The sequence below is a fragment of the Bos javanicus genome, chromosome 21, assembly GCF_032452875.1.
Source record: "Bos javanicus breed banteng chromosome 21, ARS-OSU_banteng_1.0, whole genome shotgun sequence".
NCBI lineage: Eukaryota > Metazoa > Chordata > Mammalia > Artiodactyla > Bovidae > Bos > Bos javanicus.
The window spans coordinates 10059852-10121573 of NC_083888.1; the positions used below are offsets into that span (position 1 = coordinate 10059852).

The 61722-nt window shown below is 47.2% G+C and overlaps 1 long non-coding RNA gene across 2 annotated transcripts; it reads right to left on the minus strand.

Moving 5' to 3' along the window:
- Positions 1–14497: 14497 nt before the first annotated feature.
- LOC133234107 (uncharacterized) lies at positions 14498–52343 on the minus strand. 2 transcript variants are annotated; one of them, XR_009732014.1, is made up of 3 exons: positions 52179–52343; positions 15445–15590; positions 14498–15027 (listed from the first exon to the last, which is right to left on the minus strand). It is a non-coding gene; the product is annotated as an uncharacterized LOC133234107 (long non-coding RNA). The 2 variants fall into 2 exon arrangements; XR_009732013.1 differs by having other exon boundaries at positions 15445–15594; positions 52179–52342.
- Positions 52344–61722: the final 9379 nt, after the last annotated feature.

Consider the following 61722-nt stretch of genomic DNA (forward strand, 5'->3'; position numbering starts at 1 on the left):
TATTATGATTATTCCCCCCCATTTTGTCTCTCTCTGTGTGTTTTTTTTACAGCCCCTAAATGTGTCATGCTTTGTCACATCCTCTGTGTGTGTTTTTAGAGAACATTTGAATAAAAGGCTCGATGCCAGGTATTGGTGACACAGGGGGTGGAATTTTCAGCCGCTCCACAAAGCGTTGGCCGCCTCTATTTGCATAAGGTCAGAGTAGTGCTTCTGATAGAACTTTAGCAGCATCCCTGTCTCTTAGCAACACCCTTGCACTCTTGGTCCCTGCATTAAATTGACTGGTCCCTTCCTTTTCTTCCTTTCATTGGGAGGCTTACAATAAAATGTCACCCTTCCAACCTGTGCCTGTCACCCAGTAGGTCATCTGTATCTTCCCCTCCCCCTCCCCTTCCCCTCCCCCCTGCTCCCCTCCTCCTCCCCTTTTCTCTCCAGCTCCAATTAGAGGATGAGGTGATTCGTTTGGTGGATTCTCAAAACTGTTTCATTTTATTGTGTTAATTAATATTAATACCATCTCTCCCTTTGTTATTAATAAAAAGCCCTCATAAACAGAGGCGAGATAAGGAGCAAATTGCCAGCATCTGCCGAACAATGGGCCTGGAGAGGGGTAATAAGGCGAGTTGGAGATAGAGAGAGCAAGGTTTGGGTCAGTCTCCCCATCCATTTAGTTGTTGCGGGGTTGAGCACACCCTGCAAGCGCTTGAAGCGCTAGGAATATGCCAGGCAGCCCTCTTGGCTCTGGGATGGGACACAGTGACAGGATCCAGATGCTGATAGGTGGTGTTAATGGAGGGTCACGTTTGGACAATAGTATCCATCACTTGCCTCCTGGCTCTTCTGTCACGTAGAGTCATTTCTGACTACTCCATCACTCAGATTTGGGATAGATTCAATTATTGCCTTCACCCTGGCAACAGGATACACAAATCTATGCCCAAAGCACTAAGCAATCATTATTATTATTATTTTGACTCCAACTCTTCTCTTGTTCATTTTAAAAGAAGAAGACACCCCTAAGTGTTCAAAAATTCCTTCCTGTTTTAGCCTAACAACAGCTGGCGAGTTACTCAAGCCCCCCAGAATAATGGTTGCCTAATTAGTACGGAGAAACTTTTGTTTGAATGCCTGAATGATTATTCCTGATTTTTATAATATCAGTTGCCTAAATTAAATAGTCTCTGGATGTTTTCTAAAGTTTTGAAAGAGTTCAATTTAGGGTCTTTGAGCTACTTTAAAAGCATATAGAACAATGTTGCTTCCCTTTTGAGAAGTGTTTGCAACAGAGCAAAAACAGGAGTTGTATCCAAAAAAGGAGGGGGCGGAGGAAGAGGATTCAGAGAAGAGCTGGTTATATGATTACTGTTCATAAAGTGAAGACTTCATTTAAATCAGGTTAAAGGTAACAAAAATTAAAGTCCTGGGAAGCTCGCCAGAAGGAACTGAGAATCAGAGGGCTATCAGGAGGGGCGATCCTGGATTCTTTAAATGTTGTCTCTTTCAGGTTAAGAGAAATTGTCTTTTTTCTTGGACTAGGAGTGGTTTGTTTCCTGTAACATAGTACTCATCCCTTAAAGTGACATAAATAGGAAGGTAAAGCATTCTGCTTTTCCCTGATATTTGCACAAGATCCCAGCTTTGTTTTCTCCTCTCTTCCCCCCGCCTGGCACGCCCTGTAATTCTGGCAGTATATTGCTAGATAAACTTTCAGGTAATGGGGTCTGAGAAAGGTAATCAGGGTTAAAAGTCAACTGGCTCCTCTTTAATAATTCACATGTCATATTTCTTCCACTATGTCAGGTTTACTAAAGAAGATGGACAGGAGCTGAGGGGCAGCCACTTGAGTTTATTATTCCAGCCTCAGAAGTGAGGTAAACTGTAAAAAGAGATGCCTCTGCACATCTCACAAAGGGGCTGAAGCCGCGCCAGCCTCCCTCTGAGTTCCTCATCTCACCTTGCTCCCCTCGCTTTCCAGATCTTCTCCAAGCTGCTAGGGTGATTTGTGAAGACAGGTACAAAAAAATATCCCTAGGTAACCTCTTCTTACAAATTTGTCCTCTGTCCCCCATCACCAGTAACTTCATTCTTATTCACTCCCAAGGGGCGATTCCTTTCTTTTTTTCTCCCAGCCCCTGGCCACAACAGAACACCTCTGCAGGGCAGTTTCACTTACAGGTAACGGCTCTGGCTTTAACTTACTTACCAATGACCTTTCTTATTTTTATAATTTTTTTTCTGGGGTGTTGCTGGAGACATCTTAATGTTCCTTCTACTTGAATCTCTCTATCCTCTTTCTTTTCAGCAGGGTGTACGGGAAAGTTTGAGATGTGCAGTTTTTCTTTATATTCTCAACAATTTGCTGTTTTCAGAAAGGGGGTAGGGGACAGAGCATACAGAAAAGATGAGAATGTGTAAAAATCCATGAAGTTTTAAGCATATTTGAGTTTAATTCTGAAAGATGAATTGGTATATAACCCCATTCCAGAAAGCAAGACAGAAGAAAAAAAGAAACAAGGAGTGATCCTTATCTGTTAAAACTTTGCCAAATGCAAGAATGGGTATTGAGCTCAGTTTGCATTTTTCCTCTCCCTCCAGCATTTTTGTAAGGATTCCCAAATTACATGGACCAAGCCAAGGGGGTGATTTCGTTTACAATTTCTCTTTCCCAATCTTTTTAAAACCAAAACACTAGAGGAAGGTTTTCCACTGTGAGGGCTAAAATTTTTTGATATGTTAATATTTTACCAAAAGAGTCCTACAATTCCGTAAAATGTGTAGCTGATGAGTTGCCAATGGACAGTTATTTGAAGAACAAGAATTCTATTTGTTTTTTTAGTTCTGAAGAAGTTTAAAACAAAAATAACACAAATAAATAGATCTCCGGGAAAATATGGTTTTATCTTCAAGGTACTACTATGGCTCATGATGACAGAAAAGTGACTAGCATCTCTCATTCTATTCATCTTGTGACTTCATGTCACACAAATTTTCTCTTTTCCAGGGGCCTTTCCCACTCATTTTCAACTTTGTAAAGAGCCTTCTGCAGCAGTTCCTCTGCACATGATGAGCACCCAGGACTTTTTCTGCAGGCTCAGCTGTTTTCATATGAACTTTCTCCAACTTCTGTCACAAATTTGAGGTAGAGGTCTGTCTGTGCATCCGAAACAAGTTGTTGGGGAGTGGGGAGGCTTTACTGAGAGTTCCAGGGGAGAGTCAAGAAGCAAAGTCTCTAAAAATCAGGCACACTGACATGAGGAAGAAAAATAGTTCTGCAAGAAACTTCCAGTAAAAGATTGGATCGAGGTGAGAAAAACGAAGTTGGGTTTGCACAGGTCTGTGGCACGGGGTGGGTGCTGTGGGGGGAGGAGGCATGTATGTTTAAGACCATCACCCCAAGAAACTGCCTCTCTACAATTTTAAGAGGTTGTTACATTTATCCGATTGGACCATCAGGCAAGCACTTGAGCTACTTTTCATTCACTTGAGGGGACCCAGCCTTCCATCAGGGGATGGGAAATGGTGAGGGATACCAGCTACATATTTGGTATGTATTTGTGGTTTATCTGCTCCCTCACCTCCTCAATAACAGAGGTTCAGAGGGTCCTCCATTTCTTATTTCCTTAGATTTTTTTTTTTTTTAAGCAGGAGGGGGAAAGGGGAAGAAAAAGATCTGTAAGTTTGTTCATTTTAAATATCTGCCATAGTGTGCTACGTATTTCTGCCAGAAAGTTTGTTTCTGGCTTTGAGTTCAAATCCTGAAAATTACCGCACTTTGTAGGGAGGCTTGCTTCTGAAACTACTAACCACGTCTTCTTTAGATTTGAGTGCTAGAGATGGAATTTAGATAAACTTCTCTCCCTTCTGGGAATACGTTGCCCCCTCCTCCCCACTCTTCCCCTCCTGCAATTCTCTAGATAACTGCCCCTCCTGGAGATCAGCCGCCACCCTCAGACCAACCCACATCTGGCAAGCGCCGCTTCCATTCGGGGCGCTAGTTTTCTGTTCTGATGGAGGTCCTCCATTCCACCACGAGTTCAGAGCTGGACAAGGCTCTGCAGGTCTGAGCACTCACGAAGACAGAATTATTTTCCAAGGGCGATGACTGATGAAAAGCATCTGAAAGGCGGCCGGGGAGAAGGGGGTTGTGTTCCCCATTCTGCAGAATCAGCTCGGGTCAGCGGGACCCTGAGCAGCTGTTAGGACTGCGGGGCTGACTTAACCAGAAACCCCAAAAGGCGCATCTCCCACCTGGCAGAAAAAATTAGAACACTCCGTTTGAGGTCCTTTATTTCTGTTTTAACTAGATGGGAAGAGGTAAACTCCGAGAAAAACCGAAAGTGGAAGTGTATGGAGCACCACACAGGTTCTCAGAGGAACATCCCTGTTCTCCCAGAGGTTCAGAGAGAAACAGAACCCGAGGAGGAGGGGGAAAGTGTAGATATCCCTGCATGGATTCGGAAAACGCAAAGTAGCCAAGTTGGGCGGAGGGGCTGGCGGGAACCTTCTGGGAAGGTCGGTCGCAGCAGTGGCAGGACTCCGCGAGGAGGCGGAGGGGAGGTCGCAGGGGTCTCGGGCGGCGCGGGAGGCGGGGACCCCGACCTCCCCTTCCCCGCGCCGCTCCTCCCGCCCGGCCGGCCCCTCAGATTCCATCTCCAGCCCTGCTAACACCTATCATTTGAAGCTATCTCCGCTCTGTCTCCCAAACATCTCGAGCATCTTTGATTCCGCTCGCCGCTCCTTCTTATTGAGTTCTGCGTGTCTCTCGGCAACTTGTCATAACCTGTAATAAAATGCCCTTTCTGGCGGGAGTTAAAGTCCAGAGGGCAGCCGTTCTATTTCCAACTGAGAGCCGAGAGAAGGAACCGCGGCCGCCTCCCTTTTGTCTGCCTCCGGGTTTAACTCCTGCGAGACCGGCCCCGGGACATGGGGCCCCGCGTGGATGCGCTCGGAGGACCCGGGTCCGGGGGTACCCGCCTTCCCAGCTCCCGGGCTCGGCCCCCCGCGCCTCTGCCAGAAAGTTCTGGGTCTGGGGGCTGCGCGCTCATGCTGCGAAGGCGTGTTCCTCAAAATGAGAAGAGCCCTGTTGCACTTTGGGGTTCATTTTTTCATGGGAAGGGGGATTTGCCGGGAGGAACAGAACAGGATGGGAACAGATAGAATGGTACCCAGGTCACTTCCGTCAGCCTCCCATGAGCTTTTCGCGAGCCTGGTTATGTAACTGGTTGAAATCATGTCTTTAATTAGTCAGTCTCATAACTGTTTTCAGAAGCCTGAAATCAAAATGGAAAGATTTATTCGAGATTCCCTCTCCAGCCGGTGAACGTGAGGAGTTCACACGCATTGCCATTTCATCTCAGCAGAAATTAGGAGCTCCCCTAGGACCCAGTTTTGCACCACCCACCCCCAGCCGCCGCCACCTGCAAAGGGCAAGGAGTTGGCGTGTCCTGTGTCCCGCAGGCCACCAGGTCCGTGGAGTTCCAAGCGAGGATGAGCGCCCCTGAAGGAGACCTCTGGCTTCCCATCCTTTTCAAATCTCTGGAACACCCCTCTTTGCCACCATTGTGTGTTTAGAAAGAGCTGCCGGTTTCTTACCTGCCTACCCCCGGAAAAGTCACCTTGGAATACCCTCATGTGCTGAGCCAGGGTGTCTTCAGCCATTTTTCAGTTCGTCCTAGGAGAATCAATGGCTGTGATGGCACCCAGGAGGAAAGCCAGTGTGGGGAGGGGGCAGGTACCTGGGAAAGGGGACCAAACCAGAAACCGACCAGCTGTCTTCCTGGTGCTTTATTTTGTCCTGAAAGAGTTAGTCACTCTGTCGCGTCCAACTCTTTGTGACTCCATGGACCGTAGGCTCCTCTGTCTATGGGATTCTCCAGGCAAGAATACTGGAGAGGATTGTTCCAGGAGATCTTCCCAACCCAGGGATTGAACCTGGGTCTCCTGCATTGCAGGCAGATTCTTCACCAGCTGAGCCACCAGGGAAGCCATTTTGTCCCGAGTTTGTTTAACAAGGAAGTAAGGAGTTTCCTCATAAAGATGGTGTCTTCATGGACATGGTCTCCCCTGTGACCTCTGGGCCCCATGTCCAACCCCAAAACTCTTCTTCAAAGACCCACAACTGGAGAGGTGCTGTGAGATTATTCTCATCCAGTTGTAAAGCAAAAACAGCCTATACTTGACTTACTCCAGGTGTGGTACCCTACCTCCTCAGAGCATCCCCAAGAGACTGATACCCTGATTCTGTTGTATGACCGAGGTTCCAGACTTCCTGTGTCCATCTCTCTCCAATTCACACCCTCTCTGCTAATTTTTTTCTGTACTGAGAAGCTAGTAAAACCTTAGAAACAATATCTTAAAACCCAAACCACATTCTGTTCCCTAAAAGAAACCTGCGGAAATTGACCAGCTGAACTCTGCAAGTGATCTCCCCTTTTTTTTCCCTAGGGGTGGAGGTAATGGTGGAGAGTGTGTGTCATAAACTGTGATAAGAGAGGGAAAGTAGAAAGATTTGATTTGAGAGTCTATGTTATTTGATATTCCTCCACACAGAACATTCTGTTCAGTTAAGAAAAAAAAAATGCATTCCTGTCTTCTGCATCAGAACTTCTGGTGGGACACAGTGGGGAGAAGTTTAACACATGTAGGAAAATTTATGCAGTGGCAGCCCTTTATTCCCCAAAGAATAAAAATTAAGAAAAAATTAGCAAAAATATAGACAAATGCAATTGTTTAGCAGTCATTTTAGGAATACTCCAGTGCACTGCTTACTGCAGTCTCCCATTTCTCTTTGTTTATTTCTCGAGGTTGATCTCTGGGTCTCTCGTATAACCTTTGACACAAACATGTTCAAGTGGTAGTTTGCCCTCAGCCAGGCAGGAGCTGCTGCCTTTATGAAGGTGATGATTAGTGTCCCTTTTAATCTCTGGACAGGGCCAGACTCCTTTTCCTTGTGTGTCCTACTTTTAGAGAGACTATGAGGCCGTAGATCCTGGAAACAGTATGGGTTTAAAACCCTGTTCTGAAATCCTCGACATATTTGAAGATCCTGACAATTATAGTCCCATTCTCCCCAGTTAGCTCGTGGACTCTATTCAGAAGGAAGCTATTTGAGGGCATGTAAAAGCCAGTAAATTTCCCGATGCACAAAAGAAAATGGTGCTTTCTGCCTACTGCCTCTTTCCACTCGAAAGTGAATAATGCCCCAGTTACTACCAGGCCTGACTTGATTTATCTTGGTTAATAGGATTAACGTGTCAGCCCCTCTCAAGAATTTCCAAATGCAGATCTGGAGTGTCACTGACTCGCTGGTGTCTTTTTTCCTCTCTGATGGGCATAATGACGCACCTACAAGCAGAGGGCCTTTGTCCAGTGGGAGCAGACAGATTATCTGTCTCCAGTGAAATAAGGCGTGTTGTGGCCACCTTTGCCAAGACTCAAAGCCAGAACCCAGTCACTATAAAATAATTGTGTCACTACCTCACCAGTGTGCTGTTCGTGTTTCATTTATCTTTTGACTGTAATTGAATGGTTGAAAAGCAAAAATGTAGACAAATTCCAGCTGTATTGAGATCTATTTCTTCCTCCAGTACCTCAGCCCATCATTAGATACTTTCCCTCTCTGCACAGGAGGTCAGAGTGTATAAATATAAATTGCATTTTGCATTACTTCTAGATGAGTGAAGCTGTCAAAGCAATAATATGAGCTTTCAGTCCCACATTCTACCACTTCTTTCCCATTTTTTGGCCGGGAGGTCATGTGCAAATTGAACGTGACAACCCAGAAGACATGTCCAACAGACTCGTATTGTTACCGGGCTCAGCCGCCTGGCTCATAACAACATTAAACCCACATTAGTCTCCAGCCTCCGCCAGGGAGGAGCTCGTAAACTCGGGACCCAGGGTTCTCCAAAAGTTCACTTCAGTAGTGACATTTCATCAGAAAGTCGTAGGCAGCACTAACCTAAAATATTCTGCATCCAGGAGTCATGAAGGTGTCGTCCTTAGAGACACCAAGCCAGTGTCTTAACAGGACAAAGGACAAAGAACAAGATAAAGAGCTGAGAGCCCTCCAACACACACATACACACACACACACAGAGGAAAATGCCCACGCTTGTATTTGAAATTATGCAAAATTTCCAGAGTCCAATAGCCATGCAGTTAAAAATCACTTTTGTTGTTGTTTGAACAATGAAGATGCCGTCATTCAGGCAGTTACCTTAAAATACGGATTGGCCTTGTACCCTTATTTGCAGGTTCTGCTTAGCAGTGTTTTAAAAAGCCTGTTGCTCAAGAGAAATTAAGGTTTTAGCAGCTTAGTATCACAGTGATTATAAGAGAACCCTCTTGAAACTATATTGCAGTGAAGGAATCAGGAACTTTCATCAATCTGAAGGAAGCTGAATGGCTCAGAGGATTGGTAATTGGCTATCGACGTGACCCGTTTATGTCTTGCCCAGATTGCAGTTAGCAGAGAGCTGTTGTTCCCTGACAGGGTGTTTGATGGTTTCTAGGAAATGAGTGGCTGTTTTCATTCCTGTTCCAAATGGACAGGTGTCTACATCAGAATTGGCAACCTGGTTGGCACGCTCAAAGAGTGGCCAAAGAGCGAATTGTTTATGGAGAATAAACTTCCCTCCCGCCTGTGATGCCTGCACATGCATGGGTGGGGAGGGGGCAAAATGGAGATGCTGGAGGCGGAAAGGCTGATTCAAGTCTGTGAACGTAAGCTGGCTGAAGCCCTTTGGTTCCTAGTGGCGCCATATGCAACTGCATCTCTTCAGCTTTATCTTGTGCTTTACCACGTTGTGCTGTAAATGCACAAACAAAAATCCATGAAAGATGCTTAGGACGCTCTTATCAGTCTCAACAAGTAAAATGAGCCAAGAATTGTGTTTTTTCACACTTTGTTAAGTAAGCATTACTTTCATATATCTTTCTTTTCTCGACAAAATGGATCTTTTTTTTGTTCACCCCCTCCTCTGTAGGTCAGATAACTTGCATGTGTTTGGTACTGAATGTGAGGTAATAGAACCTGGTTCAAAGAAGGAAGTATTGCTCTTGTCCTAAGTGGATAATATTATATTTTATTGTATTATACCTAAGTGAAGACTCTCAAACCTATAAAAGTATTTATCTCTCCTTTCACTTTCACACATAATGCCTATTGTTCATGAAAATAATTTCTACTTCCTGAGTGTTATTATAAAATAGTATATGAGTCATATTCTTGAAGAAAAAAATCATTATAATACTTCAAACTCTGATGTTTTTTATTGTTTAACCTTTAATTTCACAAATATGAAAGTTAAAGTTTGGTATAAGATTTTTAAAAAAGAAAACAAAAGCTAAAAGACCTCAGACTATGAGACTAAAGCCACTGTTGTTGATACTGGAGATTTACATTTAATTTGGGGTAATTTTTATCAGTAAGAATGTTTAATTGTTCCAAACTTTAAAATTTAGGTTTCCAGTTGCAAGATTCTTTAATCCTTTTCCTTGTTCTAACTTTTCCCTTCTCTTCTTAATGAACTATTTCTGCAAATCTGACATTAATTTTTAGTTCATTTTGACCCATTGCTTTGGGCTCAGAAATTGTACCAACTGGACTTGAGCTCAAGTCTACGTCTTCTGATGAAGAAAGTGGATGAAATAAAACTCAGGGAAGTTGCCTCACTGATCCAAAATGAGTCTCAAAATCTGAAGGAGATTGTAGAATTGGAACGTATTGTTTCCTTATGGTTGTATTAATCCACTTCTAGAAATAGAATCAAACCTTTCTTGAGCTTGCATGTAAGGATGGACCCAGGTGCCATTTAAAGATTCATCTTGAAAGAACCCAAAGGAACTCTGAAGCCAGCAGCCTCTAGCAGCTGCAGAAAGAGTCAGGCAGTTCTCAGAAAACTGCCTGGGAAGGAGTCATCAATGCTGGTTTTCTGGGAATATCACGTTGAATCAATGTGCGTGTGTGTGCTCAACTGCTCAGTCGCTCAGTCGTGTCTGACTCAGTGACGCATGGACTGCAGCCCGCCAGGCTCCTCTGGCCATGGGATTTTCCAGGCAAGAATACTGGAGTGGGTTGTCATTTCCTCCTCCAGGGGATCTTCCCAACACAGGGATCAAACCCGCGTCTGCTGCGTCTCCTGCATTGGCAGGCAGATTCTTTACCACTGAGCCACCTGGGAAGCCCATTGAGTCAATAATTCGATTCTATTAGGGTTTTGGGGGACCCATATATTGAAATAAAATTTCATGTTGAAAATAATATTCCATAGCTTGCAAGATTCCCTTACACCTCAGAGTTCATTGGTATAATCTCCTAGAAAGATGGGGAGTGGTAAGAACTGGAAATTTCCAATCGTAAATCATTTACATGTAATACAACTAAATAAAATCCTTGTCCTAGCTGATTCTATATATAAAACCAAACATTCCTTAAATGATTATATAGAAAACCAGTTTGTTCAGATAGCCCCTATACTTGAATCCTTATATGAGATTTGGTGTGTGTGTGTGTTTTTCTACTGTATCAACTGCCCAGTGATATTTAAAACTCTTATGTCTTTAGTTCAGCAAGGAGCCAAATGGAGTTGGGTTGATTCCATTCCCTCCAACATAACTGCCTCCTTCTGGAAAGCAAATGAGAAAATTTAACGAATAATGAAAATTAAAATGTAGGCAGAGGGAAGTGAGTTCTCTACCCAGAGTCACCACTGAACACCCACACAAGCAAGTGTTTGGCATTTGCCTGTCATCTGCCTTTCTGACCATAGGGAGCAGCTCAAGTGACAGGCACACAGATGGACGCCTTGTATGATTAATGGCATCAACCAGGCCTGGTGGTGAGGATGCTGGAGATGGCGACAGACATGAGCTTGTCCCCTTTTTGGTTTAATGGTCCTTCCAAGGTTTGAAGTTGAGAGGGATTAGGAAAAATTCCAGCCCCATTCTTTTTTACTAGAAAAATCTGAAGGCACCCCTCCTTTCTCCAGCATCACTTGCCAAGACCAGACCTTTAGTAGGAAGCTATACCAGCCTTCAGAATGGCCCACCAAAATTACATTCTCCTTCCACTTCCTTCCTTCCTTTGCTCCTTCCTCTCTCTCTTTCTTTGTTCTTTTCTCCTCCCATCCCACTTTGTTGTTTTTGTTTTGTTTGTTTTGTTTTGTTTTGCCTCTTTCTCCCAAGCATTGTCTTATTTCAGCAAGCTCAGGATACAAACTAGCCCACCAGAATGGGCTCTCCAAAATCTCTGATGAACATTCAGATTTGAGCAGGGCCCGAGTGGGCAGCGTGAAGCCCTATCATCACTCCCAACCTAATGTCTTCTGACTCTACCCTAGCCACCAAGCAGGTGGTTCCTGAGCATGGCTCCTCTGTTGCATCAAGAATACAGGAGACCAAGACTCCACCATTCAAAATAGGCCATAGCCTCAGGATCATACCTAAAGTTGAGAATTCTTTCCTTAGTCACTCAAATGTGTCCAGTTCTTTGTGACCCCATGGACTGTAGCCTGCTAGGCTCCTCTGTCCATGGGATTCTAGAGGCCCAGTAGTGGAGTGGATAATGTCCCTTCTCCACGGATCTTCCCAACCCAGGAATCAAACCCAAGTCTCCAGCATTACAAGTAGGTTCTTTACTGTCTGAGCCACCAGGGAAGCCCCTATTCTTTCCTTTACTGGCTTTTAACTTTTAATTTACCTTGAATAGACATGTAAAAGGTAGGAAAGGGCAACAACACTTCCTCCTATCTCCCAGTCCCTCCCATCCAAGTTCACCAAAATCCTTTCTTTAAATTAATACATTTTTGGAGGAATTTTAGATTTATAGAAAATTTGAGTGAACTATATAAAGAGTTTCTGTATATCCCTTCATATCGCTTCCCAACCTTGCCCTGCTATTACCATCTTGCTTTGGTATGGTACATATGTTACAATTGATGCTCCAATACTGATACATTATTATTAGCTGAAGATCATAGTTTACATTAGGCTTCACTCAGTGTTGTATGTTCTGTGAGTTTTGGCCAATGTATAAAGACAAGTATCCACCATTAGGCATCATAGGAAATAGTTTCACTGCCCTAAATATCCCCTGTGTTTGGACCTTGATGTTCAGTGCAGCACTGTTTACCATAGCTAGGACATGGAAGCAGCCTAAATGTTCCTCCACAGATGAATGGATAAAGATGCCATGATACATATACACAATGGAACATTACTCAGCCATAAAAAGGAACACATTTGAGTCAGTTCTAGTGAGGTGGGTGAACCTAGAGCCTATTATACAGAGTGAAGTAAGAAAGATAAATATAGCATATTAATACATATATATGGAATCTATGGAGAAGGCAATGGCACCCCACTCCAGTACTCTAGCCTGGAAAATCCCATGGACGGAGGAGCCTGGTAGGCTGCAGTCCATGGGATCGCTGAGGGTCGGACACGACTGAACGGCTTCACTTTCACTTTTCCCTTTCATGCAGTGGAGAAGGAAATGGCAACCCGCTCCAGTGTTCTTGCCTGGAGAATCCCAGGGATGGGGGAGCCCGGTGGGCTGCCGTCTATGGGGTCGCACAGAGTCGGATACGACTGAAGTGACTCAGCAGCAACAGCAGCAGCAGCATGGAATCCAGAAAGATGGTGCTGATGAACCTATTTGCAGGGCTGCATTGGAGACGCAGACACCGAGAACAGACTTATGGACATGGGAGGAGGGAAGGAAGGAGAGGGTGGAAGGAATGGAGAGATTACCATGGAAACATACACATTACCACGTGTAAAATAGATGTCTAGTGAGAATTTGCTATATGACTCAGGGAACTCAAACCTAGGCTCTGCAACAACCTAGAGGGATGGGAAGGGTGGGAAGTGAGAGGGAGGTCAAGAGGGAGGGGACATATGTCTACCTAAGACTGACTTATGTTGATGTATGGCAGAAATATTGTAATGCAATATTGAAAAGCAATGATCCTTCAGTTAAAAATGAGTAAATTTAAAAGTGAGAAAAAAAAACAAAAACTGTGTTCTACCTATTCATCCTTCTCTCTCCATGAAGCCTCTAGCAACATCTGGGGGTTTTACTGCTCTATAGTTTTGCCTTTTCCAGAATGTCATATAGTTGGAATTATGTACAGTACATGTAAGTTTCCTCCATGTCTGTCTACGAGCTCATTTCTTTTTATTGTCGCCTGACATTCCACTGTCTGGTCGTGCCATGGTGTGTTTATCCAGTCACTTACTGAAGAACAACTTGAAAAGGACTAAGTCTTGCCAATTATGAATAAAGCTGCTATATACGCTCATATGCAAAGTTTGGTATGGACATAAATCTTCAACTCATGTGAATAAATATCATTGCTAGATAATATGGGAAGAGTGTGTTTAGTTTTATAAGAAATGGCCAAACTGTCTTTCAACCCAATGCATCTCTTGTAGTTTTAAATGACATATTAGTTAGGTCCTATTACATAATAGGTCCTTAAGCAAACATGGGGACCTAGGCACTGCCAACAGCTCCTGGTGGACCCCAAGGCAAGAGTTGGGACCATTTGGAGGAACAAAGAGTCTCTCTTAAGACCATGAACTTGATCGAGCTACAGGGCTTCATGTCTTGCCTTTGTGACTTACTTGCTCTGTGACTTCAGGTAAGTTACTTAACCTTTCCATGCTTCTGTTACCTCAACTGAAATTAACTTGGTAATAGTGTTCTTGCCTGGAGAATCCCAGGGATGGGGGAGCCTGGTGGGCTGCCGTCTACGGGGTCAGACAGAGTCGGACACGACTGAAGCGACTTAGCAGCAGCAGCAGCAGCAGTACCCAAATGCTAGGGTTCAGAGGATTACCTGAGCTATCTCATGCATGTCTTAGTATCACTTAGTAAAAGTGCTCAAGAAATGTTCGTTATTCCTATATCTTATTAGGAAAACCAGTGTCTCTTCCATCACTACCACCATCACCCAACGTATAGCCAGTATATTCTTTAGTGACGATTTGTGTAACACTTCAGCCAGGCCCACCAAAGACAGAACAGTTGATATATTGTGAAATGTGAGCGAAAAAAAAAATGTGCAGCAGCTAAAATACAAGGAAATCAAAACTAGAAAGGAAATGTCTTTAAGTGCAGAGCTTTTGGTCCACAGAATAAATCCGCTCGTTCTTCCTTAGCCCTTGACTCCCAACACGGTCTTGTTGGCTCAGAACCCTCTCGGGTAAGTTCTTGATTATGAAATGCCCTCTCTCTGGTGGCCTGCCAAAGCCTGCTCCGCAGACTCCCGGGCTAACCTGGTACTGCTGCTGGTGAGAAGCCTTGTAACCCCGAGGGCCTGACTAATGCGTGTGTATTTTCCTTTCTCAGACAATTCTGCAGGCAGGCAGGAGGAGAGCCGTTCAGCAATCCACGTGGTAATTTCTTTTTTCTATTTCTTTGGGCAGTTCTTCCAGGATGACATAATGATATGTGCTAACAATGAAAAATAAAGGCACCGTAGCTGTATCTCTTTATACTTGGGTTTACTTTGGAAATCAACAAACAAAAAAGAAATTCTCTCCTGTGCTTTCTTGATGAATAATCCATGGCTCCCACAATGCCCTCCCACCAGTGGGAATGGAAACATCTGAGGGCTTCTACAAGCTGATTTGCCTTCATGATATCAGATAACTAGTTTTCCTGTTTTAACTGCATGAGCAGGGTTTAGGTGTCACGAGGTCAGAGCGCATGGAATTTTTTTTTAAACTTAGGGTAAACAATGAAACCCAATAACTTATTCAGGGCATATGGCTCAAGAACAAGCAGTCACTAATATGAGTCATATCGCATTAATAAAGCATGACACTAAGGGCATATTTGGATCAAAATATTTCAGAGTAACTGTAAAACTGAAATATGACAACAGAGCTCAGACTCCTACTTAGGAATTACAAAGAGGTAGGTTTGAAAAGTTGAACCGTAGGACATGTGGGTCTGCTGGAGTCTTCCACAGGGATGCTGACAGCCAAGCATTAAGTCTGTTTAGCCCATCAGTCCTGTGGGAAGAACAGGAAGAGGGCAGAAGATCAGAACGAGCAGTCTTTCTCAATCGGCCCTCCCACACCCACTCAAGTGTCTTGCAGCGCCTGGTAGAGCTTAATAGAGTCATGAGGAAAAGGAAGAACAAAGGAAAGAAGGAAAGAATTGGCCACAAGGAAAGGTCTCCCACTCTGAATTTGCTTTGGCTGTTCTGAGGTGCAGGGAAATCTTTCTAGATTTTCTAGAACCTTCTGTGCTTTAAGGTCTGGCCTGGTGAGTTTGGGAAATGATTAACAGCATGGTATCAAGAATCAGACCATAGAAAGCAACTTGAAGTTCTGACTCCACCCCGCACTAGTCCCATGACACTGAGCAGTTCCTCTCTAAGCCTGGGCTTTCTTGGTTGTGAAACAGAAATAATAATAGCAACGTACCTCCTCCAGCTGCTGTAAGGATCACAGAAAATCACAGTGGGTGGCCAGGTCTCTGATGCATAGTGAGTGCTCAATCTAGGTCGTTACCACACTATTGTTGTCATCATTGCTATTTTGAGTCAACTACCCCAGTTATGGACACCTTTCTATCTGGAACAGGAAACAGGCAGGAAAGAAGTTAGTAGTAGCAGGGTTCAGGCGTGGACTCACAAGCTGAGCATTTCAGCATCCTTAGATGCCACCAGCTCTGCTGCTCCATTATTTAATTCAGTTCAGCAAGTGTGTTTTGAGTTCCTTCTCTATAGAAGATACAGGAAAAAGTTCTAGGAGTGTTCTGGGATCCAGGGGACATAGTAATGTTCCTGCCTCACAAAGGGGTATTTAACAAATGTGCCTGTCCAGTTAGTGATGAAATTGGACATAGTCTTTCAAAATATCAGATTAGCCTCTTTGAATCTGAATTAACACACACATAATCCTGACCCCTATTCTCCTTCTCCCCCAAATATAGGTAGATAGATAGATATAGATATAGTATTAGTATGAAAAGTGAAAGTGTTAGTCGCTCAGTCTTGTCTGACTCTTTGCGACCCCATGGACTGAACACCCTCCCCTGCCCCCGCCCAGGCTCCTCTGTCCATGGAATTCTCCAGGCAAGAATACTGCGGTGGGTTGCTGTTCCCTTCTCCAGGGGATCTTCCCAATCCAGAGATCAAACCTGGATCTCCTGCATTGCAGGCAGATTCTTTACCATTTGAGTCACCAGGGAAGCCCATTAGTATAGTATTAGAATCATAAGTACAGTAGAGTATTATAGCTAGTATTAGTATAGTATAAAACAATTTCAGTTTTATTTATTTAAAATTTCAGTTTAAAATCCCTTGTAAGTTAAAATTTAAATATCAACTAACTGCATTAAATATGTCTAAGCGAAAGAGGTTTTTTTCCTAAATATCCTTTGAGGAAAACATGGTTCCAAATGTTTAAACACTGTATCAACCTAAAACATGGTTGATCCCATTTAGGACCATGGTTGATCCTGGTCCCATTCTGCTTGTCTCTGTACCCAAAGTATTTGTCAGCTTCAGTGAGAACATGGATGAGTCATGCCTCTTTAATGATTTGGCATATAACTTCTGCATCAATGTTTAATATTTTTGGTATAAAAGCATATTAAGGTCAGAAACTGAATGGTGGTCTAGGACCCTACATTGACTCTCCAAACCAAATTTCAGAATATAGTCTTACATCAGCAGACTAGAACCTATATCTTAGATATCTCTCCTAACCACTTGCCTTCATTAGGCCAAACAAAAACAAAATCAGGGCATCGACTAAGGTAGATAAGCAGGTCGGTAAACCGAGATGTTGAGCTCATTCGTGAAGAGTATGTGGAAGAGGATGGGGGCTCAGATGGCCTTCCTGATGTCCAGCAAGTCACAGCTCCACGTGGCAGAACTGTGCTGGGCTCCCAGGAGGCCCAGTCTAGCAAGGTGTCTTTTTCCTTGCAGCTGAATGGCCCTTGTCTCCTGTCAGTCGTGGAGACATGGATGGACGGATGGAGGTGCACAGGGCCTTTAGTCTTCAGGTGCAGTCAGGGCAATTATTTTCTGCACCAGTAGGAGGATGGGCAGGGGGATCTTGACTCTGACCTTTATTTTTTAAACTTTATCTTTAATTGGAGGATGATTACAATACTGCCATGGCTTCTGCCCCATGTCAACATGAACCAGCCATAGGTGTGCACATGTTCCCGCCCCTCTGGAGCCTCCCTCCCACCTCCCTCCCCACCCCATGCCTCTAGGTTGTCACGGAGCATGGGCTTTGGGCTCCCAGCAAACTCCCACTGGCTCTCTATTTTACATATGGTCATGCATACATTTCAGTGCTGCTCTCGCAAATCATCCCACCCTCCCCCTCCCCCACTGTGTCCAAAAATCTGTCCTTTATGTCTGCATCTCCATTGCTGCCTTGCAAGTTGGATCATCAGTGCCATCTTTCTAGATGTGTTTCATAGATATGTGTTAATATACAATATTGGTCTTTCTCTTTCTGACTTAACATCACCCTGTATGATAGGCTCTAGGCTCATCCGCCTCATTAGAGATGACTCAAATGTGCTCCTGACTCTGATCGTTAATTTCCACTCATCAACAGACTGATACTCCCCCTGCGTAGGAAAGCAAAAACATCAATTTTTATGACAGTAGTGGCTTTTACCAGCAAAAAAAAAAAAAAGTTTGCAAGTTAGAATGAAAAGTACTACATACCTGGAAAGGTGTTTTCTGTGGTATCTCTCAGCTGTATGTGCCTGATGCTGAAAGGAGTGCTCTTAAAGAAAAAAAAAAAAAAAATCTCTCTGCCCCAGGTGAGCCTCTGTTAGTTTCCAGAGAGAGAAAAGGCCATTACACCCAGCTGGTCTGCCAGGCTCCCCATATCCCATATTGTGGTCCCTTTCTAGGGAGGGGGATGCATGGATATAAATGTTTGGTATATTCTTGAATCTCTAATGTCCTCTTTTCTGAAGTTCCAAAGCTACTTCAAAGACTTTATTGTAATTATTTGAACTCAAACTAATCTTGATGAGATTTAGGGGAAAGAACACTTTCTTTTCCCCAAATAGCTTCCCAGGTACTGTTTTTAGTTTTGTTTCCAAAGCAGTAGCTGGCCCCCCTCCCCCAAGCCCTGGTGTCCTTCACCAGTGAACTCTTCCCTAGAACCCTGCCCTGCAGCAACCCAGCCCTCCTGCCCACCCGGACTTCCCTCAGCTTGTCTGCCACGAGCTCCGTCTGTTTTACAGATGACCTTTTCTCTTCCTAACTCCATCTTCTTCAGGCTCGCTCCTGCGCATCCCTTGAGCATCAGTTTGAACACAGCTCCCCAGAGCAAGTCTTCACGTCTCGGACAGTGGCTCTTTACCCATGCTCCCGATTCCTGGACGATGACCTCTCAGGCACTTCATGCAATTGCTTCTTGAGTGCAGTTTTCCTGCTCTGAGTTCAGACACTATTTCTGTTTTACTATTGTATCCCAGAACCCAGGACCATGAGTACATGTGGTAGGTGCTCAATAATCTTTGATGGAAATAAAAGAGAGAGACGATAGGAAAAGAGAGAGAGAGACAAAGAGAGGGAAGGAAGGAAGGAGGGAGGGAAGAATGTGAGAGAAGGGGCAAAACAGCACCACTGCAGGGGCATTCCTGGTTTGTCATATCTCCTGCTAACAGCCTCTCCCCTTCTCTTTTTCCTCTTCCTCCTCTGTCATATTCTCATCATGGAAACACCATTAAGTAAAGCAAAAGTAAAATCATCCTTGCCTCAGTATGTACTCCAATTTGATGTGGGGTTTTTTTTGGTCCTTCTGGGTCCTGCCTCCATGATCTAAATATACAATTTCAAAGCCAATTTATTCAACAAGCACAAAGCATCTTGTCTCTCTCATATACACCTCAGTAAATAAATGACAAAATATATTTTGTTAAGATACAGTTTTTTCACTTAAGGTTTGAAAGTCTTACACAAGTTTTCTTGTCATCAGATAAGTCCAATTTGATAGTGGCATTACAAAACTAAGACACTAGAAATAATATTATTTGGGGGTGCAGGTGAAGATGAGGTGTATCCTGGCAAAAATCTAGAGAAAAATGTGGAGTTTGAATAGTTAGATATTGTATTATCATTTGATTTCACGAGTGACTAATACTTGAAATCTCCATTTATTTAAAGAAATAGATGCCTAATGTTTTAAATAAAAAGAAGGCTTGACCGCCCCCCCCCCACCCCGCCATGGGATGTAGAAATTAGAACAAAGATGTGTCGAAGCCCCTTTAGATCATTCTTTATAGGATAAAAAAAAAATCCCAGGGTGTATAATGCTATAAAAGAGAATATTGCACTGTATGTGGATATGAACTAGATAAAAATTTTTCAAAGCAACTTTTTGTTGTCTTCCATGAATTTCCCTTTTTTTGTGTGCAGAGAAGATAGATATGAAAGAGCACGGTACCACAGCATTATGGAGGAGAGTCATACATGTTCATCTGCGTCATTGTCTCTATTTCTTACTTTCTCACCTGCAAGTATGTAGTTCAGGGATGGCCGTGCTCCAGAGCAGGGCAAGAAATTGAGTGCAGGGTAGATTCACCCATGACGAGAGATTTTGAAAGTTACAATTACAGAGTCAGGGCTAGAAAATAAGAGAGATTTACTTAGGCATTAAAGATAGGTACTGGGCAGTAAAACTGATAGATCCTTATTACATTGTCCCATAAGAGACTGGGCCACTCGGAGAAGTTAATGCTAAGGAAATTTAAAGCAAGTTAGAGGAAATACTTCTTCACCTAGTAGAATTCATTCTGAGGAATTTGCTGCCAGCGGCAGTCATAAAATCAATCACTGGGTTGCATTTTTCCAAAGGGTAGAATAATATATGACCCACTCTTCTGACTAGTTGGGGAAGATAAAAGCAATCAATTCGCCTGCTTCTGGAAGATCACAGTTGATTACAAGTGGGGTCAACAAAAAGATGTCCCCCACACTTGATCAGGATAATTAAAAACTGTTTGCCCATGCTCACATGTCCTAGAAGAAATGTCGAAATAGGATGCAAAGCTCAAATGACCTGATCTAATATGACAAATGTTTGTTGACAGGGACCAAAAATTAAACAATGAAAAAGAAAAAAACTATTCCAGGAAATAATTATAGATATTCCTGAAATATTTTTCATAAAAACATTTTTGTGATACTATAAATACGACATGATGCTTTTGTTTTTGTTTTTGAATCTGATTTGCTTGACTAGTACTCTCAGAGTAAATCTGCTAAGTTTGAAAACAGTTAGCAAGCATGACTTTCTTTTTCCCGATAGAGCATAGAGTTTAGTCAGAAGTTATACATACACTAGAAATGTTAGCATTGCCTATGTTAATTCTGAGGTTGTCCTGTAGCAGATCAGTAACAAACCCCTGGATAAAGGCATCTCAGTTTAAAATTAGCTTCTTTTTTTATGGAATCAGCTCCACTTTTTTAACTTTTTTTTCTTGAAATTGTAATGTATTTTCTAGAATTTCACATTTTGCTACAACCCATGTATCAAAAGTCGTATTCACCCTAACATACGAACTTCTGAACAAGACACCCAAAAAACCATTGTTGGAAGTATGGCTGGAGCCTGCATTTTCATTTGGGGACAAAAGAGTGTAATACAATCTACAAAAAAAAAAAAAAGAGAGAGAGAGAGAGAGAGTGAAATTGTGATAAAAATTGCAAAGTAAAATAAAATCCTGAATAAGTCATACTAAAAGCAGATCTTGAATTTCAACAAAATGTAGCCGTGCTGAAAAGGCAAAGAAAAGTCATTGTTGTCACCTCCTGGAAACCAGGAAATGTTACTGACTTTAACGGACAGTGACCTGTCTAGTTTCATTACTCATGTTAAAAAAAAAAAAAAAGAAGTAAAGATAAAAGGTGTCTGGAAGTTCTTTCATGATAAACCTCCGTAACTTGCAATGGTAGTTATACGTTGAGCTTAAGAACATCATTATTTTCATAACCATGTCTTATTAAAACATTATCCTGCCCCAAAGTTTCAACAATGAAAGAGTAAATGCCATATATGAATTTCAGGAGAGTTTTCTATAGTTGCCATGGCACTGTCGGAAGCTCTAGAGGAATTCCTGAATCGGCTCACGGGACAGCTTCCTGCTACAAGCACTCCTTGTGGAGGGGACATTCCCTAGAGCCAGCCTCGCTCAGTTTCAGTCCCAAGGAAGCCATCCGCTGAGTGCCTTGGGCAGCTCATATCCCTCCCCTTGTCTCAATATCCTTCTCTGTAACACGGGTACAACAGTAGTGCCTATGCCACAGGATTGTTTAAATCGATGCAAAGTAACTAAAACTGTGCCTGGTATATCAGAGTGCCCAGTCATTGTAATTTTCTTTCAATCCCTTGAAAATCTGGGCTTTAAAGGGAATCATCTTTCCCGTTTCCCCTTTGGCTCAGCTGAGAAAAGAATCCGCCTGCCATGTGGGAGACCAGGGTTTGATCCCTGGGTTGGGAAGATCCCCTGGAGAAGGGAAAGGCTGCCCACTCCAGTATTCTGGCCTGGAGAATTCCATGGACTATGGTCCATGGGGTCGCAAAGAGTCGGACATGACTGAGCGACTTTGACTTCACTAATCTTTCCCCTGGGAGAGAATGGGACATCAGAGGTCATTTCTTCCTTTGTGGAGTTAGGTGTAGGAATGGGAGAAATTTCCAAGGTTACACTCTCTCCTCATTCTGGTCCCTACCCTTTTTTCTGCCTTCTCTCCTGCCAGTGTGAAAAGTGAAAGTATCAATCACTCAGTCATGTCTGACTCTTTGTGACACCATGGACCGTAGCTTGCCAAGCTCCTCTGTCTATGGAATTCTCCAGGCAAGAATACTGGAATGGGTTGCCATCCCCTTCTCCGGAGGATCTTCCTGACACTGGGATTGAACCTGGGTCTCCTGCATTGCAGGCAGATGCTTTACCCTCTGAGCCACCATGGAAGCCGGCTTGCTCCTTAAATTCTGAGCTCCTTAATCCTGCTAAATTTGCTCACTCCTCACAGTCCTTGCATCTCCTCTGAGCCCAGAATAGTTGCCTCTTTTCTCCCCCACCAAATCCTGATGTGGCTGATTCACACTCATCCTCCAGCCCTCTCCTTGGATGTCATCATCCTGGAGAATCGCCCCCATGCCAAGTCTATGCTCGGTGCTCCCGTCCACATGCTCATAGCCCCCCTCTTTTAGTCACCACTTCTTATTTTCTGCTGACTCTCTGCCTCCACCATTACACTAGAAACTCACCTTGGCAGATAGTTGGATCCGCCATGGAGCAGTGCTCCTCGTCGCTGAGCTCCAGTTCTGACACACTGAGGCCACAGAAAGCATCAAGACCAACAGGAAAGCCTGCCCCTTTTCAGGAACATGCTTCCTATTTCCCTTTGCATTTACTCTACAAAATCACTCACTGATGAGGCTCTGCTCAAAAGAAATGGATGTTTTGGCTATCATATTCAAAGCCAGTGTTACAGAAGAACCATGCTGGGGCTTCATGGAAATAATTGGCCTACCTTTTATAAAACAAACACTGGGAAAATCTATAATGCAGCCTGAATTGGGAAAAGTTCACAACAAAGTAACAGGGGAGAAATAACTTTCTTTGAGGTTTGTTTAGTCTGAAAAACAGGACTCCAATGGGTGGTAGTGTTGTTTACGTTAGTCTAAACTGTTTAATCATATTGCAGAATTTATACTTATCTCCTAGAATATGCAGGATAGTATTAACCTTATAATCTATTGAGTACAAATAACAAACACTTGGCTTTATAGTGGATGATCAGAAATGCAAAAAAGATAGATCAAGCAATTAGATGCAAGCATGGTGAGGTAAAAGACTGATTCAGGCAATTTGCTCTCACGTTTTACCCATACCTAAAAGATGTAGTTAATAGAGACATAAGCGTGGAGCAATCCACATGAATGATTCAAATCTTTATTTCTCTTTGTGAATGAAGGTTAAGTAAGTGCTTAGAGATATATGATGAGAACAATACCTAGACTATTGAAGCATGAATTTACATACAGAGCCTTTGCTAAGCACTGTCCATGTATTATTCTATCACAAGAATCCTATGAGGTATGCAATGGTTAAAACAATACAGTTGAATAATTTGAGGCTAAATGATAAAGAAACTTGCCCAAAGTCATACAACTAACAATCAGCGGTCAGTCTTAAAACCCTTGTTCATTTGACTCCTGAGTTTTTTCTTGAACCTTCCAGTGAACACTACAGCCTTCACCCAAATTCAGATGCAAGATGTAGTGAGAAAAACCTGAGGTCTGGACTCCAAAAACTCACAGTAGTCATCAGTTTGAGCAGATCACTGAGTCTCTGTTTCATTAGTTTTGACAGGAGAGAAGTAATACTCTTATCTGTCCTTCCTGCCTTCCAGAGCTCTCATGATGATCAAGTGAGATGGTTTATGTGCAAGAACTTGGGAAGCGGGGGTGTGCTATACAAGCATCAGTTGATAGTTTATTTACAAGCATAGCCTGTTGATGGATTTGTATTGATTTAGTTGGTATTTAGGGAATATTTTATGTATGAGGGTTGCAAATGAGTTCCACCAAAACCAGATATGACAAGCAGATGAAAAGGATGGTCTTAGCCCACAGAGATAAGTGGACATGATTTGTAGAAGGAACTGGTTGTCCCATGACTGCACTCCAGGCTTGAGGCACCAGTAATTGGCATTTTTTGAAAGTTAGAACATCAAAGATAAGGTTCCTCTTCTGAAGGCAGTTGTACTTGGGATCAGAGCTGCTTACAAATTAAGCAAAGGTAAATCCAATTGAATAACAGGGATCCTGGGGATTGAAACGTGATCTTATCTAAAGAATAGACCAGAATCTCCATGTTTATTTACCTGGAGAAGACTGACCATTTACAAACTTTAAAAATTTTGTTTTATAGCTTATAGACCCCCCCAATATATTTTTCTATTAAAAAATTGTGAAAATTATTATCAACTTCTATTACATGTGTAAAGCTCTGGGAAACTGTAGTGTTAAAGAGAAGAAGGTAACTTGAGATCTGACTTCATCTGTCAGATTTTTCCACCTGTCCTTAGCATCCTAGCTCTCTTTGCTTTCAACATAAAATAACACCCATGGTGGTAATCATCTATTTTTCTCTCCTACATTTGTTGAGTACTTGAGAATATAGTTGAGAACTGCAATAGATATCTGTAATTTTTCTCTGCCCAGCATCCATTCTTTCTTTATGTAATAGAAGGTGGATTTTCTGTTAAGATACCACCTCTTTTCTGTATCTCAGTGCTTAAGGTTTAAATAGAGCTGACTCCACCCACTGGGTCCAGCAGTTGAATGATAACTGAGACCTGATCAATCAAAACGATGGTGACTTTTCCAAAGCTGGGCATGAGACCCAATCAAACCTATGGTTATTAACCCTGAAATGTTTGATGCAACAACTACCAAGAAAAAAAAAAAAGCTAAATTACAAAGCTATAATCTTTGAGGTACTAGTGGCCATCTTTGCTGCCACTTGAAAAGAACCTACTTGAGAATGACATCAATACAAAGCAGAACCAAAAGATAAAAAAATAATTTCCTAGGGGTATTATTTGCACACTTAGCTTTTCCCTCTTCTTTTCCATTACCAAAGGTAATATATTCTTTTTTTGATCAAGCCAGTTTCTACCCTGGTTCTATTAGCTGCAACTGGAAGCAAGCATTATTATTTCTATTAGTTGCAACCATTAGCCCAAGGTTCTATTAATTGCGACCATTAGCCCAAGGAGATGTATCAGTTGTACAAAGTTTCTACGTATGACATATACTGTCTATCAGTACTCTGATAGCTTCTAAGGAATATAAAGTAGATATAGAAAGAGAAATTGTAGAGCTGAGTTTACTCCGTTTGTTTCATATTCCTCTTTGCTCTTGATTATCACAGAATATTGAGTAATAAGTAACAGCAAACATGCGTATAGTATATGGAATTTGAGAGGCATACTTTTAATCCCATGTCTTAGTTATATTATTATTCCCAACTAAGGAAAACATAAAGAGCAAAAAAAAAATTTTTTGTATTTCAGAAGAGTATTGGAGACATAAGTTGAGCCTCCACATGTCAAAGTGTGTTATATTTTTCTCAACATAAGAATCTAGCAAAAGCATCCAAGGTTAAGAGTCAAATTATGCTCCTCCCCCTACCACGGAAAAGCTGCTGAAGCTTGAAGAAAGTAACCTAACTATTTATTTTACACCACAATGCTAGGAAAAAGAATGGAAGCAAACCAGCTTGTGCTTCAGTACCAGTTTTGAAAATCACAGCTTTGAATTTTAGTCCCAGGGTCACCACTAACTGGCTGTGTGAGCTTGTACGCATATTCTCATCGCCTTGGGTACCTGTAAAATTAAGTCAGTGACATGCAACCTCCTCATTTCTCATACATTATGTGTAAAGCACTTGAGAAAAGATACCTGAAAATGACTTCAGAAGTTTCTGTCTAAGTACATACAGAATATTGTTACTACTTGAGTGTAAAAAAAAAAAAAAGTAGCTTTTGCTTAAGTAAGAAAAAGAAAACTCTCTACTAGTGAGATATGGCCTGGAACTCCTCTAAGCCACAAGAAGAAAATAAACTTTGCCTGGCATATGATTGAAAAGGATAATTTAAAGATCACAGCAAGGTCATCATTCTTCATTCACACCTGATGATTTACTCTGCATATGCTATGTGCTGTCACTTCAGTCATGTCCAAATCTTTGCTACCCCATGAACTGTCATCCACCAGGCTCCTCTGTCCATGGAATTCCCCTCCTCCAGGGGATCTTCCTGACCCAGGGATCAAACCCGCGTCTCCTACGTTGGCAGGCAGGTTCTTTACCACTACTGCCACCTATCCATGTGCCATCATTTCCCAGAGAGGAAGGAGTTAACTGCTGCAAAAATATCCGCAGAAATAATAGCTGGTACCAAAAGACCTGAGTTCTAGTACTGACTCTGTCACTGGCTTATTTTGTGGCCTAGCACACAGCCCCTTCTAGCCCTTGGTTTTCCTGAAGGGATTAAATTTGTAATGTGGGAGACAACACGGGCACTCACCAGTATCTGGCTTTCCGCTGCTTTCCAACCACACAAAAGACTGTACTTTCTAGACTCCTGGCAGTTATGCTTAGCCAGATGACTAGTTCTGGCCAACAGGGTATGAGAAGAAAGACCAATGCTGCTTCTGGTCATGAAGCCTTTGAGTACTTTCTTCCCCTGCTGCAGCCACAGAGGATGCCATTAATTCAAGTGAAAGCATTAGTTGCTCAGTGGTGTCCAATTCTTTACGATCCCATGGACCATAACCCACCAGACTCCTGTCTGTGGAATTCTCCAGGCAAGAACACTGGAGTGGGTAGCCATTCCCCTCTCCAGGGATTAATTCAGGGTGGTCCAGTAATAGATAGTAGGGCCGCCCCCATCTTGGGCTCTGTGCAGGTACATGGAACAGAATCCCCTTGCCAACCTGCCACTGATATGTAGAAAAGAAAAAAAAAAACCTTCATTCTGTTAAATCACTAATACTTTACTGCTAATTTGTTACAGCAGCATAATCTAGTTTATCCTTACAAATAAAATAATTTCCATGTTTTCTCTAAACTCTTACTGATACAATTGCCATGCAATATGTTTTCTATGCTGAGATAATGGATTTAGAGCAAAAAGAAGCAATGAATCCCACAGATCTACTAGGATATTTTTCTTTATAAGTTGCAAGGAGAGATAGAGATATAAAGATAAGGAAAAGCTCCATGGAGTTTCTCTGCCCCTAGGAGGGGGCATTCTACAGAATTTTCTCGATTATGCTTTCCAATTCCTCCCACCAGGACTTTTAAAAAGTTAAAAGGTGTGTTTTATCTTACTAAATATCAAAAACAAATGGGAGTCAAACTTGGAAGACACGTTAATACAAAAGCGAACAGAACAAAAAAACAAACAAAAAATAGTGAACAGAACAGAAATGTAGGTTTAATATCATTAGATGTTACATTTAATTTGTTTGTCATATTTATTTGCAGATGGGTCCCAATATTCTAGTGGGATCTACCTATGAACTCACTTGCTGGGCAAACTCCAGAGTGCCTCTACAATGAAATCACACAACATGAGTAAGAAGAAAAGCAAGGGAAGAACCAGCATAGCTCCAGGCCCATTCTGGGTTTTCTTCTCTCCTCCCGGAGTAGGAGGAGAGAGAAGGAGAGGAGAGAGGGGGGAAATTGAGGCAGATTATAGGGACGGGTGAGACCAGAAGAAGGATCCTCCCGGAGTAGGAGGAGAGAGAAGGAGAGGAGAGAAGGGGGAAATTGAGGCAGATTATAGGGACGGGTGAGACCAGAAGAAGGATCCTCCCGGAGTAGGAGGAGAGAGAAGGAGAGGAGAGAGGGGGGAAATTGAGGCAGATTATAGGGACGGGTGAGACCAGAAGAAGAAAGTGGCCAAGTGACAAAACTTAACAAGATAAAGAGAAAAGGAGAAGAGAATACGCACGCAAACGCAGACAATATCAAGCATGGCCAAGACAAGGTGACACAGCCAGCGGTGAGTGAACCACTTCTTCACTTGTCTCTCAGTAAACAGCCTTGAAATCTTCTGGCTGAACTATTTCTGCAATGGCCCAGGTAGCTCAAACCTCAGAGTTAGCCCTTAGAGATATGCAAGACCAACCATCAAGGTCACACTGATGGTGCAGGAGGAGCCTCCAAATGCATCTGGTCTCTTCAAGAAGCCAGTCAAAAGCTAGAACCTAAGAAGAAAGAACACCTAAGCAGAAAGCCATATGGAGCAGAAAGAACAGTAGCATGAGTGTTCAGCATCTTCCACAGTGTCCATCCTCAAAGACTGTAGACGTGTCCATGCTCCCTTTATCTCATCTTACCAGGCTCCTCCTAGAACAGCAGATGAATCCAACCATGTCCCAATTATACTCCGTGACTCCGTATTTTCAGATGATCTCAACATGTCACACATGGTAAAGAACCTCATAGGGAGGTTCATGTGTGCAGTCAAGTGGCTAACCGCGTAGGAGACACGACAATTCGTCATAAGGAAAGGAAATAACAATTTTTAAAGGATTTACTACATTCCAGGAACTGGACTAAACCTTTCACCAGTTTTATCTGTTTTAAAATCATGCATCATACTCTTTGCTTGCTTAATGTGTGGATGAGATTTCAAAGGATTAAATGAGTTCCTTAAGTTCTCACAACTGGTAAATGGAATAGGTGGGGTTCTGAGGCAGATGATCTGACCCAAAAGGCAGCTGCTCAGGGCACACATCACACCCCAGAAAGGATGAGAGGCCACGTTCCCCCTCACTGACCACACTCACTGTTGAACGTCTCACACTATTTATATCCCTCGATTCAGTGATGGTCTCATTCTCACCTACGAATACCTTGAGTTTGTCAGTGTAGAGAGAAATTTTGTCCTTCTCCTAATCCTTCACTTTTCTTGGTGACTTGTGTCTCCCCAACCCCAAACCTAGTTTTCAACTGCTTTAAACAGAGAGAGCTTCCATAACTACTTCTTTTTAGAAGCTTGGCAGATGCTCCAGTGGGCTCACAATATTCCACAGTGGAAGAGTTGTTCATTGACAAACAGCCATGAATATTTGTTGAATGACTGAACTTTTAATAACTGAAGAGACCCTTTCCTAGAAACACTCTGAAGCTAGTTAAAAGGTTGTTAAATAATAGGGACTGCTAGGGAAGGATCTAAATTCAACTTTTCATTTATTCATTTTAATTCATGCACTCCACAAATATTTTTTAGCCTCCTAGACAGCACCAGACACTGTGCAAGTTACTTCTGAGTGATGTACAAGCTATCTATTGTTGTACAAAATTAGCCCCAAACTTGGCAAGCTGCACAAACACTTGTGATCTCACACAGTTTCTGAGACTCAGGAATCTGAGAACAGCTTAGTGAAGTGGTTTTGCTTCTGGATCTCTTGTGAGGATGCAGTCTAGCTATTGGCTGGAGCTCAGGTCATCTTAAGACTGACTGGAGCTGCAGACTCTGGCTCCAAGTTCACTCTCCTACTTGTTGGCAGGCTCAGTGCTTCACTGGCTCTTGGCAGAGACTTCAGTTCCTGCTCCTGTGGACCTTTTTGTTAGGCTTCCCAGAGCCAGAGATCCAAAAGAGAGAGAGCCTGCACCCAAACCAGAAGCCACCATTACTTTTTATTACCTAATTTCCAAAGCAGTTCTTTGTCACTTCTGGGAAATAGGTTCCATCCTTCAAAGACAAGCATCAGAGAATTCATGTATACAATTTGAAAACCATGGAGGGGAGTTGATTAGAAAGGAAATTGCTAAAAAAAAATTTTTTTTCATAGCTTTTTCATTTTTTTTTACTAATTACAATTAACATGTGACATTTTGTAACTTAATTTGCTGCTAATAAACTAGATATAGCCATGTAATTTCTTTTAATTTTATTTTATTTTTAAACTTTACAATATTGTATTAGTTTTGCCAAATATCGAAATGAGTCCGCCACAGGTATACGTGTGTTCCCCCCATCCTGAACCCTCCTCCCTCCTCCCTCCCCATACCCTCCCTCTGGGTCGTCCCAGTGCACCAGCCCCAAGCATCCAGTATCGTGCATCGAACCTGGACTGGCGACTCGTTTCATACATGATATTATACATGTTTCAGTGCCATTCTCCCAAATCTTCCCACCCTCTCCCTCTCCCACAGAGTCCATAAGACTGTTCTATTCAACAGTGTCTCTTTTGCTGTCTCGTACACAGGGTTATTGTTACCATCTTTCTAAATTCCATATATATGCATTACTATACTGTATTGGTGTTTTTCTTTCTGGCTTACTTCACTCTGTATAATAGGCTCCAGTTTCATCCACCTCATTAGAACTGATTCAAATGTATTCTTTTTAATGGCTGAGTAATACTCCATTGTGTATATGTACCACAGCTTTCTTATCCATTCATCTGCTGATGGACATCTAGGTTGCTTCCATGTCCTGGCTATAATAAACAGTGCTGCAATGAACATTGGGGTACACATGTCTCTTTCCCTTCTGGTTTCCTCAGTGTGTATGCCCAGCAGCGGGATTGCTGGATCATAAAGCCATGTAGTTTCAACCTTTTCATAGCAGACCCATAAAGCATCAGTCCCTCAAGATATCTGTATCTTTAGATGAAGAATATCATTTTCCATTTACGTGTCAGGAGTTACACAGACCCAAAGTTCTAGTTCCTGGAGAAGGGCATGAGAACCCACTCCAGGATTCTTACCAGGAAAATCCCACGAACAGAGGAGCCTGGTGGGCCACAGTCTAAGGGGTCACAAAGTATCAAACATGTCTGGAGCTACTTAGCACACATGCATGCATCCAAAGTTCTAGTTAGACACCTTAATAGCTCAAAGTGAATGAGGAAAACAAGATGACATAGAAAAATCTATCAGAAAGATCATCAGGGAACCTAGAAGCTGCCATCTAAATGTATTTCCAAGTGCAATTCATTTAACTTTTCAATGGTCTGACTGTATTTTGACCCTCTGCACTCTTTCAAAGATTCAAATTTTCACCATTATCTTCCATGTCAAATAATGAATTCTGAAGCAGAATTTCCATCTGTCAGTTTACAGAATGCTGCATCTCATCTCATCTCTGCATTGAAATCAAGTTCCCCTCACCTTTCAACAGCCAAAGCACCACTTCATCGTCAGCAGTGGGGAAAGCCACAAATCAATTAAACTCACCGTGGATTTGAGAGTACCCATGAATTGCACTTACAGTGGTCGTACAAAAAAGATGGCAGCACAGGGTTCTCAACAAAAGCACACAAGTCAGGCAATGGCACATTTGGGGTCAGTGACACTTTCCCTCTTTGTCCTGTCTGTCACTTGAGCAGGGTTCTTCATTTTGTTTTCCTATGGCCCACTGCCACATCAGCATTTGCAATAGTCCACATCGCTTTATTTAAATCGAAGAAGCAAACCACACGCAGGTTTCTGAAGAGCCGCGTGTGGCTAAGAAAGCCTGGGGTTGGAAGGCAGCGCCCGTAATCCCCTCCCAGAGCTAAAGAGGAAGCTACTCCAGAGAGGGTTCCAAACACAACAAATACCCCTTCGAGCTCAATTTTGCATTTCGTTTTCTGCTTTAAAATCTCTATTGGCTGCACATCTGAGAAGGCTTAAGAACATAATTTATTCCATATAAAGTTCCCAGTAATTTATGCTCACCAAGTTGGCAGCATGGGAAGAAATTTTTCATTGGCTACCATGGAAGATTATTATAGACCTTCTCATGTAAGTAAAGATAGCACCGGCAGCCATACTTTATTATTTTTCTTCATTTATTTTTTTATTGAAGTTTAGTCGATTTACAATGCTGTGTTAATTTCTGCCAGACAGCAGAGTGACTCGGTTTTGCACATACATACATTCTTTTTTGTTATTTCCCATTATGATTTATCCCGGGATACTGAATACAGTTCCCGGGCTATACAGTGAGTTCTCAGTCGTTTCAGTTGTGTTGGACTCTTTGTGACCCTGTGGACTCTAGCCCACCAGAATCTTCCGCCCGTGGGATTCTCCAGGCAAGTACCAGAGTGGGTTGCCATACCCTCCTCCAGGGGATCTTCCTGATGCAGAGATCGAACCCAAGCCTCCTGTGCCTTTTGCACTGCAGGCCGATTCTTTACCACTGAGCCACCCGGGAAGCTTGTGCTATACAGTACGGCCATTCTGTATGTAATAATTTGCACCTTCTGACCTCAAACTCTCAGCTCTTCTCAGTCCCCTCTTAATAAATGTGCATTGATTTTTTAAAACACCATCCTTGTAGAGAAGGGGGACAAAAAGGAGCAAATGTAGACAAATATGGGAAACCTATTGAAAATGTGCTCATTTCCCCAGTACTCCCCATCCTGCCCCCATCTGGCAACTCCCCCGATCCTGCAGCACAGAATTAGTGCAGCTCACTTTTTCATCAAAATTCCACTGTAACTCAAAAAGCAATATGGCTGGAAGTCTCCTGATCCCTACATGGGAGTGTAGTTTTTATAGATATTAAACAAAAATCTCTAAATTAAATTTGCCTTTATATATCCTTTTAAAATATAGAAGCCCCTGGCCCCAGGCAGCTGCCTTGGCAATCACAAGTCTGCTCTCTATGTCTGTGAGACATAGGTTCATTTGAGGCAGCCACAATTTAAACAAAAGGAAATGTACTAGCATCTCCAGTTTTAAATTCAAATGATTTTTATCTTTTTAATCTATAAATTTATAATTTCCTTTCTTGTTATTTCTTAGGAATGCACACATCAAGAATAATAAATTGATATGTTAGTTGTAATAATTACTTAGATTCCTCTCTGTAGGCATACGGATATGAACACAGTTTTCTAAGATGGAAGAGGTAACTGTAACATATTGGTTTCCTATCAGAATCTTAAAAGTGAAGTCTCTACTTTCTATAATCTTCACAGAGCCACCAGAATGCCAAGGGCTGGCAACTGACCTAAAATTGGATTCCCCATCCTTTGCATTTGTATCATATAATCCCATCTGAATCTCTTATCATGGGTTTTCTGGAATCATATTTTGATACTGCTAATAGGAAAGTTTGACACTCTCCTTGCCCTGAGAGGTCCACAGCCCTCAAAATTTTGCCTTTTTATGAGCAATGTAATCAAGATTGGATGATACTTGTATTGTACCTCAGCTGACTGGGTACCAAGACACAGTATCACTGAGATGATTATCAAGGATAGAACAGCCTCCTCAACTCAAAGCCAAAAAAAAAAAAAAAAAACCATAAACTTCCTTCCTGAAATATTCTACTGCCCCATTGAGCTAGGAACAACAATGAACATAGTGCTCAAAAATGCATTCCATTTCACCTACGAATTTCTTTGCAATTTGAATCCTAAAAAAAGAATTCACAAGACAGAAGATGGTGGGGAGGAATTTTTTTTTTTTTTTAAAGGAAGAGTGTATTTAGAAAAGAATGAGAAGATGTCTTGCCACTAAGCCAGTGGGAATTTGAAATTACTCCAAGCCAAGGAGCCAATAGACGGGCTAAAACATAAGGTAGAATTCAGAGGGAGCTGATCATGTTTTGATCTCATTTTATGCTTTTCTTCATGCTTGTTTCCAAGACCTAATTGGTGCCTATGTTGGAAAATGTTAACACAGAGCAGCAAAGCAAAAGAAGGGCATCAAAACATCTTAGATTAATCCTTCTTCCAACCTAGATTTTGCCCTCTTCCTGAGTAAATGGCCATAAGATATTGACTTTTAAAAACCCAGATGATTGCCATTCCTTGGGTCATCTAAAAGTTATACAGAAGCCTTGGGAAGAAGAAGGTATCTTAACCTTTCTTTAGTCCAGCTATGAAAGGATCTTGGCCAATATACAAGTCATACATGAAATGACAAAAACAACAACAGCAAAACGTATGCCAAAAGTGAGTTTTGGTTGTATGAAAGTTCACCACGACTCTGAACGGTAGGAAGACCAGCTCAGAGAGAACAGTTAAGTCAAAGCATCATGCTGAGAATAAGGAGAGCAACAAATTGGACAACGCTGATGTGAAGCCTCTAGTACAGTGGTTTTTCAATTTGTGGCTCTTGAGTGTCTTGTAAGTGAGCGTCCAAGGTCAAGGCAGGGGGTACAGTTTCATAACTATTGTGCTCAAATCTTTCACTTCAACAGGCTAGTTCTACCATGAATAAAAACAAGTTATTATCAGAACTAGTTGTTCCAGTGATTACTGTGTGCGATCACAATTAAAAACCCAAAATGATAAACCTAAAAAGATATTCAGAGTCTCCATCATGAACACAAACTAAAAGCCAACATCCTTACGCTTGCAGCGTTCATTCATTCAGAATGGACTGAGCTCTTTTTATGTGCCTGGAGCTGTGCCAGGAGCTGGGAAGTAAGTGAAACAGTTCAACTCCCAGCCTCCGAGGGGCTTCCAGCCCCAAGGGAGAGAGAGACACAGAGAACTAACCAAAACAGCGTGTTTCATCTGTTCTGAGAGAAGTGGAAGCTCTGAAGTGGAAGCCGACGGTACCCATACTTCTGGCACTCGCGCAAAGTTAGGAATTCATTCTGGAAGGATTTTTTTTTTTTGGGTCACTATCCGCCTTATACTAATGTCCTCTGATATTTCCACAACCCTGTCCATGTCTGTGTGCCCTTCTCTCTATCTTAAACCTTCAGGTAAATGCCCAAGGGACAAGGAGTTCCACTTATTCACTCCAGAAGGGAATCTAAATGTGGCTCATCAGTTAGACTAAAAAGAAAACCATCTCAAATCCACTCCTCCCCGCATGAAAATGACAGGGAGGCAGAAGACACACTCTACATAAGAACTACGGGAGAAACCTCCAGCTTCTTTATACAAGCCCCGATAATCAAGGAACAGTGAACCTGAGTGTCCCCCAGAGAAATAAGAACCCTGGTCTGACCTTCCCTACCTTTACTCTGTGCCTCTTTCCAGCTGAAGTTCCCATTTCTCTCTCCTTCCTCTCCTTGCTCTGCCCTACCTCCCATACTTGTTGAATACCAAATGAAATCACCTATCTTGGACATCTGTCCCAAGCAGTTCTCTTTCAAACTTCCAAAGCCCCTTGTTCACATTGTCAGAGAGTATTATGCCCTGTTTGCTTGCCTCGCTCGTGCTGCAAACTTAAAAACTCCTCCAGGCCAGGGCCCATGAGTTACTAATCTTTGTGTCCACAAGTGCCTCATACCATGCTGGGAACATCCTACCTGCTTAATAAGTGGGCGTTAAGTAAATGCAAAAGTGAGAAAGTCTCCATGGTGAGCAGGAAGATAATCACTCTTCCTCCTCCTGGATTCCTGTATTTTCCATGCTACACTCATAGCCCACCCATGCTTCCACCTCCTCCCAACACTGACGATCCACTTCTCAAGCCAGGAAGCTCTAAATGCAGGAAACTGTAAATCCAGAAAGCCTGCAGTGTCAACAGGTAGGCACAGCTGATCTTGACTTAACAATATTCCCCTAGGACTGGCTGACCCAAGCTGACCATCTCCTTCCAAATAAGTAACACATACGCGGGAGGTTCCTTCCTACAAGCTGAAGATGTGAATACTATCTGTCATTTTTCTGTTTTGAATTTTTTAAAAAATGACTACCTCGGTACACTGATTTTTTTCCTACATCGACATTAAAAATATTGGATGCTTAGACTCATGGGGATGTAACTTGTATGTGTATATGGAAAGAGAGAGAGAGAGATTAAGCTGAGTATTTTCTTAAATTCACTTCATCCTCATGAGAAAACTGAGAAACAAACAAACAGAAAAATCTGAAAAAGAAAAGCAGAAAAGGTGAAGTCAAATACTACCCACACCAATTTGGCAGGAAAGTTTATAGTTTTTGTTGTGGTTATGCTTAAGGTATAGTATGTTTTTCTAGATGAAAAAAATAATCAATTCTAAAGTCTGATTCCTCATGAAATCCACAAAAAGAGCGTGGAGATAGACTAAAAGGAAAAATGGGTGAGATGCTTTCCTTAGTAACTTGCAGTTGTTCAGTCACTAAATGGTGCGGACTCTGTGATCCCGTGGACTGCAGCGCTCCAGGCTTCCTTGTTCTTCACCGTCTCCCAGAGTTTGCCCAAACTCATGTTCATCGAGTCTTAGACAACTCTCTGCTCTACCTTGAGGACATTTTCCTGGGATCCCATGAGGAAATGGGACTTCTTAGCAAGAGGGAAGTTCTCGTGACTGTGTTCACATCACTGTCTTTCCCCATCAGAACAGGGAGCGTATCAGAATGTTTGAAAGCGTATCAGAATGTTTGAAATGAAACTATTTATTCCGATGTTGCAAATCCTACTCTTGGCCTCCATCAATCTGTGCTCCAGCTCCCAAGATGAATATGCCCAAGTATCTTAGGTGCTTTTTTTCCTTTTCCCCCTCCCATCTTTCCCTGACAAATCCAAGTGCTCTTTTAACAAGCTCTTTAAAAGGGATAAGGTCCCAAGCTTCTTTTGTGGGCACACGTAACACAGCAAGCACCCCCTGATTCACCTTTGAAATCAGAAAGCACAGAGGCATATTGTCTCCCGTCCCTGGAAGCAGCAGGCTGTGCCTTGAAGGGGAATCGCTGGCCCACTAGCTTGCTACCTGTCAGCTGAAGGGTCCACGGGCTAGAGCCTGCTAGAAAACCCTTTCCTGACCCCCTTGGCAAGGACAGATGACCGGGAAAGCACCACTTTTTCCCCGGGAGAAGCTCCATTTACCCTCCAAGTGAGCAGCTTTCTCTCCTAAATCCAGTGTGGAATGGAAGCTGACTTCCAACAAGTTGGCCCGGTTCCATCCAGGCCTGGTCTGTTGCTAGTGGGCTTAACGTAAGGTTCTTAACTTCCCTGAAGCTCAGTTTCTTTAGCAGCAAAGAGGAGACAATGGCAGTTCCTAAGTCCGTGGGGAGGTGGGGTGGGGCGGCTTGTGGGAATGTTAAGGTGCGGTGCTTAGCCGCCAGCAGGGCTCAGGGCTCGCTTCAGTCTTATTTCTTCTTCTTTTTTTTTAGGTCCATGCCTTTTCCTAAAGAATCTTTCTAGCTGTTGGCAATCAACTTTATTGCGCAAAGGTCAATATCCGGGGAAAATCACTCCTGAGCAGTCTAGAGATGGGAGGGTCAAACCTGCAAAGTAGATATTTCAACTGGGCGGCGAGAGTAGATAGAGCCGAACAATGCAGCGGGAACTCAATCGCTCACAAACCGAGCCTTGACTGCGCTCCCAGGTGAAGGGGAGTCTCGTACCAGCCACCCCCCTCCCCCGACCTTGCTACCGACCTGGGTGAGCTGAACGAGCGCCCTTGACGCGCACCCTCTTAGTGCCCCCGCTTCGCCTCGAACCGGAAGGAGGCAGGGGCGCACCTCTTCCGTCTCCAAGATGCCGAAGCGCAAACCTAAGAGCCCGTAGTTTTCGGCAGAGAACACTGGGTACCGGTTACAGATACAGGAGGAACCTGCTCTTTTCTCCTGCCCTCAACTGAAGCTTGAGTCCCTTTACTCCCAACACTCCCGAGGCCTCCCCATCAAGTCACTTTACCGAGTTCGTGTAGATTTTTATCCCCTCCCCAACTCCATCCCAAACTGATCTCAGCTTCAGGAGGCCTTGGAGGACCAGGAGGCATGGCATTCCCCCACCCCCACCCCATCTCCTGGCCACGCAGGAGAGCCAAAGAACTTGGTTCTGCCGAAAAGTAGACTTAGGCGGCTAAGGGTTGTGTGTGGCTGGGGCAGGGTCAGGCGAATGCACGCCCACCTTGCAGGACCCCAGAGCACATCCCAGGGCTGGATGCCTCCAGGAGCACTAGATTTTTGGTTCCGGAGGAAACGTTGAGTCTACCAAGGTGGGGGGACTTAAGGGGGGCGCTGAAGATTTCCCAGGAAAAGAGAAGGTTAACTGAAGCCACAGTGATGAGTGAGATAGATGCCAACCACCCTTCCCCCACCGCGGCTCCTTCTTACCACCACCACCTCAAACATACACACACACACACACACACACACACACACGCCCCTGTTCGGTGAATCCCAAACTAAGGCCATAAGACTTTCCCCACTCAGTGGCTCAGGGCCAGACCCCACAGCACTGTTTCTCCCTCCATCCCCAGGAGCAGTTTCTCTTTCTACACTGTTTCTGCCCACTGGTTTCAGTCCCAATTCCTCCTGGACAGTTCGTTCAGCCTGATTCCTACCGCGCACAGCACTGGGTGGTTGGGGGAGCCTAGCGTGGCCACTAGCATCTCAGTTTCTCTGGCTGACCTGGGTAGATGAGGCTCAGACCCCTGGGTTAGCAGCCCAGTGCGCTAGTCCCTCCCAGCCACACTGGGCTCACCTCCCCGGGCCTGCTGAAACACAGCCCAGCCTCTAGTTCTCACATTTCTCTTTTCCTAGTTTCTTTAAGCTAGCCATAAAGGTCTTACATGGTGGGTAAGGGTGGGGAGATCCCCTTGCACTCCTTCTACACACACACATTTTCGCACACTTCTGTCAACCTGCTACTGCCCAGGCCACCGAGCCAAAGGCTGTCCTGGAGCAGAAAGGGGTGGGGAGGAGGAGAGAGGGAAAAACCAATTAATCAAGTTTGCTCTCTCCACCTGGAAATTGTGTCCTGCTCGAGAGAGGAGTCAGCCTGGAGGGAAGGGTACCAGGGGAAAGAGTTGGCTGGCCCTGAGGTCTCAGCGAGGCCACTGCTGCAGGGTAGGAGAAACAGAAGAGTTGGAGGGATACACCTTGGAAGAGGAAGGAGGCCAGGGCTGTTACCAAGAGACTAGAGGGAGGTGATGAATCCTGGGGCCTCCCAGGCTTTGCTGCAGCCCCACATGGCCAAAATCAGAGGCTGGGGAGGTCCTTGGAGTAGGGGTGGGGGGAACACACGACGGGGCATCTCAGCACGGGTCCCCAAACTCGGGTGCCTAGCCCTGGGCAGGAAACTTTCCTCTTTCTCAGGGCAAGCAGGTACCCAGAGACGCCAGACCAAGGCTGGGGGAAGGGCACAGGCCAAGGGAGTGCTGTCTGAACCACCCTTGGCTGCAGGCAGCGCGAGAGAATCCGAATCCAGTGGAAGAGTGAAGGCAGAGGCCTTGGTGACGCTCGGATTACTCTGGATTGCATGTTGCTTTTCCCAGTTTCTACAGTTCCAGGTCCTGTCCTGATCTTTTATTCAGACGAGGCTTCGGGTTCTGGCTCTCGCCGGGTCCCCAGCAACCCCAGAGTATTCGCTGGACTGGGGAGGTGCCCCGCCTGGGCTGGATTCACCAGGGCCCGGGTCCCTCCTGTTCCACCTACGAGGCATCTCCCATGTCCCCAGTCCCCGAGGGGCAGCTCTGCCCGGCGGGCGGCCGGTGGTAGCAAGAGTAGGAAAGGCAGCCGCAGGCAGGCCGCGCGCAACTTTTTTTTTGAAACGCATTGCCGTCCCCCTGAAAGGTGTTATAACAGCAATTCAATTACCGTAAATGGCGCGCAGCGTCCTCGCAGCTGGGAAGTCGGTAACGAACTGTGGCCGAGGCGTGTAAAGGAATGGGGCTAAACGTACGCTATTTATCTCCCTCTCCTCTTTCTAATATCCTCTCTTTCCGCCTTTTCTTCGCTGTGTACTCATCATAGCTGGACCACAGGTTAATTAACTCCAAAGAGCTTAGTCTATCTGGACAGAAACACACTGAGAAATTGGCAGGAGATCCTGAAAACTGGAGGTGGGATCAAAAAGACCACCTGAAATTCCCTGCGTTTCCCTACAGGTCTGCAGCCTTGCCTTCAAGGAACAGAGTTCCAGGCGCATGTGGCGAACCGCCGGGAGTGTGGTCACCTGTGCGTGTGTGGAGTAAAAATATTCATGTCTGGTTTTAGATCGAGGAGCCGTGCCCACGAAATCCCACATGGCATGGTCTGCAGGCACCCAAGGAGACGTGGGGTCTGTTGCTGGTGTGTCGCCACTTACAGGCCACTGGAGACAACCCACACACTCGCCATTTGTGCCCTGGCACCGTGTATTTCCGGCTAAACTTTAAGGAGCGGTCCATGAAATTAACAATATCAACAAAAATGAGGCAAAGTGTTGGGGGAGGCAGGAGGCGAGCGGGAAGAGCTGCCTGCTTTCCAAAGTGGCGCTAAATCATTACAGTACTCCATATGTTAAAATCTAGAGGGAGGGCCGGAGGAGGGGGAGAACCCTTCACAAGGCAGCCTGGCAACCATTTAAATAAAGGTAAAATTAACATTTGCTCCTTTGAAGTTAGAGTACAGACAGCTTAAAAGCGGATTTTATTTAGTGGATGTCATATCAAAAGAGGCAGAAAGGCGTTGCCTCGCCTGGAGTTTTTAGTTTCATATATATTTTTTAAATCATTTTTAGAAAAGGCCAAGACGGCAACATGGGAATTCGAGTGCTTTCTCCCCGTCCCGCGGGGCCAGCCTCTCCCAGCCACCACGGGAGGTTTCCAACAGTGGAAACGCCGAGTTTTCCAAGCTCGTGGTAACACAGCCAGAAGATGCCTCTGGTTGCTTCCCTTTTCCCTACCCAGCTCTCGGGAAGGTTTGCGAGTTTCACTCCTGGAGAGTGCCAAGAGCGTGCGGCCTGGCAGAGGGGTCGCAATGGGGCCCCGCCGTGCGCGCCAGCCTCCAGCGCCGCTGGGCTCCCTCTCTGAGCCCCGAGCCCTCCCTGCCCTGGTCAGCGCCCCCCACGGCCACCCTGTTCGGAAGGGTCCAGCAGCTGCGAACAGGGGTGCACTCTCAGGGTCTCCTCACTCGAGGCGGGACAGGCCGAGGAGCGCGGGGGGCCCAGCCCAGGGTTTGCCTGGGGATGATCCCAGAGCAGGGTGCTCGGCGCACGCGCTACCCTGAACGTCTCGAGATCTGGCTCAGGGGCTACCAGGGGCTCTGGGGTGGTTTTCGGCTTTGTTTACTTTAAAACCTAGAGGCGCGAGTTCCTTTCCCTCTCCCTGAAGCCTCTGACCTGCACTTTGCAGTTCTCCGCTCTGCCGCCCCTTTTTTTCCCCCAAGGCGAGACCAGGACGGGTTTCCCCTGTCCATAGCTCCCAGGGCTGGAGACCTTAGAACTTGGGGACCTGGAAGTCACCCGCAGGCTGTGGTTTGGAGCGACCCCCTCTTCTCCATCCCTTAAGTCCCTGTCTAATAGGCTGCTGAAGGGGCACTCCGCGCGGGTCCTTGGCGGGGCCCGCACTCGGGAGTTTCAGCTCCCTTCCAGGCGCTCTGTGGTGGGCAAAGCGGGAAGTCCTCAAAACCGCGTCCTCGTGGTGTTTCTTGATGGAGCCTCCTGCCAGCTCTGCAGGCTGCAGGGAAGACCCCCGACGTCCCAGTCAAGGCGCCCCTAGCCTTCTCCGGCCCAGGTGCAGCGGGGATGGCGGTCACTCGGCGCGCCCGCCGTGGGCTTGATCCCCGCCTAACCCTCGCCCCGCCGGGCCCCGGGCGCGGCTCCGGCTCGGAGGCGGCGCCGTTTCCTTTCTGCCGAGGGTCCTCTCCAGCCTCCCTGGCTTTCTGTCCGTTAGCCCGCCGGCCCTTTTTCCAGCGCTTCTCCTGGAAGCCAGGACAGGGCCCCGACGTATTCAAGGCACAAAACCCCCGCTTTTAAAGCCCGGCTGGGAGCCTCAGTCCCTCGTAGGAGACAGAGAAAGGGCAGATTGAGAGCCCAGGGGGTGGCCCTCTTGCAATGAAAAGGGTCCCCTTCGTTTGCATCTCTGGTCAAGTGTTTAGAAGTTATACTCAGGGCTGCTGTCTATTCCTTTCCTGTGGGTCTGGGAAAAGATTCAGACATATATATATATAGGACATGCCGATCTAGAAGAGCCGCTGCCCTGTAGATATAAGGCCACTGGCTCGCAAATCTCCGGGGCGGGAGGTGATGAGTGTCTGCCAAGGGTCTGGATGTGAGATTTGAGGGGCACTCTACTTTTCCCCCGCCTTTCTTCCGGAATCCCAAATCCAGGGGGTCCGCAGCCGAGTGCCACCCCCCCCCCCGCCGCCCCCCGCCTCGGCCTGGTACAGGAGAGACAGTGGCCACAGCTGAAGCCTGGTTCCCTCCCCAGCTGCCACCCCGGTTCAGCCCCTGCTCCCCAACTAGAAGGGGCTGGCAGCCGCTGCTCGGGTGGACAGAAGCTAGAGCAGTCAAGGATTTGAACTTGTAAAACCAGTTACAGCAACTCTTAACACTTTTCCCTTTCTGCCCACCTGTTAAAGAACATGTGTTCTTAAACCGTTTGACTTGGTAATTCAGAGAACAGGAGACATTCTTTACTTTGGCCTCTTCCTCCTCTGTGAGGTCACTGCTCTTAACGCATGCACTTAAGAGAAGTTCTTAGGCATCTAACTTCTGCTCATCTTGGTCTCAGACTTAATGAAACCCAACCATGATTTAAATAATTTCCCAAAAGTACCTTGTTGTTTGTCTACGCTAGCTAGGTAAATAGGAAAACTGGCAAATTGATGATGAATCAGCCATTCTTTTTTGATCTTCCTAAAGTTGGCCAAACTAATAGAAATTCATTTTACATGACTCCCATTTTAGCATAACTGGCATTACTTCTGCTTGTTCACAGTCTTCTACAGCTGGGACTGTCGAACCAGCTTCTTCTACTCAGCCTGGTCCCATTTCAGACTTCCTTAGAACTGTTCTCATAGGATCCACCGTCCCTGTTCCTTTATTTTCTCCCTTCACCAGCCATGGATCAATCAGAGAGACAATTGATTTTCCTGAACCAGAAAATGCTGACATCTTGAGGGGTTGGATTAAATCTGAGTGAGCACGAAATCCCACAAAATATGAAGCAGCCAGGCCAATCTCCAGGTTTAACAAAGTTCTGTGTGAATATACATGTATATGTGTAAGTGTGTACTTATGTTTATCCACCACAACTTGCATAAGGTTGACAGTGGGAAGAAATTTTACTGTAATGTAGGGACACAAGCTGAATGAGAAATCATCTTAATAATCTGGATAAATGAAGAGAAGACCCAGACCTACATGTCTAGGAGTAAATCGCTAATTATGAAATCCAAAACTCTTGAGCTAGGGTCCTATGCTTGCCAGAAAATGGTCATTTTTCCTCTCTTTTATTGGAAATAGGATCCTAAATGCCTTTTGACGGAAAAGAAGTTACGAGACAAGATGCAATTTTCTCTTTCTTTTCTGACAACTCTGTCATCCAAAGGATCACAGCTATGTCAGGGTGTCTGTCTTGGGAAGAAAAAAGGGAGGGGGGGTGGAGAGAAAGAGTGAGCTAGTGAGAGAAACCCTGCAGCCCGTGGCCATCTTTGCATCAAATTTTTCCAGACCTCTATTTTTGATTGTGATCCCACTGATCTGAGTTTGAAATGCAAGCACAGTGAAGCCCCTAAGCCTTCAATCGTGTGAAATTTTCAAAAGATCTCTAGAAGCAATCTCAGGCTGCCTGACCCCTGACAGGCGCCGATCTCTTTATTCCTCTCTCTGCCGGCACTTCATTTGTTGGAATATCTTTCAGATTTGCACCTCCAGATGACAAACCTGAGTGTTTATTATGTGTACATGAATCGGAAATCTTCAAGCCCGCAGAAAAGCACCATCTTAAACATAATATTTAATTTCCCGGCCTAAGTGTCTGCTTCTTTATTTGCTTTTCATTAGCTTAAATATTTTTTCCAGATCTCCCCATGTGTCACTTTGATATTTAGATGATTCTATCTTTTAATCATCATTTCCCCCTTGGAAAAAAAAAATCCCCTGTCGCCTGCGTCTGCGGAACTCACACTGCCACGTCACTGTGCGGCGGGCAGAGAGGCCACGAAGCTGGACGCAGAGCCGATCGGAGTCTCGAGGGCACCTCTCCGGGACGGGTGGGGGGCGGCGGTGTCACAGAGAAACGTTTGCCTTGTAGCCGGCAGCCAGGGCTGGGCTGGGCCCGCTGACCATCTCGTGTCTCATTCCACCTCTCCTCCTTCAAGCCTTTTTAGATGATTCTTCCTCTCCTTTCTCAAAACAAAGCCTCAGGTGGCATGGAAAGGTGCTTTCACCGCTGGGAGTCGGGCCCGAGCTGCGTCTTGAGCCAGGGGCCAAGTTTAGGCAGCTCACCCCAGTCATGCGGGCACTCCTTCCGGCCCCGCACCCCCTCCCACCAGGCTCTCTGTGGGCCCCAGATCTTGGGGGTCCGACGGTGCTAGAGGCAGAGGGAGTGTGGGGGAGGGCTTCCTGGGAGACGATTGCTTTGTTAAACTTCCCTCTGTCGAATAATTCCGCGGATAAGATTTTGGGATGGGGACGTTGCCCACCCTTCCCCCAATCTCAGCCCCAGAGTGAGCTTTAGAGCCCAGCCATGCACTCAGGTGGACTGAGACTCACCCTACCCTGCGTAAGCGGGAGGTTGAATCGCCACCCACAAGCCCAGTCCCAGGTCGCGGAGGTGGTGGGCTGAAGCCTGAACGCCCCTCCCTCTGTTTGGATAGGCCGTGTTGCTATGATTAACTTATTAAACCCCCTCGTAATTATTTTAATTCGACTCGAAAAAATACTTTGGGCGGCAGTTACGATGTGTTTGTATTTATTCATCCCCCCCATAAAACCTGTGTTAAAACAAATGTTACTTTTCTCTCTCTGTACATAGACCCTCCCTATTTGAAATAGACCGCAGGGACTGCCATTAGATCGAATGGCAAGTCTTTATGGAAAGTGTTTTGCATAATTACATACCAAAGCCAGAACAGTCACCTCCACATTTTATGGGTCACAAACCATCAACAATTGCCACATTATTGTCCACGAAACCTTAGTCCCTTCATTGATGGAGCGGACTCCATTGCTAATCTAGAACGGGAAAGGATGGAAATTTCTTCTAATAAGAACCCGAGAAGATTATGTCCCCACTGACAACGTGTTTACATATAGTTATAAAGTTCAGAGGACCGACAGGGGAGAGGAAAGGAAATCGGGGGAAGCCTGATTAAGAGCCACGCATCGGTCTAATATAGATAGCGCATCAAAAGGAGTGTCTGAATGTCCTCCCCTTTTCAGATCCGACCCCTTCCTACCTTTGTCATGCAGTAATTAAGATATTCTTATTTAGACAGACAGCGTCTCTAGTAACTGAATAATATTAGCTCCTTTGATGTCAAACTTTTGACAGTTATCACACCAGCACTGGGCAATTTAGCACAAATGCCCTCCTTAAAAAAAAAAAAAAAAAAACACACAGAAAACCCCCATTGGCTTTGAAGAAATCTAATAAGTGTGATCCTTATCACCAAATGATCTAAATCGCTGCCGACAGGCCGCCCAGCTATAAATTACATTTGGTGTTACATAATGAAGCCGAATTTGGGTTTTAGCTCATTGAGGCAGTGTTGGTGGGAACTGGGACGCACCCCCCCCTCTGCAATTCCTGTGTCCCCATTCCCGACTCCCAGAGCCTCTGTCTACTGTAAGAGCAAAACCTCACGAAATCGAGGGGTCAGGGCAGAGATGGGGGATCCAGCCGAGGCGCGGGCGCGGAGCTCAGTGCCCTCGCTTCGGCTCCAGAGCGCAGGGCAGGTTCAGCCAGCCACCTACTCCCGGATGCCACTTCGCCGTGGCTTTCAGAGCTCGGGCGCCAAATTTGGGATTTGCCAGATGGCAGGATTATCTTCGCGTCTGTTATGTGTGTGTGTGTGCGCGTGTGCGTGTGGAGTGTCTCGGGTGGGGGCGAAGATGAGGATGGAAAGCAGAGCCGGATCCGCCTTTGCCCGAGCTGCCTCTAGCAGCCTGGCCCCGTTCCGGGGCTCGGGGCAATCTCCCGGCCGCCCCGCCGCAGGCAGCAGGCGGAGTTCCGCCACCCCCCGCCCGTACAGACCGAGGCCCCAAGGCCCAGACGCGCGGAGCTAGGGGAGGGGTGAGGAGAGCGCTTCCCTCCGAGGAGAAACGGGGGCGGGGGGCGGGGGGGCAGGCGAGTTGGAAGTGAAGGGGGCAGAGAGGGCTGGGGGGGAGGGCTGAGACGGCGACGGTGACACCTGGAAGGCATTGTCCTTGCGAGCGACACCTGTCAATCTCCGCTCCGGGGTCCCGGGGCCGGGGGCGGGGAGGCTGATGTCATCGTAGAGTCCCTTCCAGGCCGAGGGCGGGGAGGACTGGGGGAGGCGGGGGCGAGCGGAGCCAGGAGGCCTGGGAGACGGGTGGGGGAGGAAAGAGGGAAAATAAACAGCAGTTGCTCTCTCTCGCCGCGTGCTCTGCTCTGAATTTACACGGCCGTCAATATTCCAACTTTAGTTATTATTTCTCATCTCGAAGGGTCTGCCTAGGCTTGTCACTGGGGAAGGGGAACTAGTCCAGGGTCACACTGCATCCTCTATCCCTGGGAGCACCCCCTCATCCCAAAAGCCTGGAGGCGGACTGACCCTCCTTCCAGACCCAGCTCCCTCTTTGCCCGGCGGCTGTTCCCCGCCAGAGGCTGCGGGCTTAAGGAGGAAACACTTGGGATGAGTTGTGAAAAGTCTTGTGAGATTGCAGGGGGTGAGGGGAGAGTTAATTAACGTGGGGCTGGCTCAGCGAGTGGGAGAGCGGGCGGCGGCGTGGGTGGGCGGGCCGGGTCGAACGCAGGGATGCGCTCGGTGCGGGGTGCTTGTGATCTGGGGGCCCAGCTTGGAGGCCTGGGCTCGGGGGGGGGGGGTGGAGGGGGTTGGCGGGGGCCGGGAGGAGCAATGTGAGGGGTCCTCAGCGGGGGCTGCTGGCGTGCTCCGCGGAGCCTTCGATTGGTCCCGGGGAAATTCTGATCTCCCACCTACCGGGCTGGCACCCGCACCCCCCTTAGCGCTCCTGGACTCTCCCTCTGCCTATTCTTTTCGGCCCGAGCTAATTAGCAGCCTGCCGGCGGCCTGATTTATGGAAACGCTCGGGCGGGCGGAGACGCGCGGCGAGCAGCGGCCCGGTGCCTCGGGGCGGAGAGGAGGAGGAGTCTCAGCGGCCCCCTCCGCCCGGCCGGAAACTGGGAGTTGCTCTCCCCGCTACCCACCCTCCCACCCCGGCGAGGCCGGGCGCCCCCGCGCCCCCCGAAGCCCTAGCCTGGGAGGCCGGGAACCCTGGCGCCAGCGGGGCGGGCAAGGGGCGGTGGCCGCGCGGTGGCCGGCGGGGTCCCTGCCGCCGGGTTCCAGCTCGGCTGACTCGGAGGGCGGGCCAAGCGCGAGGATAGCCCGAGATTTGTGCGCCCGGGTTGGGGCACCTCCTTCCCCACGATGTGGTCTGCAGAGAAGGAAAAGCGACGGGAAGAGGGAGAGGACGCTGCACGGGGTCGACAGCAGGCCCCTGGCGACGGAGGGCGGGGGCGTCTCAGGCTCGGGTGGGCAGCGTGGAGCCACCAGCCCAGCGTGGCCCCCACGTCGCTAGTGACTGTCCCCGGGAAGGGCGTGGTCCCTTTCCTCTCCCTTCCCCTGGGTCTCATCCTCAAAGTCGTGTGAGTCGGAGCCTTCAGACTAGAGTCGGAGCCTCCGGACTAGAGTTGGAATTTGGAGCTGGGTGTAGGCTGGGGAGCGGGGAACCACAGGACAGGTCTAAGAGCCGCCCCTCCCCGCACTTGCCCGCAAACTCCGGCGCTGTCTCCTCACTGGCCTTGAGTTGCCCCCGATGACCCCGAGAGAGAAGGAGAGGCGCTCCCAGGCTTCCCAGTGGACCCCAGAAGTTGAGGATGGAGAGAGCAAGGGGAGGCGAGTTCGGGGGACAAAGTGCAGGGACCTGTTGCTGGCACTCCCTCAGAGTGGCGCCTCTCCCGGGGGGACAGGGGCAAAGGAAACGGGGGAAACCTCTGGGCCCTCCTCGCCCGGGAGAATTGTTGGAGGAAAGAGATCCTGGCAGACCCAGAGGGCTGGAAGCCCCTGGCACGCTCCTTCAGACTTTAAGGGGGCGGGGATAGGGACTGGGGGTTGAAATCATTGGGAAGGGAACCAGTCCTCCCAAGCCTGGGCCCAAAGTTGTAACTGTGGGGAACTTGAGATGTCCAAGAAAATGTGTCAACTTTCTTTTAAAACACCCTACCAGTTCACCTTCCTTAGAACCGCCTCTCCGACTCTCTAACTGGGGGAGGTGAAGAATTAAGACCTTTCTCCCCATCGCAAGACCACTGGATGCCTGTCCCGGGGGGCTCTGTCTTTTCCAGGTTCCCTCGTAGATAAGGCCATTTGATGTCAGTGAGAACCGGAAGCGCTCCCAGCGCCACCCACCCAGGGCCCCTGGGAAATTTAGTTTTCTGCTCTTCTTCACCTTCCAACTTCTGCTACCAGTTCCAAAGGGTTAGTAATATCGGGGGTCAGGCAGGCCCTGGTCTTTCTGAACCGAGGCTGGAACCCTCAGCTGGGTGGGGAGTTAGGCTGAGCACACATCTCTCTCACGCATAGCGTTTAGTCCCCTGGGTGGTGGCCCCTCTGAATTTCTAACCGTGCTGAGGGCTGAAGTCACCTGCCCAGACAAACTGCGGTGGCCGAAATCTGCCCAAGTCTAAGCGGAAAGAGAGACCCATCCCCGTCAAAGTGTTGCCTTTAGGCAGCGCGGGTGCCAGGACTGCTGGGTCACCCAAGGGCCAAGCTTCAGTCTCAGGGCCTCACCAGGCCACGGCTCACAGGGCAATCACAGGCCGATTTCAGAATCTGCAGCCTGCCCAGCAAACGCTGGCGGTTAGGCGCCCAAGTAATATTATTCATTCGTCATTTTCAAAGTTGATTTATCGCAATCGACAGGTTAAAGCCTCATCTGACTTCATTACTTTTAAAAGCTGTCTATTTCACAACTGTCACTTTTCATCGCTTAACTCAAATAAATACTTGAAGAAATGAATTGGAAGAGACTTTTAGATCATGTTTATAATTCTTGGTCGCCACGTTAACATTCTAATGACCTGACCCTCTGAATTTCTGTAGATTCCTAAATCGGACCGAAATTTCCTGCATTTATATCAGAAAATGTCAGGGAGGGTGAGGGAGCCGGAAATACGGACTAAAGGAAGTGCAGCTGGCGACAAGTCGGAGACCGCGTGCAGCTTCAACAGTCTCCCCAATGGGGGCGAGGGCCTAGGCCAGGTACCCAAAGCCCCTAGGAAAGGGGGCAACGCTCGGGGCAGGGCTCCGGGGAATCAAAATGCTGAAAAGAGGGCCCAGCCTGATGTTTGCGCGTGGAGCCCGGGTCCCAGAGAGCCGGGGACAAACCGCAGAGGAAGTTCACGCAGGATAGAATTTCTGTTCACCGTGACTATTTATGACTATTATTATTTCTGACATTGTTTCCAAACTGGTTCTAATGGGCCCCACAACCGCAGGTTGAGCGTGACAGGGTGAAAGGCATTTCCTGCCCGTCGTCTTTGACTTAGAGCTGTGAGATACCCACGGAAGGCAAGTGTGGAAACGAAATCGTGTGGATGGAAATAGTTAAATAATTTGAAATAGTTTCTTCTTCCATTTTGCTGTCATTTGCCCAATGCTGGGTCTTCTGGAGCTAGTGTTAATCTCTCTCTCACCCACCAATTCACAAGGAACCAGCTCTCAGAAGTATTAATAGGTTGGGGGGGGGGTGGGGAAGAAGGGAACACCACAGAGGGGAAAAGTTTTTTTAAAAAGAGAGAGAGAAAAGGAAAAGAAAGGAAAAAGAAAAACCCATCAAACTGGAAAACTGCCTAGTTTGGGGACAAACCAATAAGGAGTGCATTACATTTTCTTTCCTGTATTTTTTTTTTTCTTAAAATATATGTATGTGTGTAAATGAAGAAGAAGAAAAAGAAAAAGAGAAGGAAGGCTCCCGAGCCCGGGGAGGAGCTGCCTAACCCTCCGCAGTGTCCGGGCCGGAGTTGACCCCGCGCGCGCTCACCGGGCCTGCGGACCCTGAGCCGCCGCGCCGGCCCCGCCCGGGTCCCGCTGCGAATACGAACTTCGCAGCCCCCGGGACCACGGCGCTCTAAACGCGCCCCGGCGGGGCCCCGCCGCGCTCCCCGACCCCGCCAGCTTCGCGGTCGCTGCCGTGGGCCTCCGCTCACCCCGAGAACCCGCAGGCCGAGCGGGTCTGATCGCTCCCCGCCTTTTGGCGCCGAGGCGAAAGGGAGGCGGCGGGAGTGAAGCTCGCAGGCCGCGGTCTCTGCGGGAGCGAGGCCGCGGCTCTCGGCGCGGACGGCCGGGCGCTCTGCTGCGCCCTGGAGCGCCACCTCGCTGCGGAAACGGGAATTTCTCGGCCGCCCCGCGCAGCCTCCCGCCTCACTGGACCGTCAAGAGTTTTCCTTGCATCATCTAAACTTGAAGACAAGCCGAAACGCACAGGCCTTCTTCCCACCGATCTGTGACCAATATACCCCGCAATGTCTGCACTGGGCGAAAGGGCAAATCATAGGAGAAAGAGGAGCAAATATACAGCTACAGTATCACCGAATCTAAGTGGTGATGCTGCTTTCATAGGAAACATAAATGAGCGGTGTCTTCTTGGAGGCCACGGATTTGGGCCGTCGTGTGTTCCAGGGCCACTCAGCTGTGGCGGCTGCGAATATCTCCCAGGAGGCGGGTGCTTATGAAGTCAGACCTTCCCAATTACGATTTCCACCCATATCCACTCATTCTCATCAGATGAACATAAAGAGGGGCTGTGCCATGCCTGTCGCCAGCCTACTGGGACCTTGTCCCCTCCCTCCCCCCAACCTTCAGTTCTGCCGACAAAATAACCACAAAATGCCGCCCCTAACTTGTACACCTGTAGGCCAGTGAAAACAGGAAAGGCAAGAAGTACAAATCACACAGCAATTCTCTTCAAGGTGCAAGTTTGACCTTATTTTATCCGGTTGGTAACTTAACTGTTTTGTCCTACTCTTAAGCTCACACGACTAAAAATACACAGAAAATTTAACTCACTTATATGTGTATTTGTTCAATTTGTTGTTTCAAAGCGCACTGCCCCAGACACAGGGTGGTTAGTAAAATATTTCACAAAACAAGATTTTTTCCTGTTAAAAGTAGAGTATCTACTTTAGGGGTGATTAGTAAGATATTTCACAAAACAAGATTTTTTTTCCTGTTAAAAGAGAGTATCTACTTTAGGGTCCTGTGAAGATTTGTGTGGTTTCTTTGTTTTGAGGCAGGTACAGAACCTTTCTCTAATTTAGTTCTGACTGCAAGTTTGTTTTTGTTTAAAGGAACTCGGTGGCTCCCACATAGAACAATGGTTGGACTGGGGACTACAGGGTTGGGGGAGACTGTGCTCGTGGTGGTGGGTGAGCCCTGGCATTTCCCTGCCTGAGCAAAAGCAACATGGAGAGCCTTTCCCGGAAACTCTGCCCTCTCTGAGTTGGCAGGGTGAGTTCTCTAAGGGCTGGCAGGCAAGGAGGGAATGCTCCTTCTCCCTGTAACCAGCACTCCTCAGTGAAGATTAGGGGGCTCTCTGAGGGCCCTTGCTCGAAAATTATAGGGCTGCATCAGGAAAATAGCCACGTTGGCTTGCTGGGTGGTTGTTCCTTCTCCATCAAACCAGGAAAGATTCCTGAGAGACCCGATGGGAAAGAGGCCCCAATTTCCTAGCAGGACTTGAATGAGAATTCCTCACCCCAGCCAGCTGAGAAAGGGTGGCGCAGCCCCTGGGAGTTCTGGGGCTTCCTCACCAGAAGGGATGCTATGTTGGGGTAGAAGGGAGTAGCTGAGAGACCCTGGGAACTAGGAGATAATTCCTATCAGGGTTCAGGGGTCCACCGAGGGACAAGGATGAAAACAGAGGAGAAGAAAGCAGAGAAAATGATAGGCTTGAATCTATGTACCTCTAATTCTGAGAAGTCTCTAAATTGGAAAGCTTTTTCTTCTTTCTCCTTCCCTCCTTATCTTCCCTCTCTTCATTTCTCTCTCCTCCCCCTCAGCTTCTCACATTCAGATTTTCTGTCCCCCCCCCCCCACGTCGAATAATGCCTGGAGATGAAAAATGATTTTTATTGCTATTACACTTCCTACCGCAAGATGCAGTGCAAGGCGGCAGAGTTTGTATAACAACTATGTCACGGTGTTTCACTGATGCAAAACATGTAGCCAGAGGGTGTTGCTAATGACTCCTGGATTAGAGAGAGATTGAGACTGGAGAAGGAGAAAGAGAGAAAAAGAGAGGAAGGCAGGAGAGAGAGGAATTTCTTTAGAGGAAAGGGGAGGGAGTGTCACCCTATAATCAGGTCTAATAATCTCATCAGGATATTTTCGGATTTCGAGATTTTAAGAGTGTGAACTAGAGAGAGCAATATCCTTTTAAACACCATAAAGGTGGTTGTTGTTGTTGTTGTTGTTGCATGTTAAATAACTATTAATTATGTTTACAGTCAGTTAAGTGAAGAACTCTCCTCTGGAAAGAATCAAACTTCGGAAAACCCTTAATATCAGATTAAAGGCTTTTCCAGGAGCCGCCCCGCTTGGAGGGAGGTGGGGACCCGGTAATCAACCCGCAGTGTGTGGACCGCTACGGGGCCTGCGGAGGCTCACCGCCCTCGCCCGCGGTCGTGCACACACTTGCACACTTGCCCGGGACGGCCCGTCCGGGCCCAGGGCTCAGCCTCTGTTCGGTCTTGGCCAAACAGTCTCTCCGGGCTCGGAACTCCCCGGCGCCCTCCCCCGAGACCGGCTCTACTTAGGGAAGCGGGAGGTTTCGAGGTTCCTACCGTGGCCCGGGCCGGTCCCACCGCCCTGCGGTCCGCTTCTGCCCCCCGGGGCACAGCGAGGAGGGCATCCCCTCGGGGCCGCGGCCCTTTGAACTCGTGAGCCCCGGACTCCCGGCCGGCGGCGCGGAGCTCGCTCGGGGCCCGGCTGCGGAGCGGAATGTGGGTGGCGGGCGGGGTGGAAGGGGAGTGGGGGAGGCGGAGGGGCGGGGGGCGGGGGCGGGAGCCGGGCGCTAAGCCTGGAAGCTTGGCTGTTTACCCAAACGATTTTCCTTTCAGGCCCGAGACACCAATGAGACAAGATCAAGCTCCCCTCTTCGGGGTGTGTGTGTGTGTGTGTCTGTCTCTGTGTGTGTGTGTGTCTCTGTGTGTGTGTGTGTGTGTGTGTGTGTGTGTCGCCTCCTCCAAGCGCGGCTTTGTGAATGGGGGCTCCGGGGACGCCGACGAGGAGGGACCAGAGGCCGACCCGGGCGCCAGCGCCTCCTCCCGGGGGCTGGGAGAAGCCGGGAGGAGGGCGAGGGGTCTGAGCGCATCGCAGGCGCCCCTGACGCTCAGTGTGGTCCCGATGGAGGGAAGCGAGCGACAGGGACACAGGCCGCGGAGAACCAAGGGCCGCATGCGAAGGCCGAGCCGGGAGGCGCCTGGTCGTGTGTGTGTGTGTGTGTGTGTGTGTGTGTGTGTGTGTTTGCCTGGTCGTGTGTGTGTGTGTGTTGGGGGGAGCGGTGAATAATGTGAATCACATCCTACTTCCAGTCCCTAATTTCCGATCCCTCCAAAGCCCCAATCTAACTCCTTAGGCCACTGATTTCTTCCCGACTCCCTTGCTTGAGATCTATTAGCTGTAAATTAGGCCAAGGTTTTGGCGTTTACGGTACAACGCAGGCCATGTAATCCGCGCCGCTAGGCTTGAGTCTGGGTCCATCCTTGCTCCGAAAAAAAAAAAAAAAAAGATTAGAAAGCAGGAGGGGAGGGATGGTCTGTACTGACAAGGCATTTGTCATTTTTAAAGGGCTCCACATCCAAGGATATCCATCAGCCTAGGGGGAGTGGGGAAGAGGCAAGGGACGCGGATGGGGCAAAGTCCCGGGCTCCGCGCAGCAGGTGAGCGCCCTCCTGGGCGTGGCTCCCGCTGCAGTTCCAAGGGGACATCCGCCGCCGAAACGTCGTTTGCAAAATAATAACAAGAATATTAGAGGTATTATTGATAATAAGAATCAGGAAGGCGGGGTGATATTTAATTGAGGTCTTAAGATGAAATCCAGCCTGAAGGTGTCTTATGTATATTTAGTGGCAGGTCTCCGACAGCTCAGCCCAGGCCGATGAAAGGCTTACCCAAGAATGTGTTTCTGGAAGAAAAGGGTGTCCTTCCGCTGCTTCTGACTCAGCTATTATTGCTCCTCCTGTCTCGGCCTGCCCCTGCTCCCCCCCAAACCCCACACTGAAGGTCGTCATTTTTTCTTGTTTGCTTTAAAAATCGCACGCCCCCCCCCCCCACCTTTCCCAGCAAGTTTTTATTTAATAGAAGTTCCCATCTCCTGGCGCTGACCCGGGCACAGCTCAGAAGAAACCGGGTAACACTTGGTTCGGGCCTCAGTGTCTTGGGTTCACGGTGGTTCAGACCTGGACAAACACACTCGGAGAGGGAGGAAGGGCGGAGGTCCCCGGGTGTTCTTCCCGTGTGTTAGGGGTGGAGGGCTGTGGCTCTGGGCTCAGAGGGGCCGGAAGCAGCTGTTGGGGATCTAGGTACGAGTTGGGGGCTGGGGGACCGCGGCTGTGCTGTGGTTGATTCAGAATAAACGTGTATGAGAGAGGTGATGCTCACGGAGGAACCGGAAGTGCCTGATAATGCTAAGAGCCACAGCTAACATTTACTGAGTGCTTACTATGTACCAGACACTGTGTCCTTCCCCTGGGACACCCCGCAGTGGTCAGGGGTAGGCCGCAGACCAGGGGGGCCCGGAGGGAGGGAGCAGGTAGGTAGCCAGAGAGGTGGGAGCCCGTGGCGGCCCGTTCCTGCCTCGCAAGGCGTCTTCTGCCCGAGAGGAGGGGTCGCGCGGGGCAGCGAGGCCCGGGGCCCAGCCGGCCTCCCGCCCTGCTTGTGGTCCTCCACATCCGACCGGCCCCGCGCGGCCACGCACTGTGCGGGGCCCCCAACCTCCGGCCGGAGAGAAGGAGGGCTAGGAGTTCCACTGATGTGCCCACTTCTTCCTGCTGGAATTCAGGAGGCAAGGCGACTGGGTCGTGAGGAGGGCGAAGACCTCGCGAGGCCCGGGGCGAGCGCGGGTCGCGCCGAGACTAGGCCCGCAACCAGGCCCGAGGCCTCCTCCCGCCGCCCAGGCCCCGGGCGCGGCGGCGCTCCGAGCGAGGTGCGCCTCCCTCGCGGGGCCGCGGGCGCTGCACCGGCTCCGAGGCCTCCGCCTTCCTCGCGGCCCCAGGCGCGCCCAGGGGTCGGAGCGGGGCGCAGGCCCGGCCGCTCTCCACGCCCCACCCCGCCGGGGCGCCCCGGCCTCCGCTCCCAGGCGGCTCCGGGAAAGAGGGCTCTGGCTTCCCCCTGCACGGCCTCCCCTTCTCACCCCACCAAACCAGGGGCTGAGACTCGCCGGTGACCCCCTGCCGTGCCCCGCAAGGGTGGTAGAAAACAGACGCTGCGCTCTGCAGACAAAAGGCTTCCGCGTGCAGGCTCGGCTGGAGCACGTTTCGCACCCGCCTCCACCTAGGCGGAGCAGGTGGTCGGGGTGGTCGGGATAGAGAGCCCCGACTGATCCCAGAAACGAAACACCTCCGAGGCCCAGGGCACCGGCACGACCCGGGTACCTGCTCCCAAAATACCCAGTCTGCCCCCGCCCGCCCCGATTGCCCCCACCCAGCGACCCTCCTATAAAAGGGCGCCCTGTTCTCTCTTTTTTTTCTCTTTTGGCTTCTGGACTCATTGCGAATCACCTGGCAGCAGGGAAACACCGGCTCCTGATATCGACCAGCAGAGGTTACTTCTTTCTCTAAAAAACTACTCTAGCTTCTTCTACTAGACCCGAGGGAAAATTCACATTAAGAAACAAAACAAAACAAACTTTAAACCCTCTCTGGGTGCGAGACGTGGTGGGGCGCGCTGAGCTTCCGATCTCTCCACGCTGACTCACCGCCGCACCTGGAAAGCTAGTCCTGAGAAGAAGAAATAGTCTTATCCTGCAGTCTATCATTTTGGTATTACAAGTAACAACCGTGGAGCGAGAAATACCCCCGGCCTAAGAATATTGATAGATGATAGTAGCGATATTCACAATCGATCCTTTAATAGGCAGACGTCATAAATCATGTTCAATTCCCTGACAGCACAGTACTTCACTTAATAATATAATTAAGATGAAAACTCTGGAGGTATTGGAGGCAGCGGGTATTGATAGCTTCAGAAATTGCATTCTGAATATGATGATGGAAGGGAAAAGGACTTTTGGAAAATACAAACCCCTTCCCAAAGGATGGGGTTTTCAGGGTGCTCTCTTCTGGGCAGCCCTTTTGACCTTTTCGACCCCCAACGCTCAGCATACACCTTTTCCCCCCCAGCAGCAATCCCCATCTCTGATTGGGTAGACGGGGTAGACCAGGTCTTTCTGAGAAAGGATGTAGAGGAAAATAAGGAGAAATTGGGCTTGGCTTGGGTGAATGTCCTGTGTTTAGGAATCCTATAGAAACCCATTCCTTCAGCCTGAATCTGGAGGGGGGAAATGTTTAGGAGAACTAGGAAATGAAGCTGTTTGGTTGTCTCAATAAAATTAATTTCCTCAACAATGTTTTCAAAAGTACACATAAATCACTGGACATACGCAGGTTTAACTGCCTATGAGCATTTCCATCATTGCTCTCCAGTCAGAATCATGGACCTCAGGACGGAAACCAAAACTTCACTTAAAAAGTAAAAGCAGAGGGGCGAGGTCCTGTGAGTGTGATGATTTGCTCCCTGCTTCATGAGTAGAGCTGATTTTAAGTGCGGCTAAAATTATTCCAAAGGACAGAATATTAATCAAATCAATCAGAGCTGACAAATGAGAAATATTTGAAAGTCAGGGGTAATTTACAACTTTGTTATTAGTTAAGAATCGCCTGCCTTGTAACAGTAATTAATAACACTTAGGAATGATTTGGAAATCCCCCTCCCATGCTCTTTATTTTCCTCTGTCTCTTAAGGAAGGAAAGAGAAAAAGGAAGCAAATGAGTGATCACTAGAAACAGGAAAAACACTGAGTCGTTTGTGGGGAGAACAAAACTGGATAATATAAAAGAAAAGGAAAAAAAGATTAGCCCCATGGGAGGCCATCAGGAAATAAAGAAAATACAGGAGGAGGGATAGTAAATCAGAAAATGAATTCTGTAACCATACCCCATGAGCAGGCTGGCTAAAGGTTGAATTTCAAATGGCCCAGAAACCCCATCAAAATGAACAGTGCTGCTAAAAAATCTTGAAAGTAGCTCAGCTCTGAATCAAGGCAGAGCTCAGGGCATTGTCTGTTTTGTTGTTGTTAACAATGTATTTCTTTATAGCCCAGGAGCAGACGTGTGCAGGCTCTTTCCCAAATTCTATCCCTGGAGACCGGACTGGCTTTCATGTTTCTGATGTTAACTCTCCTCTTGGTCACTGGCAATCCCCTCCCCCCATCTTAGGTTGATTATTAGATTGTCTCAACCCCACCTAAACAACACACCAAAATAATGACTTGTTGAAAAACTATAAATCATTTCAGTGTCTGAGCTTGGAAAACCACTTCAGTCAACAGGCTTGCTGCGAGAAGGTAAAGAAATCCCCAACCTTCTGCTGAGGAAAAGCTGCTACTTCCCTGAAGTTTTATTTGTTAGATGGGGGAATTTTTCAGGCTGGCTTAAAAAAAAAAAAAATGGAGAGGGGGGAGGAAAAAAAAAATTTTGGTAAACTTTATCTGGTCTTTATTATAAGCCCCAGTGTTGTCTCATTGAGCTCAGGCTGGGTCTACACAAGGTAGCTAGAGATTGAGATTTATTGGTCTCTAAATGAAAAGATTCATTTGATATAAGAGGTTAACTCAAAGTTCCTATACTCTGACTAGCTTCAGCAAATGTCTCTGTCGAGTCAGCACAAAAGCAGTTCAAAGAAATCTGAAAAACACACACAGATACAGACACACAAACACACTTGCCCACTTAAGCCGCAAATGCAATTCTCTTTTCTTTGTTGTTTCTTCTGTCATTACAAACCTTCAGCTTCTTTCTAGGTGGCTGGGATGGTTGACTCCCCCCACGCACATGCAGCTGAACTTTGCCATTTTGTATCTTTTCCTTTTACTAGCCCTGAATGAAAGGATAAGGGGAGGGGGAGAAAGTAAAAGAGGAGAAGTGAACTAATTCAAATAAAGCAGAATCCGTTTGTAAATGAGGTGCATAGAGGAAAGGGGGGGGGCAAAGAGAGGGGCGGGTGGAAGCTAGGGGCTCTAGGATGAAAATAGGCAAACTGTCTGAAAATGCATGAGATGGGTTTTCAGAGATTAAAGTCCAGGAACCCAATAGGAACCTGGCAGAACGTGAGGTTGTGAAGAGAGGTCCAGGAGAGAGAGCGAAGGTGCCAGAGGCTTTTAGAAGGGAACCGGGGAGGTGACACACGGAGGGCCCGAGCTCCTGGGCTAGAAGCAAACTATGGACATGCTAATGAGGGAAAATTAACCTTTGGGTTGGGTCTGTGACATGGGCCCTCTGCTGAATGCCTGACCCAGGGGCTGCAAGGCGCTTCACTCTGCACCAGCGCAATGAGATAATCGCCCTGAAACCCACCAGCCTTGGTGCACACAGGCGCGGAAACACTGTTGTGGAGAGGGCAGAGTAGCTAGCAGCTCCTCCAAAGAAAAGGAAAACAGAGGAGAAGCCACCAGAACCACGGCCAGGCATGAAGGGCAGACCTGCAGACCGTAGGTGCATCTGCTAAGTCCCAAGCCCCTCCAGGCTGGCACATAAAAGAAAGGAGCAGGGCCTGCAAAGTAAGAAGTGTCTTCCTCTCTCTTGCTCCCTTCTGTCTCCAAAACCCCCGGATAACTGGGCCTCGGTGAAGCAACACAAGGGATAAATGGATTTTTATCTCCAGGAACGTGGCCGGTGGGCCAGAGGATTATTGCTGAGACCAAGGAAATATATTGGGGAGGGAGGGGGCAGGGATGGAGAACAGAAAGAAGTTGCAGAGGACAGACTAAAACAGACCAACAGAAAAGAAATTCAAAGGGAAATTTTTAAAGTAGAGTGGCTGTGGTTACACGTCACAGACACTGAGACAGTAAAACACACACACACAGGGATTTTATTAAACAAACAAGCCAACAACCAAACGCACATCAAAAACACATTGGCTCCTGCTGTCACAGGGAGAGGGGATTTGAAATGATTGCGGGGTTCTGGTAGGGACCCTTATGGCCTTTATTGCAGTCTCTCTCTCTCTCTCTCTCAGGGTGTTCCAGAAACCCTGAAAGCCTCGACGGAGAAGCGGCCTCCCAGAGGCTACGCAGGGAGGACTCCCCGTTGGAGGCGGAGGGGTCGTGTTTCCAAGTAGAGACGTCAACAAACCGCAATCTTAGTGACACTGACAGCACAAAATTATGTTTAATGTTGTGAGGGGGAAAGGGGAAATATAAAATTAGCACAGAGAAAATGCTTCCCAGACCTTCCTCACAATTAGGGCCACGGCATGGGGGTGGGCACAAGGCAGGGTGGAAGCGGAGGCCCAGGCGCAGCCAGGCCACATTGCTGAGTCCAGGCAAAGGTCCCTCTCCACCCCGGGAGGAAGAGGAAGGCTTCTGGAGGGAGGCTAATGACATCCCGTCCCATCCCTTCCCTGGGTTCAGAGCCTTTCTTTTGGAGAAGCGGGGAGGTTCTGGATGCCCCATCCCGGTGGAAATGGCCGTTCACGGACTGACCTGCACAATCCCAAGAGCCACAGGGGTTTCAAATCAGTCATGAAGCTGGCCAAGAGCTGCCCAGCCTAGAAAGCAGAAGAGGAAGTGGGCGGCGGTGGGCTGGGCTGGGTGGACAGACACAAAACCTCAGACACCCCCCTCCTTTCCAGAACCTGGGGTGTCTGCAAAGAGAAGATGCTAAGGGGAAGTAAGAACTATCTAATAAATTAGCAAGCTCCCCTCTGGAACTTGCCAGCAGCCCTGCCTCGGCTGCCTGGTACAGGTGAACTGGACCTCCCACTTTCTCATGATGCTCCAGGTCTCCATAGGCACCCCCAACCCCTGCCAGGACCAAGGACAGGCAGACTGCCACCAGGCAGTCAAGGGGATTGGCCCAGAGAGAGCCAGGGAGGTGGAAAAGGTGTCATTTTCAAGAAGGAAGCAGTTTCTGTTCAATGCAGATTGTTTCCTAAACTGCTTATTGAAAGAAACAGAAGTGTGAGTGAGAGAGAGGGAGTAAGAGAGAGATAGAGAAAGGAGGAGTCCCCTATTCTCATCATGTTGTGGTTATAAAGAATAGAATTTTGTCTTTGTCTGGAAACCACTGTATTACTGTGGTTATTAAACAAGCCGGCTTCCCTTCTTAGTGTCAAGGCAAGGAGAGAGGGATAAAGAGAAAGGGTGAACAGACAATTCATTTTCAAATAATACAAATTAAAAGTAAATGTGTTTTTAAAAAATTAAACCTGACTGATAAAGGCAGATGTGAGATGGCAGTAAGAGAGAAACGGGAGGAAAAAACACAGAAAAGAGTCTGAATTTTTAAAAAAGATCAATCTGTGCAGAGTAATCAGGAAAAACAGCCTGGGATGGAAAAAAGTAACTGCCATTTCCTATGTGGTAGCTCCATGACCTTAGGAAAAATGGAGAAGCAGCTCTACCTTGGGGTGGTAGTTTTACACTTTGATTTTAGCAACAAGTATCAAAATATCTGAACTAATTGATTGTCGAGTTCCTTGGCCCTTCTCCAAACAGCAATATAGATTTAATTGTATGTTGTTTAAAACTCCATTTCTCGAACAGTGTGAAACATGTAATAAAAGTCATAAACCGTATCGGAGATTCCCCCCCCACCTCCAGTAGCATAAATACTCGACTGACACTTGGAAATCTTAGCTAATACTTTTAATAGGCTAAAAAAAAAAAAAAAAGGCATCTGAGAGGGGTAGCCACATAATAAAATCTAAACTGTTAATCCATTTTAACTCATTCAAAAAGAACCTGTGGTTTTTGCAGAGGAGGGGTCGGGGTGAGGAGACCCCACGTCAGAGATCTGATTTGTTCGAACTCGGTTCAGCTAAACCACACTCCCCTGAAGCAAAGCAAGTAGTGAGTGGCTTTCCAGAAGACTACAGAAGGATCTCTACCGGGGAAAACGGAGCTGAAAGTTGCCAGCGAACTGCCTGGCCCGAGCTCCCCTCTCGCTCACCGAGGCGGGGAAGCCGGTCGGCGGCCGTGGCTCTCCGCAGGCCTGGGCCCGGCTTCCCCGAGGCAGAGAGGGGGGCCGGTGGCGGGCAGGAACGCTCCAAAGTGGCGTGGCCAAGTCCCCCCGCGGCCCCTCCCCGGCGGCCTCCCCGCATTGTCCGCGGTCATCCCCGACCGCCCCACCCCCACCCCCAGCGGCTGCTCGGGTCCACAGGCAGCACCGGCGCCCCCCTTCCCGGCCCGGGGCATCTCGGAGGAGGAAAGGGAGAAGGGGAGAGCCCCGGCCACGCCTGCGATGTGCTCCAGGATCGGCCGCAGTCCCGGGTTCGCGGGCGCCATGAAGCCAGCGGCGGCGCGCGGGGCGGGCCGGGCCCTGGCGTGGCCACGCGGGCCGGCTGCTGGCGGAAATCTGCAAAAATCCACGTGAGCCGCCCCCTCCTCCAGCCGCCCGCGGCCCCTGACACGGCGGCATTGAAGCCGGCCCGGAGGTCCCCGAGGTCTCCGAGTGTGACAGTACTCAGCATAACGGGTAGATGGCACAATTTTCTAACATTTAGAGAGAGGAACCCACGCTGGGAGCAATAAGTCCATTTAAAAGCCCTTTATTTAAAAGGAACAAAGATAACTGACAAGCGAAGTACAGAGACATCTCAATGAAATTTCCAAAGAAGAAAGAGAAATCAGAGGCCAGAGCAAATGCAAACCGGGCTTGATGGAACAGGCCAGCACTTTTCCTCCCCTCTCCAGAAGAAAGATAAAAAGACAAAAAGAAAGAGGTGGTGGTCAGTGGGGGTTTGTGCACGTTAATGATCACAGTCCAAACCAAATTCTATAAAACCCACAGCCACAGAAACTTTAAAATGGCCGGGTGGGCTCTGCTAGGGCAGGTGGGAGAGAAGCTCGATCTGTTCAGGGCAAGACACTCTGAAGTTTTGCCCTCTGCCTTAGGGGCTCCATCCTAACCTCGGAAAATAGCCGCCTCTGCTTTGGCTTGGCTGGTCTGGGGAGCCTGGGGACGGCAGGCCCGCCGGGCACCCACTCTGGGCACACCGGGGCCCTCTGAGGACCTGGCAGCCCAGGCCTCTGTCCTGGAGCCGCCTCTCCTAGAATGGTGCCCAGGGCCCAGCGAGGATCCGAGGACCTAAGATGTGCTTGACAGC